Consider the following 71,684-nt stretch of genomic DNA (forward strand, 5'->3'; position numbering starts at 1 on the left):
TCTGGGAAATGCGATGAAGCATTTATGTATCATCTTCTCACCTTCATATCTTAATTTTTTAAGTGTTCTTTATACTGGTTATTCCAGAACTGTCATCTACAACATCCTAATTGTATTGTTTTAACTGATAGATACATTCAAACATCATTCCACAGAGTTATTTTTAATCAGGGATTTCTCATGTTCAATTAAAAAATAGTAAAGAAGGAACACATAAAAAGATAACTGTAAAACAGACAGTAATTCAGAAAGAAGTTGGTTGCTCTGGTTTAAACCTATTGCTCCATTCTAAGACACCTGAGAAACATTTATTTTTCAACCTGCAAGTATCCTGAGCACTGTAAGGAACCTCTCACTGTATTTTCTTTTATGCAAAAAATATAACAAAATAACCAGTGCATTACCATGGCCTGCCAATCCAGCCACATATGTATGTGGTCATGAGAAAGGACATACATAAAATCTGCCTGGATAAAGAATGATTCATCCATAGAGAGGAGGTACCCAGGAGAGGTGCCAGGGATGATCTCTGTCCTCTGCTATTTTATCTGTCTTTCTGAGGCAGTTACAGCTCCCATGACTGTGATACCAGAATATATAAGGGCATACAGCTGTTCTTACAACACTCAAATGGGATGGACAGATAACATGGGTTATCCTGGGTCAGAAGCTTGGAGATCATTGCATAAGCTTCACATGCTCTTGGTGGTTAGAAGGCGTTTATTGACCATTCCTATATAAATCATCACCTAGCCTAATTCCCAAAGTATCCAATTGTTTCTCAAGCATTCATGCTAAAATAGTCAAGAGGTCCCATCTTGGAATGGGACTGGACATGAACCAACGGCTGAAATGACTTGCAGCAACTTCTTTCAATGCACAACAACTGCTCTTCCACTATGATTGTCAAGATAAATATATTCCATAACAAGGCTTCTAAATGTCCATTCCAGTCAATCATTTTAATCACAGAGTGCTGAGTAAGACTGTATTTCCCCTATTGTCCATGTGGTCATAAAATTCTAATTAGGTCTTGTTAAGCTACTCATGCCTCTAGGTTTTCACATTTTGATTATCAGATCATGCTTTAAGGCTACATTATACCTGAAGCTGATTTGGAAGCAAAACATCCCTGTTTACATACATGAAGAAGCCATCCCCAAACTATAAATATATTAATATGATCTTGTTAATTTACTGAAGCCAGCAGTGACATCTCTGCATGGGACACTGGCATGGTACCATCTACTCTGTGTGATGTAAGTTGAGTTTGATGACTGATGTCACCTGGTAGCTTCTCCTGTAGAGGGACCCAGTGCTGCTGGGCTGAGTAACACAGTAGCCCATAAATTCTATACAGGTGCTTTACCACAAGTGGAGGAAAAATGTTTTTTACACAATTTTTTATTTTTCCCAGTCAGAAATTTTTGGTGTTTTTATACTTATCTTTATCTGTAAAATGGCAGAATACTTACCAACCTGGTAGGATGTTGGGTAGGATAATTAGCTGTTATTTTGAGATGCTCTTAGACTGATGAATGTTAAGTCCTGCAAGAGAGAGAAGTATGTGATCCACTGACACTTGATTAACACACACCTATGTCATCACCTCTGCAGCCTTAACAGCAAGAAACAAGCAAGGCTGGATTGCTCAATTAATAACAGGTTTGATAACACCTGTCAATGAAAAGTAATGTGTCCCATATGTTGACATGTTTTCCATTAAAACACCTCTTTTTACAGTCCCATCCAAGCATTTTTCATCCAGTTCCATCTTTCTAACACAGTGGATTACTATATTGCCAGTTTTTTGGAAGCTGGGCTAGATGGCCTCTGTGGGTCCCTTCCAACCTGAACTATTCTCTAAAACCAGTTCAAGTTCATGCTCAATAAGCTTAGGCAGCATTAATTTGTTTCAGACTTCATGATAATGCTTTTAAAATAATTTCATTAAGACAACTTATATCTTTTTATTCTTGATTCTAAAGCCACAAGGGTATGTTGTAGCTACCTAGACAAAATCCTCATGACAGAAAACCTGAAAGCAACAAAGGTACCAAGGAAAAAGCATGCAAGAACAAATGTCATGAAGTTCCAGAGCACCAAATGTGCCAAAGACAAATTCTGCAGCAGGACCATTGCAGCAATATAGTGAAGGATGTTTTCATCATGTATTTAATACATTTTAACTTTTACTGGCAACAATTCAAGGTTAATGAAAATCAGAGGGGTTGTACCGGAATGGATTTCAACAATGTTGGAGAGTTTCATACAATGCACCCACTCAGGTGACTTTGGAAAGCTTCCACCTTTCATATCTTCATGCTGAAATATCTTGGCTATTTCACTGTAACCAATATGAGATTTAAGACTAATTTAATACATTGACCTTAATATGGTACAGTCAGATGTAGAAGCCAACCAAATCAAAAGTGTTTTAAACAGTTTTTAGTAGTGTCTTGCACTAGAGCTGGTTGGATATTTTTGCATGAAAGAATGGATAGAATTATAGCATAAAGTTAATCTTTATGGGGAACTTTTCTTGTTAATCATCTCTCATTTAAATCTAAAAATAAGAGCAATTTTGTCCCAATTGCTTGCTGAAAAATGAAGATGTCAGCTCAGAAATTCTGCAACACTTATGGAGAAAGAGGATGAGCTCACGGTTCAATAGCAATAGCTTGATATCAACAATATCATTGTGTTTCAGGAGAGATGCAGTCCAAAGGCAGCATCCTGCCTTCATTCTCCTCTCCATGCCAGGATCTTTGTCATATGCTCTGCAACATCTGCCCTGGTATAATGCACCTTGAGAGATTTTGTCTGAGCTAGGAGTCCATGCACCTAAATGCATCTCCCAAGGTCTCTGCAGTAATATTTCTGAATAGAAAAGATTTTCAGTTTTCTCTCTTTGAAATCTGTGGACAAGTCTGTGATCACAGACAAACTTTTCTCTGTTCTCTTTACATGGACATCATTGTACACACACAAAGCAAAATTTCCAATAAGTTTGGACATGCAGGGCAGTTTGAGGCAGAAAAGCACTAATAGATTATATTAATACAAATTAAAGTCCTGACCCTCAAACACTTATTGAGCTGAATGGTTCCCTCTCAGGAGAGGAATTTCAGTGATGCTGAACAGGCCTGTGACATATGCATTACTCACAGGAGCCATGGTGCAAGGCTGGAAATCCACTTCCAGCACATTATGCATGTGTGGTTTCAGCTGTCCTAATTGCAGGCTCACACAGAGACACACATTTTGGCTTTCCAGCAGAAGGGGTAACAAAAACCTACAGCCACTCAGCACCAGTGTAACAGCAATGCACTGCAGCAGACACCTCTCCACAGCAACTGGGATGAGCTGGTGGCTGCTGCTGTGCCATACTTCAAACCAGCACTTTCCATGGAGAGGAAACAAGGCAGAATGAAAGCTATGAGGACTTCTCACATTTTTACATCTGCATATCTTAGTGTTCATAACATGCCTTTGAAATTTCCATTTCAACACCTGGATATTCGTTTTGAAAAGAATAATTTGAATTTCCATTGAAAATGCAATGGCAATAAAAGACAAGATAGGAGGATAGACACAGCTCACTCCAAATCAGAAGATTAATTATTTAGTCTTCTTAAATCTATCCCTATAAGAAATTAGATAATTACATATTACCTAGGAAAATCCAGTTGCTGATATATCTAGTAGATACTCAGATGAGTGAAAACAGACATGGTGCTAATCAAGTGGGAAAGTCTGAAATAGCAACACAGAAAACCATTGTGGGTTCTTAATGCAGAGGAGTTAACCATCTGGGGCAGTATTGCATACCTTGTGACCACAACTGTAGGCCCAGCTGTAGCCTGAGAGGAGCTGTGATTCTGCCTCCCTGGGCATCTCTGAGACCTACAAGGTCTGCAAGGTAACAGGTGGTGCTCTGGTACAGTCAGAAGGGGTGATAACATGGAGTTTTTTTAAAAAAGCATTATTAACACAAAACTGGAGTAGACTTACAGGTCTCAGTGATATAAATGATTTGCCACACCTTGCTCTTTCATCTGCTTTGTCTGTGCCTAGAAAAATTGTCCTAAGTCCTGCTGAGTCCTGCTAATACTGAGGAGTTACTGAGAGGCTGAGGAAAAGTTGAACTGGACTGAAGGACCAACACACTGGGTGAGCTTCACCCAGGTAAGCTTGATGTTTGTATCTGTCTCTCACACTAGGAAGAAACATTCATTTCTAGGGCACAGACCTTCTGATCCCAGAGCAAATGCCTCAAGCATCCAGATGCATCACTCATAACAGGCTTTGAAGGACCAGTTTCTCTGCACTGAATATAAAATTTAAGTTGACTATTCCAAACATAGACAAACCATTGACTTCTAATCATGCCAAACCCCATCCCAGCTGACCACCCTGACAGTCTGGTATTGGAGCAAATCAATGAAGAGTTTATCTAGATGCACAGGAGTGATAGGAAACCCTGAGATATTTGTAGTTACCCAGTGCTACAGCTCAAGGAAGTCCAAGCCTGGACTTTGAAATATAAACAACTTCAGAGTGATCATCAAAGGCTTTAACCAGCTCAAATCTCTGCCAGCAGAGCCTTGCAGCTCCATCTTCCCTGCAGGGTTGCTTCTGTCCTTGGAGAAGACATTAATCCTCCATCTGAGGATATCCAAGGCTCTCACTGTGATGGAGTTAATTATAGGTAACCTGCTGATGTACAATTAAATATGCTCACCAGCACAATTTGTGGGGTGCATGGTATGCTTTGCTATGCCAAGTAAAAGGATCTGACAGTGGACAGGAATAAATACCAGCTTGTACTGCAGGAGATTAGTGATCTGAAGCACCTGCTGTGTGACAGAGACATGCAAGTTTAGATGCCAGTTCAAACAAAGTCCTTTAAACAAGGAGGTTTTGTCATGCAGTGTTAGGAAGTACAATTCTTCCTTAATCAAAATTAAGGAGTAATTTTTGAATATTCGCTTTTTACTAGAGACCAGAGGAGGAGTGAGCAGAACTCTAATCTGCCCAGTGTGCTACAAATATTGTAAGAAGAGACAATTTTCCTGGTAAGAGGACTGAAAGCTAAAAATATAAGGCAGAAGCTGAAGGGCAGCCAAAAGCACAGGGTGATATTCCATGTCTGTGGTCACACAGCTGGCCTGTGCCCAGGGCCTCTAGAGGTTGTAGGGGAAAAAAAGTGTTGCATGGAATGATGTCTTTCACTGTCCTAAATTAACATGAAGCCAAAGTTCACCATCAGTGCAAGGGCTCAGCTGGCAGAATCTGCTGCTGAATGACTGATCCCACCACCACCAATGGAACCAGCAGTGGGAGTGGATTTGGAGCAGTCTCCAGTGTGATCAGAAAGCTGTTTTACAGAAACCATTGCAGAAATCAGGAGAGATCCAAGGAAAAGCACCAGTCCTTCCTAAACTGGACACACAGATCTGGAAAAGGGCTTTGGACTACCCCAAAGTTCCCCAATTTCTTGCAGGCTGAACACAAGGAGATGTAAGAAACAGAAATATGTTCTAGGTAATATGACAGAGTCTTTCTGTCTTCCATATCTTACAAAATTTAACCAATACAAAAACCAATACAAACAAACCTACCTTAGCTGAAGAACCTTGGTGGGAAAGTCAAGGGGAAATTACGTCCTCCCAAAAGTTTCTGGAACAGTCAAAGGTACCCAGAGGCTGAAAATACATGAGAGACCCTCAGTGAGCACTGTGAGTTTCAGAAAAAAGTCCAAAATATTTTGTTCAAGTCATTTCTTCAAAGTTAGGATCAAAAATGAAGCAGCCAAATGAAAAAGAAAACAAACAAAACCCAAAAAAACTCAAAACATCAAAGTACTATGAATAGAATATGAAAAATCCAAGGAAACTGCACAATGTATGTGATTCCCTGTGCAGGGCTAGCACCTGGCCTGTACGTACTTGAACATACCAAGATTTATTCCTATCCATGGACTACACAATGTATTTATGTTTGCAATTGATGTATTGCACAATGTAATGAATAGCAAAGTAATAACAGAGAATAAGTCAGTTTCCTTGGCACCAGGTTCTGGATAGCACTAATCTGCAAATAGCACATGACTCATTGGCAATTCCCTTTCATATGCCAATTTAAAGGGAATTATATAGAAATTTATATTCTGCCCATACACACATCTACATCCTGTTCAGATAACCAGTTTATACAGGTGTTGGCTGTGATGTGTACGGTCTACTAACATGAGTCCTGATTATTAACCAGAAACAGTTAGCAGAGAAGGATGAGCATGGCATAAGTGAAATCCTATCTTTAGGCCATTACATCTAAGAAAAACTGTCATCACATTAAAGCAGACTATAACCTTTAGGTGAATTAGCAGCTACCTGTTTTACATGTGGGAGAGAATTAATTTTTTTCAAAAAGTAGGTAGCAGGTAGCAGGCAATTTATTTTGGAAGGGCTGAATGCCCTCAGTGTTAAGATCCTAGGACTTAAGCTACCACTGTGGGTCGTTTCAAGAACAGCACAAGACATTCCAACACATCACAGGAGGATTCCTGGCCTCCATGGCATTCAATCAAGAAATGTCTCTGTTCCAAGCCTTGCTTTTCATTGCTCTTTGTAAGAACAACACAGGGAGTAGAAATTTAGCACAGGAGAGGCAGGTGGTGGATGCAACCCACTTCCAGACACTGCCTAGTTAATTACAGCTATGGAATCATACTCAATTGTAGTGTGAGCCAAATAGATTCCAGGTTTTTTTTAATTACTTGTTGCTATATTAATGTTACTGCTATATTGGTTAGAAAAGCTGTGACTCAGAAAAGAGCCACCACAAGAATGACAAGTATTTCAAACTGCAAAGAAATGCACTGGTCTTTCGTGATGCAGATCCACCAAGTGGTAAGGTGGTGAAAATAAAAGGGAATCTTAGGACAGATAAAATAATATTCTACTTAACTCATGCATGTTATTAAATACCTATTAAGACATGAGTAGCAGAGAATCTTATGGGGTGGGGGGGAAAATTGCTGAAGTCAGATCTGCTGTGCCAGTGGTTCAGAAAGGCCAGACCCTTCTAAGCTGGGAACTGGAGTGAGTAAATCCCCTCTGTCTCTGCATGGCTGATTCCTGTATCCCAGGGGAGTGCTTAGCTAAGGGTGATCACACTCACAGCTCAACACACACACACACCAGGCTGCACCTCTGCCTCTGCTCAGGACAGCGTGCCTGCACAGCCATGCACACACTGGAGAAGTGCCTGAACCCCCTCTCTGGTCTGCCCTAAGAGCAGATCCCCCCCTGCTTTGTGCTCACTTGGCTTCCCATCTTATTTGGTTTTTTCTCATTTCTTTTGCCTTTCAATGTTTTTCAAAATCAAATGAATGCTGTGCAAGAGCTGTGTCAGTGCAATGCCTACCCGGCAGGGTCAGGAAGATGGCAAAAGCCATCGGCCTTACAAGGATGAGGGAGAAGGGCAAACAAGAGCAGATATGTCAGACACTTTCAGAAGCACAGACAAGGCAGGGTCAGAGAGACCAGAACAGTTAAAATCACTCAGGTCCTATCCTGAGCAGTGCAGTAAAGCTCAAGAAATACTCTTGTAAATTGTTCTGGATCTCAGGAGACTAAAAAAGGTTTAAATTTTCCCTTGCATTGTGTAAGAAAAGGATTTTCACCTGAGAAGCAGATATAGAAGACTTTTGACCACAAAAGTCTTCTGTCTGTACCTCCTAAAGGTATCTCTCATTTTAGGGCAGAAATAAAAGCAGGATGCAGAGGCTGAGTATTCTTCCGATCCCTATCAGCTGCTCGTTAGCTATTTAGAAACTCATTAACTTCCAAAAGAGACCTTGGCCCTAATTAATGCCTGGACTGATCAGCCTGCTCCTTCCTCCTTTACCTCTGCCTCTCAGAGCCTGCTATAATGATTAAAGGAAGCCACACTTCTTTTGTATAATTTTAAAAATGGCATTTTTTGAGCTATCAGGATCTGCACACAGCTGTTGAATTCAGTTCTGTCTTGGAGCTTACCAGACCACTCCAGAATTCTCCAGCTTGCTTTGGCACCCTAGTCCTTCATGCATACGTGTATCACTCTTAAATCCTTCACTAAACCAGGCTCTGCAATTTCCTTTCCTTGGCCTTTCCTGCAACAGAATCTGTTTTAACTGTGATTGAAGTCCCACCAAGGCCATTCAATCAACTGTATTGTTGGTGCTAATCCTGCAGTCTTTTTAACACTATCAGTAAGAGGGAAATGAATAAAAAATGGATTAATTCCATCTTCCAAAATTATAATGTATTCTGCATGTAGATGTGTACCCTCCATCACAGTGACCAAAAGAACTTATCAATATAATAGAAAAAGAAGAGAACTCTTCATTTTAATTTCTGTCTAAATAGATGCAGTTAACACTCTCAAGTTCAATAAGTATGAGCACTAAAAGATAAACTGGAAAAAAAGAAAAATGAGAAAAGTTACAATTGCAAATCACAAACACAGTCTTACTTGGGGTCTTATGCAGTTTAATGTCTCTGGCCAATACATGCAAATTATTTTTTATTTATTGAATTTCTTCCAGTTTCTCAGAAATATATTTCACACTCATCACGTCTGCAGAAGAAAGTAAAGGCTGCCATGCCCTGGAACTGGTCATTTTGGATGACTGGACATGGGGTGCTCTGCTGCACAGCCACAGGTGCACTCACAGTCCTCTTCCCAGGTAACTGTGATAGTCCTTATTCACCAAAATTAAAGGAAGCAATGCCCTTGCACATGGGCTATCAAAATAGTGAGTACAAGGGCTATAAAGTAGTAATACTACCCTAACAACTCTCTAATTAATATAATTAATGTAAATGTTACTAAAGGCTCTTATCTTATTGTAGCTATGCCCACAGTGTTACAGGAAGGCACACTGAAGCTATCGTAATTCATTAGCATAATTATATATTAATGATAACCCTAAATTTCTTTTTCCAAAACAATGTTTGGAAAACATCATCACTACAGCAACAGGAATTCCAGCAAGAGTGAGAATAGTAAACTCCTGACGGGTGTCCTACTAGTAGCAATTAAATTGTATTAAATTAAATCGCAATCAAAAGATTTGTCAGCCTGGTAAACATAATAAAATATTTCAACAGAACAGGATGCCATTCCACACAAAGAATTTCTTAACTTTATATCTAAGAGAGCCATGAAGCTAGGAGTCCACTTAAAATAACAGTCAGTGACCTGTTAAAAATGTTCTTGCTCTGGCATCCTTACCTTGAGTAGTCACATATTTACCAAGCTTGAGCCAAAGGTATGGTCAAACCACTGATTAAATATTTCCTGAATTCTACTGCTGTTTTCCTTAGGATTCCATATATGTGTTTACCCTGACCACGTTTGCCTATTTTCTGCTTTTTTACATTCTCATACACAAATTTCCAATTTTGTATTCACTTTGTATTAACAAGTCCTTTGTATTCAAACACAATTTTACGCACACACTCAGGCATTTTCAATTTCTTAAAGACCAGTCTTTAAAAAGAAACACACTAAATAAGTGAGTTTTCCCTAAGTAAAAATTTTAGTCTATATTACTCTTGGGAGAAAAGGTTTCTGCTTCAGAGAATTCTGTGACAGAGAAAACTTTCCCAAACAAGAAGTGCTTTCCCAAACAAGAAGATTTTTAAGCACAACTGATCAAATACCAGACCTTCAATCCTGAAGAGCACTGCAATATTTCCACATTCATTCTCTATAGAATTTGGTTTAAAAATGGAAATAATGAATTCTGTGGAAATACAGATATATCCTAAAAATATACTTTCCTGATAGGATGGAACATTATCTCCTTACCAGTTTTCATTTTTAAGTAACTTAATGGCAACAGACCCTTTTCGGAGTGAGCACTGCTCTTCCAAATGGCCCTCTCTGCCAATATTCTCAGGGAATAACTCTAAGCTGCCCTGAGCAGTGCTGGAGGCTCCTGTACTTGCAGGATAAAGACCAATCTGAAGAATACATGGTGGCCTCAGCAGCCTTGTTGTGAAGTGTCACTTCAGACAAAGTAGAGTCATTGGAAAAAGTACTTGGTGAAAGATAGGAGTTAATTTTTAAAAGGCTTTAGTGCATGACACTCAAAATTCAATAGCTCTATTTGGCAAATATAGAGGAAGACACTTTTCCAGTGCTAATAATAGTGGAGAAAAGTCCATCAGTTTTGCAATCCTGAAAATAACTAGACTTAGATTCCTAACTAACTTTTTTTAAAAATATGAGTTAGTCATCTAAAATCTCTTAGATCAATTTTAACAGGTATTTAGGTGCCAAGCTCCCTAGACCTAAGATATTTTTTCATAAACAGGAAGTCTTGCAGAGAATATCACATAATTTAAAATTTATAAAAAGCATATTTGCCAAGCAGAAAACTCACAATTGTCAAGCAGTTAAATAACTCATCAGCATGATTGATCTCAGTGACCTTTAATCCCAATGGCTCTTTTCCCAAGCCATCCAGGACACTCTGTCCAGTATGTTACATCTAAAAGATAATATCCATTGCAGATAAGATGGCTATATACAGCATTTAGATACAAATACCAGGGCTTGTCCCTTCACCTGAGCTACACTGCCCACTAGTCAGGATGCCCCCAACTTTGGCATGGACAGGCAAATAAGAGATAAGAGAATCAGAGGAACTGCCCCTCCTGTGTGCAAAATGAGAGGAAAGGGCAGTTCACACCTCAGGGAAGGCAGGGGCAGTTCCCTTTGCACAGTGAGATGCAGAATCCTCCCTGAGGAAGGCAGAGAAATGAAATACCAAGGTACAGTTTCCCTCTTCATTCTTTGAGCTCCTGGTGCCAGGCTGTACCTGGCCTCCTCACTTCAAGAGAGACTGGTTAGACTGAGACTAAAGGGTCCAGGCTGGCTGTGACTGTGCAGCAAAGCAGGAAGCACAAGAGCCTTTCTTTCCTTCTCTTTGGATAGGCATGATTGAAATAGCTTTAAAAAGTGCAAACCCAGGGATGTATAACCTGAGATCACAGCAGCAGCCTGCTGCCAAGGAGTCATGTTAGCTGACCATCACTGTCTGCCCAACACCAGCTCCTGCCTGCAGAGCCATTTCTGGCCAATGTCATACTGCTGGTGAGAGGAGCAGACGTGAAAAGCCAGCAGGAAACCACCATGGAAACCCTGCACAAAGCAAAGGACTGTTGGAAGGAAATATTTACAACCAAAATTTCACACACAAGCATATTTAAGTAGCATGGGCAAAGTCATGAAATGAAGGAGATTGATGGAGCAGCAGTGTTTGCTGAGCTCAGTGGAAGGGGTAGTGCACAGAGAGGTGGTGGGACAGGAAACATGGAAAGGGGTGGGAAGGTGAGAATACCAGAAGGTGACATTACATAGTAACACCTTCAGACATTGTGAGTTTAGTGGCATATTGGGCAGATCATAAGAGTTGCAATCACATGAGGAAAATGAAGACTGGGAAGTGGAGAAATGAACTGGTACAGGAATTCACACGCTGACTGAAAGGCTGGCAAGCTCAGCTGAGTTGGCTCCTGACAGGAGGTGCAGAAGGAAAGAAACATACAGCATTTGTTGTCCTAGAGAGGAGCATCTTTCCAAACTACTTGTTACAAGCCACAAGATTAAGGCTTGCAAGAGAAACTGAAAAGGTCTGGATGATTGAACTTATTTTATTCAAATCTGCTATTCCTGAGTGATGTAGGCTTCGATCTATTCTATTTTTACTTATCTGTTCATAAATTATCCACATTATTAGTTAACGAATGTATTGACAAAGATACAAGAAAATTATGTTTGCTCTCCTATTTTACTTGCTTGCCATATTGAAATAGCAACACTAAATAATAATTATTATAGACAATGAAAATAATCAGAACAGGCCAAGGAAGGGTCCAAAAGATGGGCACCATTCAGAGGAGGGTGAGATGTCTTCACCAGATTTCATGAGTCACTTTGCCTTTCTGTGCCACATGTGCCTGTTTATAGTACATCACTAACACCATCTCCTGGCCAGTTGGTGTCTGGACTAAAATCTTTATGAAGGTCTCAGAAAGCCTGAAATGAATGGTATTGCAAACATAGAAAGTACCACTGTTGCCATATCTTCTCTACATTCATATCCACTGATTTCACCTGTGCCAAAATAATACCATACCCACCCCCAGGATTAGATGTAGAGAGTGGGCATTCCAACTACATTCTTTTTTCCCAAAGGATTTCCAGGAAGATGTATCCGAATACTCTCAAATCAGCTTACATTTTCAGAACTGACTATTGACTGATGTATTTAGGTACATTTTGTTTTGGAGCCCACTGAGAAAAAAACAAAACTGATATTAAGAAAAAAGCTGTGAAAACAGATCCTTTCCTAGTATTTCAAGTTCAGCACTTTAAGCCTTACACACTTTCTGAAGCATCAATAATGTATCTTACCAGCCTATTGCTGTAAAAGATTCAGTATTCCCTGCTCTTCTTATTCTCTCTTTTTTTTTTTTTTTTTTTAAGATATCAAGACCATCCAGAGATGCAAAGAGTAACTCTTCAACTTCATGTGCTTTTGGTATATCCAAGCAGTCAGCAGTTTGAGGTCTATTTACTGAATTTATCCAGATGTTTGCAAGCATTTAAAACAAGGATTTGACATTTTCTTGATCTTTCAAAATCTTACATATCTGTAGATGCCCAGTATACATGTAAGGGCACTGCCTTGGAGATTGCTTAGGGTTTATTGCTCCTATGTATCAATTGGGCCAGACACCTTTCATTTCAAAATCACTTCAGAAATGACTCACAGCTCAAGGAGCTCTGGCTTTCAAGATCATATTTCCAGAAAATAAATAATCAGAATCAGTAACTTGAATTTTTATATTTAAATTAATTCAGGAACATAAGGTCAACTTCTAATTTTAGCTAATCTTAGAATAAACAAACAACAGCAGAGCTTCCTGCGTCATTAACAGCATAATCAATCTGGAGTCTTGAGCACAGTCTGTCCTGGAGGATTGAGTACTTGGAGCTGTGGTGGGTTATGGAGGAGAACAACTCTATGAATCCCTTGGAAGGTAATCACATTATTGTATTCCTGAGGGATTTTCATAAAAGGGAACTACAGTGTCATACTTTCTGGAATAGCTTGTAGGAAATACTACATGAATGCCATTGGTATCATAATTTCAAGCATTTTTATGACCACAATGCTCTGTTCAGCCAGCTTAGATCGAAATGATGGTTTGCTGCAGACTATTTGCTCCAATTACATTACTGGAAGCTACACCAGAAGGGAGAAACTGTCATTTTAAGAGCTAGCAAATAGTACTTTTGCCCGGGATGGTTGAATTGATTTTGAGTGATCAATACAACACCAGCTACAGCTCAGCAGAAGAAAACACAAAGGTGTCAGCTTTCTCAAACCTGACTATCAGAGGGAGCCCATGAAAATCTCTGAAGAAATGTACATGGACCACAGCCACCTCTTGCATTTGGTGTTTAAGTGAATTCTACAAGAAGTAATTAAAATTAATAATAATATAACATTTTAATAATAATAAAAATTAATGATCCAGCCAATTTAAAAAGTAAGATCTGGATTTTGTTTGGTATTGGTTGAGTCGTAATGCAACAAAGAAATGAAAACTCAACTGAGTGCCTGAAACTTTTAGATCAATTGCTCTGCTCCATTCCACTGCATGAAGCTGTTACATTTCTCTGCTTCTGTGAAACACTGTGAATGGGAAGAATCATCTCAGAGGATGTCATCACTAGTGTGATGGTGCAATTTGAGGAAAACAATACCCTTTAACTGATCTGAAAATTGATCTGTTAACTGTGGGAAGTCTCAGAACGTGACCTTTTTGGAGGCTGAATGCTAAAGAATGTGTCTTGACTAAGTGAGAAGCTTTGTTTATAGCAAATCCACTGAGACACTCAACTGGTAACCAAGTCACCAAATCATTGTCAAAAAGCCATAAAGGCCAGTGGAAATGGTAAACTGACAAGCGAGGGGGAGTTTACTACTTAAGGTGGCAAAAGAGCCTCTGACATGTGAGTCCTGTGTTCCAGAAGACATGACCTGGCACTCCAGACAATCATTCCAGCTTCCCAAAAAGCTTTTCTCATTCACAGACAAACCCATCCAGAGTTTGCTTGGACACTTCCTGCTCCACGCTGCTTATTCTTTCAGTGGCAAAGGAAGAGTAAGAGCAGGATGGGCAGCTCAAGAGCCCTACACTGAGCTTGAGCTTTGCCATTCTGTGGCTCAGTTCCATTATCTGCAAAGCAGAGATAATGGTACTAAGATTGTGATAAGCATTATTATGATCAGTTTACAAGCACAGCACCAGCTAATTAATGCAGCTAAGTTTGATACATGTAGCTCTCAGTGCCACATAACTCTTTACAACAAACAGATCCCTTTCATGGCAAAAGAGACTGTCTCCAAGGATGATGCTATCAGACTGCCAAAAATCACAAACTTTCAAAAATGAGGACAACACTGGTATAATGGATACAGTGTGCTGAGAAAAGTAGGTCTAAGATTCAACTAGCAGGATTATGTAGCTTGGGAAACCAAAACTGTGATTTTAATCAGCAGCTGCCACTGATAGAAGTGCAAAGGTTTGTGTTGGATTTGAGACTGCAGCACTACAGAAACTGAAGGCTTATTTCATAGGGGAAACAAATGGATCTTAACTCTTCAAAGGATATGAATTTAAGGAGAGCATTTCAATTACATGATTTTTACCAGTCCTTCATGTGTGCATTCCTATCTGGATCCCACAAAGCAGGTTTATAGTTCTGCTGGATCAGACCATGGAGAACTAAGGAAGCTGGAGAAGTGCTCTGTAGCTCAGGTAAGGGTAGAGGGGTTAAAGAGGGAGCAGGGGCACTCCAGGCTCCCAGGGCAATACAGATTGCAAGTCTGAGGAAAGGTTTCCAGGCTTGGGAATATGAGGCACTTCCAAGCTACATGGCAATCAAGTCCTTTACTGTAATTCAGCATTCCTCCTGCTTCTGAAATTTCTTTATCAGTTTGCCCCTTCATTTGTCTTTCTTTTGTTTTTTTTCTTCCTTAACCATATTTTTAAAATGAGCAGCATACATTTAGGATCAGTTTCTGAGCAATCAGTGGAATTGGCACTGAGGGACCCCAGAGGATAAATTTGCCTTTAGTATACTTTTTATGTGTCACTGCACTGCAGTCCTGTTTTTGTAAGGTTTTCAGTAGCAAAGCATGCAGACTTGGGTGAGCAGCATTATTTATGGCCAGCACACATGGCCAGGAATGAGGCAGAAGATCAGACATCTGCTGGGGTGACATACCCACCCCAAACTGAGAAACAGCATATTTCAGCACCCCTCCCAGCACCAGTGGGATAATGCTCAGAAAAGAGAGCATTACTGGACCAAGAAGAGATGGTCACTGTGTCAGAGCCAGCTGCCAAACTGAGAAGATTAAACTAATGAATGACACAAAGAGTCCATTCTTGTTTTGTTCTCACCTTCCTCTTAAAATCCTCCCCCACACTGAGGTGAGATCCTCACCCACAGTGCCGAGATCAAGACCTGTTGTTGAGATAACAAGAACTAAAAGGTTTACAAGGTGTTATACAGGATGGCATGATTGAGATCCAAAAAAGCACTTAGGTACCTCAGAAGCCAATCAGGCCACGTTCAGGTGATTACAGAATGCTATTCCACAGCAGGAACCAGCCATTACAAAATGCTTAATCCCTGTGTTCTCAGCAGAAAATCCCTGCAGTTCTGCTCTGACAGGTCCCAGATGGGACAGCAGCTCTGGACACAGTGGAGCCCAGCAGCCACAGCCACACCCTCTTCAAAGAACAGCTGGAGCAGACTGGTGGTCAGAGCCCTCGCCCAGGATTACAGGAGACCCAATTCTTGCTTGTTGAGATCAAAGCTATCTTTCCCCAGAAGTGCTCCAGCTTCTGCCTGGAAGCTGTCCTTGGGCACCCAGTGAGTAATTGGAGGGTGCTGGAGCAGGCTCAGGCATGTGTGCTGCTGACTTTGCAGGGCTGCTCAGGCTCCCAGGGCGAGCAAAAATGAATGCCAAGCCAAGCAGAGCAGTGTGTCTGGCTGGTCTCCACTCAGCTGCCCACACACAGACATCCAGTGTCATTTAAGATGTCCTGACTATCCCTGGCTTCCAGTTCCTGCTCCAAAAGTGCCCGAGTGTCCCAGAGGTCCTGTGTCACAGGATATCTTGGGCACCTTACAGATATCTGTGCAGGTATCTTGGCCACCTTACAACACTTGCTAATGCAATACATGCCTCATTTAGACAAATTAATTAAGTACATGGCAAGTTTAGGCATCCCCAACTAGAGGCAGTCCAAGGACTGAGGTCTCACATGACTGGTGTTAGTCACCAGTTCTGGTCTCGCATGACCTGTTCTACATGTCTCATACACTCATTAAATCAAGCACCATGTCTTTATTAAATCAACCTCCAAAGTCTTATCCTTCATAACTATCTAGATCCAAGACATCCCCTAAAAAATCACAACAAATAAAGCACTTACCCACACAAAGGCTTCAAGGAAACTCAGCTGCAAACTGATGTTCTGTTCCAACAGCAGTAAACTGCAAAACAGGCAGGATTTTGCTGGAGAAGCATCCAAAGAACATTAAATGTGCTGGCAAAGCTAAACAGCAATAGAATCAGGCATTCAAATGAACATGAAATATGATTATTGCCTTCAGCCACAATTTTGTGTTCAGCAAGATTTGCTGATGTAAATATCTGTTTTGAATAGCAAAATTATCAAGGCTTCTTCAGCTGAGAGACTGTCCTCTCTCACACCCTCCCTCACAGGAGTGCATGTACCAGCAGCAGCACTGTCTCATCAAGCTCATGGCTGCAGGTGATTGCTGAAAAACTATGATTCAGTGTTGCGTAGTTACACAGACAGACAGCTAACACATGAGTAAGTCAAGAGCAGAAGACTGTCTCTTCCAGTGGCCTGAACAGCCATCTCTGGTTTTTATGTGGCTCCTCCACCATGACAGTTTCCTCTGATTTCCCCTTCTTCTGAAGAATATCAGCCACTTGAGGACTTGGGGTGCAGGAGATCTGTGTGTCCCAGGCTCTCTGTATGTACATGCATTGTGCTATAATCTGCTCACAAGGCTAAAATATTTATGGAACAGAACTGTAGAATCATTTAGGTTGGAAAAAGATCTTGAAGTCCAACTGTCCTGAATGCCAAGAGCACCACTAGCCATGTCCTGTAGTGCCACATCTGCATGTACCTCCAGGGATGGTGACTCAGTCATGTGCTGAAGCAAGTGACCAGCCACATGCCATGAGTAATAAACTATTGGAAAGGTATTTACACTGTAAAAGGCAAAACAATCCTAAATCCCTAAGGTATTTATGACTTGAGGGAATAAGTCTACACAGCACAGCTCAATCAGGCTTCAGTAAAATTTGATTGTACCAACAGAGTGCTGCACTTTCAAGGGGATCCACTCATTCAGATCAGGCCAAATGTAAATACAGCTGCTATGCTTCCAGACGCAGCATGGATCTCTGCTATGCCTGTGGGATAAATGCACCTCTTATCTCAGACAAAACTGACTATGCCAGGTTTTGGTGTGTGGAAACACTATCATTTTTACATTGCAGCCTCTAGATGAGTGTCAGCTGAGCTGCCTTCCCCTGGGACCAGCTGCCTGTCTCCATTATCCCATAAGTCCTTCCATACAGCCGAGGGACCCTTCAGGTTTATTGTTTTGTCCAAAACCAATGAAAACTGGATGTTGCTATATCCCTTGCAGGTTCAAACAGCAGAACCTCATTTGCTTCATGTAAGAGCCAGACAGTTGATACTCACACAGCTTTCCATCACAATGTGAGGAACAAGGCTGGAGACACAAGCTGCCCTTGTAGGTGGAATCCACAATAAGTCCTTCATTTGCTCTTGGTTGAAATCTGTACAAATACTTAGGTTGCTGAGATTATTCAATGGTCTTGGAAAGATTCAGGGAACTGCAACAATCCTCAATGGTCTGCTTTGCAAGTTAATGGCTTTCCTTTTTCAGTGTGAGCACTTACTGAGAGAAACCTAACCCTTCTCCAAGCCTTCACCTCTGATCAGTGCAGGTATCAAATGCTGGTTGGCTTAGGTACATTCTGTGCTTGTTTCTCATGCAAATGCAAACTACTATACACCAGCTGGCACCACTGCCAAATTTGTTTCATGGTTTTCATTCTGTTTTCTACCTTTTGCCTAAAAGGAGTATTATGTACGTGGAGATAAGTTTTCTGTGAGAAGATAGTGAAAGATTTATTTTCTCATACAAATTATGGGATTAGATCCATTTTGGAGTAATTCCACTGAAACCTGTACTGTTATACCAATGATAATTTAATTAGCGTATTTGCTAAAAATTATCAGTAAAAAGCTAAGCTGTGTTTCAAGAGCTTTGTTAATTTTGTTAATTTATGGTGAGGCGGATCACTTACATAATTTTCAGCAAGGCGTTTACACTATTCATAATCAAGATTAGCCAAATATCTTATACTCCAAATCAGCCCTGTGTGTGCAGGCCTGATAGGCCAAGTCCACCCTCAGGACTGAATCTGATTCTTTGAGTTTGAAGAATTAGCTTGTACACAGCCATGAGTCCTTTCCCATGCCCAAGTCACAAGCCCTCTTCTGCAAGTGTCCCCTTGTTTCTGTGCTAAATATTCTTGTCAACAGGGTTGATCAGAAAGTCTCACCAGAAACCCTGGTTTCTTCTTCCAGACCAAATACACACTCACACACAGAAAGACAAAAAAATAGTGCATGTTGACACAGTGTATATTTAGATTTAGCCTTAGGAAATCATAATTAGGCCTGAATCCCTGTGGGATTTGGGGTGAGGCTATAAAACAGGTACCTGGAGTTAAATCTTCCTTGCTTTAAGATTTCTGATGAGGATAATCTGTAGTTAAGAGAGATCACACCAAATGATTGATGAGCTTTGCTTCTTGTTCAGTGGATTATTCTTTAATTCAATTAAAATAACAACAAACCCTGCCCAGAGGATTTTATCCATGTGTCCATCTTTAAGTAATCTCATTTAAATCAGAATGTGGTGGCTTGCAGGTTCACAAGAGCAGTAAGAGCAACTCCTTACAAAGCTTCAGTCTTGGTTCAGACTTGATATTTGAAATCAAGCACCAGCATGGTTTTTCAACCTTTTAGGGCTTTGGATCAGCTTTTCAACCTTTGTTTAGGGCTTTGGATCAGTTTGCCAGAAGAAGTCACCCTGATCACTTAATTCTTCATGTCACTGCAGATTCATGTGCACACGACCATTGCCAAGCAGACCTCACAGTGCAGGTGCACCCATTGCCCTGCTTTGCTCAGGCCTTCTGGCTTGAGACACTTGTAGTGAATGCTGTCATCAAGGTGTTCCTACAAATCTCACTCACAGGACAGCTAAAAACTCCTCGTTGAGCATTTCAGGTTTAGGTCAGGGCCACTGTGCTCTTCCATTTGATTCTCTCAAAAACTCCAAACTACTGACAACTGGTACACCTTTATTACTGTGCCACCCTGTTTGCCAAAAACTGCCTGGGAGAAGGCAGATCCACACCAAAGTCCTGCTGTGGGTGGGGCAGAATGAGGTTCTGCACTAGAGGAGCCAACAGACCATCTCTGAGGAGCCCCAATGGGGCTGGGTCCCACGTTACTGACTCAGGACATCAGAGCAGGAGTGGTTCAGCAGCACACAGGACTGGGTCAGGTTTGGGACACAGTGTCCAAAGCTGAGCCTGGGCCACTTCCCATGGCAAGACTGTTTAAAACCCATATTCTGTATAAAATAGCAGTAGTGCACCCACTACTTTTTCTGGGCCTTTCACTATAAGCTGACAAAAACAGGATCTAATGAGGCACCAGAAAATCCCACCAGCTAGCCAAGACTTTCACAGGCAACTTCATGACTGGTGGTCATACAAAGAGTAAATTTGTTTCAGTTTTCTGTGCAATGGTAAATTTTATACAATCTATAGTTTAATGTTAAATGTATATTACACAGCCTTGTGTGCATTTAGTATTATGTACTATAATGATGTAGCATAATGCTAAGGCTTATGGAAGAGTCTACCTAAACTCAGATTACTTGCTTGAGCTTTTAGAAAAAAATAAGTAAAAAAACAACTCCAAAGGTAGTATATGATCTGTTGCCACTACTTTTGTTCATTTGTATGGCACAAAAGCTTGACATTCTCAATAAACCATTTAAGACAAGCAGCTAATTCCTATAAATATGTTTTCACTGAATTCTAGCAGGCAGCTGTACCTTCACCTCTCCAGAAATTTTACATCTTCCTAATAAACTCACAAACCAAAAAATTTTGTACCTTCAGGAGGTTTCTGTTCACTTGTTTGCAAGATCAGTAAAAAGCCACTGTAGAAAGATTTGTAAAAATCAAATAGCAGCAATGCAGTCTCATCTAGGGGAAGAGAACTGCTTTTCTATAACTCTTTTTTTTTTCCTCTCACACTGGACAATACTGGCAGGTTGAGATTTAACCAGAGATGGGCTCCTTTTACAAGATTGCTTATATAAAGCGAAGATAACACCAGCTGGGTTCATTTGAAAGAGGACATCTTGGAAAGAGCTGACGGCGCTGCTTTTGGAATAAGACTGGAATGAAAATCTGAAATAATTAGCACCTTCCTGTCTCGTAGGTATAACCTTTAATTTCTTGTAGAATGCATGGGATGATAATTAGAAGGAATTGTCACTGATATGTACTTTAAGACCCTTTTATAAACTCATGTATATTTATATATTTTTAAATAGAGGCTGAGTGAAAATGTTGAAATTGATTGGTTTTGTTAGAACTAGTGAATTGGAATGATTTTTTTTTCCCTGTAAATGATATTTCTTACTTCTGACTTAGTCTGCTTAGTGATGTGTGTATGAGGGCTGATACTGAAGAGTGTCTTCAAAGGGAAATTATGAGAATTGCAGTTCCAATCCCACAGGCTGTATATGTTTTTCCCCTGTGGGAAACAGCTTTCAGGTTGGAGGCCTGAAATGTAAATGTAAATAACTTCTATGGATGTTTTCCTCAAAACTCAACATTTAGCAGCAAAGGAGAAAATGCATAATTCACCAAAACTGAGCTATCTTAAGTTTATATGCATCAGAATACCAATCACCACAGAGAATAGTTTCAGCACTAAATTTTAAGCACATTATATATGCTCTTGTGTCATATTTCTTCTAGTAATTTCTATTTCCTCTTTTTTTCAAATTCCACTGTTTCAGTTTCATTTGGTTATATTAACACTTCAGGTTTAGACTATTTGCAAGAAATCAAACTAGAATAATTAAAAGCCACCACTAAACTGAAATAGTAAAATTGTCACAATAGTGACCTAATTATAGCAATGGTCTTTGAAATATTTACCCTGTAGTTGCAATTAGATTGGGTGACAGGATATCAGTAATGTTATTTTTTCTCTCTGCAAAATTGACATTTTAACAGTAGCTACTACAAGCTCAGGACTGCAGACAATGCATTGTTTTTATTTCCACTTTTAAAGACATTTTCAGCTTTTATTTCCTGTGTCCTCAGATCATTGCAAGAAATGGTGACTCTTGCTGTTTATCTGCTGGTCATTTTGGCTCGAGGTCTTGCAGGGCCTTGCACTCCAAATAAAGCAGGTAAAATAACTTAAACCTCCTGAGATCTTCTCCTGTAATTAAGATGCCAAAGGGTTTTTTTCATTCAAAATCAAAAGGTTTTCCTTCATAAAGTTAAACTGTGGATTCTGTAGAGCTAATCCTTAAATTTCTTTTATTGACCTGCTTTGAGCTAGCACAGTAAAGAATGTTCCATACAAGTCCTAACCCCACAAAGAATTAGGCATGTAGCTAATTCTGTGCAATAACCATAGTGCAAGAAAGTTAATCACAAAAGCATAAAGTAGCAGAGGGAACAAAAGCAATTAGAAATTTTCTGTAATAGTACAGGCTAGATGCAGCAGATCTTAGCTGCCCAAACTGGGTTGTAGTCCCACGGACTACATCAGATTGCCAGACCTGTAAAATAGATTTCACTACAATTACAAAATGTGGTCCAGAAATGTGTTTGAATATGCCTCAATTTAGTGTTTGCTTTTTAGTGCATGACTGCTGTCAGATTGCTGTCAGTCATTTCATGGTATATCTAAAGTATTTGGCCCTCTAGCCATTTATTTCAGTACCTTTATTTGCATAAGCAGTTTCTCTTAACTGCAGGAATTTTCATAGCTCTAAAGTTGCCAGTTTTAAATCTGAGCATTAACACAAGCAGAATCAGCTTGCATGTGCTCAAGGTTCGTTAATCAGAAAAACCAAATTGTTAATGTCTCGACTTTCCCAGCAGACATGGAAAGGCTGCAAAATGAGGCTTTTAGCATAAGAAATGAGAGTGGCAAGGGCTTTGAAAAAAGTAACTGAATAATTCCAGGGAGGGTACCTTTTTTTCTCACTGTGGTAATTGGAAGTCTTCCTCAGTTTTCAGGTCACTAATGGTTAGTCAATATTTGCCCTTAAAATTTCCTCGGGATGTTCAAATTAGCTGTGCCTGTGAAAAATATCCAATTCTGCTGTTATGAAGGTATCAGTCTGTCTGTCTGTTATGATGTTCAGCATTCATGTGTGCATTAGCAATCACCATGTTTGGAAATACACGGCACTGCTGTTAACAGGGCTGGAGTTTGGGTCATTTCCTATTGTTGTTAGCAGGCCTAGGTTAAGTTTTAGAACTTGGCTTTTGACTTGACAATTGGAAAAATTCAGTTTGTGCTGGATTTATAGTGCCAGTCCAAGAAAAGAAAAGGCAGAATATCTATTGTGGCCAAGATTTATACACCAGTACAAAACAGTGCAGATCTACAAAGCCTACCAAACAACCTCACCAATATTATTTTTACAGAGTCAGTGGTGTTGCAGAAGCCAGCTTTGCAGCACAAGTTAATGAGACATTTTCAGTGCAGTTTTTTTTTACTTCAAGTTTCTCACCAGTGTCTCTGCTTTTCAATCGGCTATTCCAGAAAGATAAAAATTTTTCACAAAGTTCTGCATTGATTAGAAGGCAAAGGCTAAACTCTTCCATAGAGGACAGAATTTAACAACCTAAAGGTCTGTTTTGTGTAGCAAAAGCTGCTGTCATTAGGGGACCTTCCAGCACACATCCCTGTTCACAGAAGGTTAAGCCCAATGGAAAGTAAATGGGTGGACCCATCTCTTTTGAAAGGAAATTACTACTGAATAACTTCAGGTATATCATTTTCCTTCCAGATGTAATTCTAGTATACTGCTATCCTAAAACCATCATTACCAGAATTCCAGAGTGCCCTTATGGATGGGAGGTTAATCAGCTGGCACTTGGAGGCATTTGCTACAATGGGATCCACGATTCAGGATATTACCAATTCACAATCCCAGACCTGTCACCTAAAAACAAATCATACTGTGGCACACAGTCAGAGGTAAGACTATGAAGGTCAGCATTTCTGACTCAGGAAATGGCTGCACTCACTTGAGAGAGTCCTGTCCTCTTCAGCTTGAATTAAGCTATAGGTACCAATGGAAGAAGGAGCCAAACTGCAGAGTCAAGGAGAAGGAATAATCACACAGCTGTGCTTTGCAGTTCCAGGCAAAATACTCACAGGCTTAGTGATATTAGTCTGCTGTTCACCTGCACCTGTGTTACACAGAACTTATGTTTAGTAAGGCATATGAATAGGCAGCACAGCATATAAAGAGCTACCAAACCGATTTTCCTTGGGGAGCCTGTTTTGACATCAGAGTCTTCATGTTTCAAAGTTTATTCCTGATGCCTCAAGGACTCAGTACTGCCCACATTTCTCTGTCTCACCATTCACAGTTCAAGAATCCCATATACCACTTCTACAACTCCATCGTCTCCAATGACTCCTCAGTGATTGTGAAGAACCAGCCAGTGAATTACTCCTTCACCTGCTCATACAATGCCAACTACCTGGTGAACCAGGCTGCCTTTGACCAAAGGTATGTCCTCTCCTGGGAATGTGTCTCACCCTGTCCTCATTACCATGCCTCACTCATGCAGAATTTTGTCCTGTCCCCAGGGTGGCCACTGTCCATGTGAAGAACGGGAGCTCAGGCTCATTTGAAAGCCAGCTGTCCCTCAACTTCTACTCTGTAAGTGCTCTTTGCCACTCATACCTTCACCTTTACCTTACAAAGGCTTCACCCAAAGGGCTGGAAAAAACAGGGCAGCTGCTCCTGACATTTACGTGTCATGGAGCACATTACTAGCCTGGAAAAGATAATTGCAGTGGGATTGGCAGGGATTCTTGTTTCTGCTGATTAACAGGGATATACTTAAAGTGAACTGAGCAGACTCATGCCAACTGTTCTTTTAATCCCTCAGAATCAGACAGATTTTTCTGCTGAGAGGTACATTTCTAACCTGCTGACAGGTTTTATAAGAAAAATCAAAACTTGTGTGCAGTCCCACTGCAAAAGCAGCATGAATCTGCACGTACTGCTGGCCTTGCATGGCCTATATAGACACAGCAAAGCTCCCTGCATTTCTCTTGCAGCTTTCTCCCTGATCCTCTCACCTGACAGATATTTCATGTACCCCACAGATCTTTAGGTCATGCTGGAATTTTGTTGCCAACAAAATATTGTCCCTTGATATCAGGCAGATCTTTTGAAGACTCCCTCTCCTCTCTGCAGCTTCACTGCACTGCTGGAGCAGCCAGCTCCTAATCCTGGAATCTTTTCTCCACAAAAGCACAGTCAAAAGCTCCAAAACAGCCTCTCTATTTTAGCACAGCAAGAAAAAGCACAACTAGGAACATACTGTGTTAAAATTATAGGCCAGGTAAAAGGAGTATTTTCCCCTAGATAAGCCAATGCTTGGACTAAATCTGATGCTCTTTGGCTCTTTGTACAATTCTGGTGCTAGCTTTGTTATCATCTTACCCAACAAGAAGCATTGGGATTTAAGGTAGGCATTTCAGTGTATTTGTAACAAAAGCTTTTCACCTGAGCACCACACTGCTCCATGTTCAGCAGGCTGGCTTTTTTCTTGTGATTTCTCCTTCCTTTTCTCCAACACGTGGTCATGTCCCAACTCCATTCCCATTCTGCACACTCACCTTCACTCTCACTCCCACCAGCTTCTCCCACCAGCAGAAGCAGCAGCAGCAAGCTTGCTCCCCACCCATGCTCTGTGGGAATATATGCAATACATGCTACAACCCAAACAGCATCAAGTTCTCTCACTGATCATCATTATACACCAAATATTAATCAAAATATTTTTAAACATCATCTTGGTTTGCAATAGTCCTACTACCAGTGTAGAGTTTGGAGGTTGCAGGTTATAAGAACCCAGGTTTCTGGGGTCAATCTCTCCAGTGCTGTCTGAAGTTTAATGATGCCTTGCTTTGTATGTTACAATGTATGATGCCTTTGTCTTTGCCTTTCAAAGAATGCCAAGTTCTCAAGTATAAAGGAAGCCCCCTTTGTGGTTGAAACATCAGAAATTGGTTCTGACATATTTGCTGGAGTGGAAGCCAAGGGCTTAAGTGACAGGTAGGCAAAGGAAGGAGGAATGAGTAATAAACTGGCAATTGGGACATTCCTTGCTAATCTGGGGTTTGTATCTCCCCAGGTTTAAAGTTGTTCTCAACAACTGCTGGGCAACCCCCTCCTCAGAGTATTTCTACCAGATCCACTGGCCTTTGATCACCAAGGGGTAGGTGCTGGTGGGACCCATGGGAGCACCTCAGCCCCGCCCTGAGGATGGCTGGAAAGCTGGTTGTGGGGGTATAAGGGAGCAAAGGAAAAGCTGGGCAAATGCTTTCATCAGATGTCACCTCAGGAGATGTCTCACTGAAGCCACGGGGGCTCTGACACTGCTTCTCCCCACACAACACAGGTGTGCCACGGACTACTCCATCCTAGTGCACGAGAACGGCAAAACGAACCGGGCCACGTTCCAGTTCAACGCCTTCCGCTTCCGCAACATCCCCAAGCTGTCCAAGGTCTGGCTGCACTGCGAGACGCACATCTGCGACAGCGAGAAGTTCTCCTGCCCCGTGGTAAGGCCTCCCTGCTGCAGAAACACACGGTGCCACCTTCAGACAGAGGATGGCCAGCCCTCCCTGAGCGTCTGCAGGTGCAGAGCCAGCGCCAGGGCTCTCGGCAGATAGAGGCAGGCACTGTGTGAGCCCAGCTGGGCAGCCCAGCCCCTGTCATGCCACAGGCAACGTTGGGAAACTTGTTTAAATGTATTGAGAAATAAGGCAGCCATTGAAAAACTCAGGTCCTGTTCATATCCCAGACTACAGTCCTGTCTGACAAACAGCTACAGTTAAACACAAGCCTGGAAAAAAGGAGAAAGTTGAGTTTTTTCCATTTTACCAAGTATCTTGGTGCTAAGAGCAGCCTCGGGGCAGTGTGAGTCTCAAAGCTCCCAGTCCCCCTTCCCAAGGAAAGTCCTCCCTGCCATGCTGCAATAAGTTATTGCTCTTGCAGACATCTTACTCTGCATAAAATACATAAATTGTCTCTGAAGCAGGAACTGAGGTAGAAGAGTGGATTCCTGTATCCTTAGATGGGAGCATGGTAAGGGTGCTATACAGGCACATAATTTAACAAGGGCAAGTGCCCATAAAATGTCTTTCTTTAAAGACTCTCTCTCCACCCTTCACCAAGTCAGAGCTTTGCCATTCTTTCTCTCGTGCAATGAAATAGAATTTTATTTAAGCTAAAATGAAAACACAAAATACTCCTTGGCCAATATGCTGTCATTTCAACAACAAATGTTTCTTGCCGGAGAAGAGAAAACATCACTCCTCCTGGTAAGCCCAAGTTTTCATTCTTACCCCTTCCTCAGTCCAGGAGCAAATTAAGGCAGCATTTTGTAATATACAGCCTCAGAGCTAAGCAGGAGGAATTGACTTGTGCACAGGTTGCATGTTTGACAAAAGCACATTGTTAGAAATTCTAAAGGCAACAGAAAAAACTTTATAATTTTGTAGATTTTTAAGATTTCTTCAACTTTTTATCCAGTCACAGATCGGAGTTAAAAGAAAACACAAACCCATTACTTCATATGTGCCCCTCTGGCAGTACTGTCAAACACCTACATCATCCTTTCAGGCACTGTGTGGAATTCCCACCTCACCCTCCAGTGCAAGTTAATTGCTCAATCAGGCAATATCCCTCGAGTTCCCACTCAAAAATGCAGCTGGTGGTCTTCTGCAATTAAGGTTGAACCAAGCTGGTGGTCTGTGCTTACAAGCAACTCATAACCAGAATTACTACATGCTGAGTTTGTAATAAAAATGCCCACAGCTGGGGATCTGCAAAGGTCAGAGAGATGCACAAGGACCTTTAATCTGTAGAGCACCACCTCCAATACAGACCCTGTCAGCTGTGACAGGCATCATTAGTGCTGGACATGAGCTGATCAATTCAGAAAGGATTTGGTGCTTCGTGTTTCTACCCAACGGACAACAATTATCATCAGCAATAAACAACCACAGAAGCCTTCACAGAGGTCAGGGGTTAAACAGATGGAGCTCAATTTCCCTCTTCTTGACAGGAGTTTTGTTTAAGGCAGGGTGGGAAAGCAGCCCACCAAAATCTTCAGAAAATGAACTGTAAGGCTCTCTTCAAATCTCTCCTGCACTAAAACCCCCAGTAATTAAAGACAGGAAAAAAAAATGTCCCTAGAAAATATGCAGCAATTTCCTTGGTTGGAAACATAAGAATTGTGCCTGTGGGGTTTTTAAATAATTTTTAATTGTTTTGGTTTTCTCTCTGCTCTCTTGAGATATGTGACAAGCGAGGGCAGCGCGCGGAACAAACCGGAGGCGTTCTGGTGGCGGAGATCACCGTGCGCAGTAAGTGCCAGGGCTCCTGGGGTGCTTCTCCCTTTGGGAAGCAATGAAACCGGCAGATAGGAGCAAGCAGAGAGAGCCACAGCCCTCTGCCAGACCCCTGTCCCCTGGGGCAGCAGAAGTCTTGAACAGAAGTTGGTCCCCTCCAACTCTGGCAGGAGAGCTCAGTGACATTCTCTTCTCCTGCCAAGTGAGTCAAGGCACCCCTTTGGCATTTATGATAAATGGCCAAACCACTGGCACACAGAGCTGGCAGTGAAAGCTCTGCTCACCTGCCTGTGACCTCAGCAGCAGCTCAGACATGCTCTGAGCTGCACGGGAGTGGGAGAGAGGTCAGGAGCAGCAGGAAAGTTTTTCTTTACACTGTGGGTCCGTGCTTCAGCATATCCACAACACCTTCTTGTGTTGCAGGGATGATTTGTGCCTATCCCTCCTGACACACCGATGGCACTGCCATCGGCCTTCCCCACTGCAGAACAACTGCTCCCTCCAACTGCTGCCTCCTGCAGGCACCAGGGATTTCTCTCTGAGCTGGTTCATCTTTTGAAACAAGTCCTTGGAACAAACAATGTTTTCACTGGAGCCCTTTATACTAGTTTATCAATTGCACCAATCTGAAAGCCAATTTAAAATTACAAATACAGACACAGTAAAATTATTACAATCCATTATGTCGCACCAGAAAACCCCCATCGATATTAGAAGGTAAAAGAACTGAGGATCCTTTTTTAACTTCAAAACAGTAAATCCAAGAGGAAGAAATATTCAGAATTTCAAAATGTCACAAATGTTTCCTGTTCTTTTACAAAGCACACTGGTGCACTTTGCCCTATTTTAATCATCATCCTGATGTAATTATTTTCTTCCTCTTTTATACAGGCAAAGGTTTATCCAGATTTTACACACTCTCAGGTAAACAGCAAAGTTTTACAATGAAAGTATCAATTCCAAATATGCATTTTGAGTGTCTTTGTCGACATAAAATCCATAGCTCAAAGAAAAAAAACTGAAATACCAGTAAATTTGACAGAAGAGTGAATATTTCAAAATCAGATTTTATTTCCTGGTGTAATATACTTTGTTTTCCTTCTTTTGGTATATTACTCACACCAGACAATAAAATCATAGCAATTACTTCCAATACAGAACAATCTTTTTTCTCTAATTGTCACACCCCCTTCCCAAAAAGGAACAATCATGTTTTACTGGGTTAACAGGGGTGTCTGAAAGCATTTCTGATTGGAAAGGCTTTGAAACACACCTTTCAAAATCTATTTGTTAACACTTGATATGTTGACAGAGCCACATTAGGGCCTGCAGTTTCATTGAATGGGGTGAGAAGAGAAGGTGAAAGGGAGCTGACAGGGAAGTACTCACATGTAGCCTGTGTTTCTCTTGCAGATGTCATCTTCCACCTACTTTTTGTGATTGGATTTTCTGCTGTTTTATTATAAAATGCAGCCCAGCTGTACTTTGTAACTTTCCTCAATCCTCTTTGGACCTGGACTTCTTTACTAAAGATGTCTATTTTACAGAGGAAAAAGGAAAGCCACTAAAAATCCTTGTGCACCATTTTACCAGATAAATAAAACATTCCATGAGCTTTGTGCCTCAAATTCTGGAAAATCCCAAAGCAGATTTGCTTCTCCCAAGTCTCTGCTGGCATTCTGAACTAGTGAAAACCCTTGGGTTATGCCAATGCCTCCTTGTAAAAAGCTGTGATGGCAATAGGACTTGTTCCTAAAGAGAACATAGGGATGTGCAAACTCAGCATTTTTCAGTGCCAAATTTACCTTCAGCGTCCCCCTTCCCTTCCAGTCTCAGTGTGGTACCAAACTCCCCTCCAGGCCTGGTCTTGCAAAGTCCCAGTTTGTTCTGTGAAGTCTTGGAACAAAACAGAAACCAGCCTAACATGTCAAGGATGGGAGGAAAGGGTGCTTTTCATGTAGCAGTAATTAGAAGGTGTTCAGAGTTAATTACCCGACATTTCTTTCCTGATTCTCAGCGTTGTCAGTATTGATTGGTTGGATTAAGTAGAGCACACTGTAGGAGTAGGATGTCTTGCTGACTGGACAGGCGCAGTGCTGGATGGTTACATGGTGTGGGAGCATATTGAGCACTTCTGAGGTTGGACAACAAGCTAATGAGCCTTGCACTTCCTTGAAGACATAGCCAGGGGCAGACACAGCAGGGTCCAGGTGTTAGGTCTGTACCTGAGCAACAACAGCAAGACAAAAGCACTGGAAAGGGAAATAATGATTTATAAATAGCAGGAAATGTCAGGACATGAAACAATTCCCCAGAAAGCATAACAGTAGGTTCCTTACTTCCATTAGTTACTTGAACAATATTGAAAAAAACCCTTGAAAGTGTCAGAAATATAGAACTTTTCCATGAAACTTCCAGGATCCTAAATGTGAAAGAGGGAAGAATGACTACAGTTGTTACATTTTCAATTAATGAACACGGTGGGTGTACCTGTGTTTGCACATACTGAAACAAAAGCTCATTACAGATTTTTTTACTATTGTTTGTAGAGAGGGAGCCTCCTGAATAACTGTCAAGGATTTTCAGCTCCCTGATAAAGCTCACTGTAATGAAGATAACGCAGAGCTCGAACACGCATCCATTAGACCCCAGCGGTAAAATAAACACATTTAGTGCATTTCCAGGGGCTCCTTTCGCTGCTCCCGGTGCAGTCTCGGTCCGTCGGCGCTGCCGGGGGCGGAGGGCGCGGGGAGCAGGCGCCGTTCCCCGCCGGGCACAGCAGAGGGCGCTGCGGGACAGCGGCTCCACAGGACGGTCTGACCGGCATGATCGCCCCTCAGGCTCCGGGCCGCGTTTGCTGCATTACCTCCCTCTCCTCTGCTCTCCTCCCTCTCCTTCCTCTGCTCTTCTCCTCCTCCTCTGCTCTCCTCCTCTCCGCCGTGCCCCCTGCTCCGCAGATCATTATGACCCGGGATAATCGCCCTGCAGGCTCTAGGCCGCGTTTGCTGCATTAGCTCCCTCTCCTCTGCTTCCTCCCGCTGACACCCCGCGTTTCAGCACCTCCGAGCGGCGTTTGCCTCTTCAAATTCTTGTCCTTCTCCAAAGCTTGTTTCTTTTGCCTTGCTTTTATAACAATCACCACACTCCTGTCGCGGCTGTTTTGTGCAGAAAGACTTGGCAGGTTTGTTCATTCCTTTCTGGTTATGCAAGAAGTGTGGCTTTGGAACCAACCGTGCAGGATTTCAGCAGCTCTGGATGCGCCTGTGGATTCCCAGGCCGCTCCTGCCAGCCGTGGGATGGAGCCTGTGGCACACACATCTGTCCCTGTGGCACACACATCCCCTGTCCGTGTGGCACACGCATCTGTCCCTGTGGCACACACATCCCCTGTCCCTGTGGCACACACATCTGTCCCTGTGGCACACACATCTGTCCCTGTGGCACACACATCCCCTGTCCGTGTGGCACACACATCTCCTGTCCGTGTGGCACACACATCCCCTGTCCGTGTGGCACACACATCTGTCCCTGTGGCACACACATCCCCTGTCCGTGTGGCACACACATCTGTCCCTGTGGCACACACATCTCCTGCCTGTGCTCCTGCACTGAGCGGGGCTCGGGCAGCCCTCCTGTCTGTTTTGTCTGCATCACTGTCTCCCTACAGTCCAGAAATGGTTTATTGCCAAAACCAATCAAAACACAAAAAACAGTGCTGGGGCACTGAAAAACAGCTGCCAGAGTTGATTGTGGAAAGGTCTATCTGCCAGAGAAGACAACACATGAACAGGTTTCAGCTCAAGCAGTACTGCTCCATAAGAAAGCAAAAGTTGTCCATCCTAAATAGTTTGCATAAAAAAGTATCCACCTTTTATTTTCCTAACCTAGCATATGGCTCACCACTACTTGTTCTACTAAACACTATTTATGTTGCCTGTATCAATGTAATGACTGCTAAAGATTTTAGTACAAGATGAAGTTTGATTGACTTCATCATTTCATATGGACTAAAATCCAGTCTTTTCTAGTCAGGGCATGAAGATGCCTTGATCTCTGCATCTGAAAGCCAAACACAAGTCTGCCTATGGAATCATAAGGACAGGAAATTTATTTAGGGAGGATGCCGATAATCTGTTTAGAACCCAACATTTGTCTCCACAAAGATTCCAGTTGGGCTTTGTCCCAGTTCTTCCTTCCTGGATGAACTCTAATGGGACATGAATTTCTGCATGCTTTCCTTCCCACAGTTTGGCACTGCAATGCTGAAGCACAAGGTCACAGAGGTCATGACAAGAAGTAGGAGAGAAATGAACACACACAGGCATCAAGATGATAACAACACAGGTTGCAGCACAATGTTGCCAGTACAGTGACACACTTTACACAATATTTTCTTCATTAAATGGAGGTTCTCTTCTCACTTGCAAATGGTAAACAGCATTAACCTGTGTGGCCTTTATTTGATAGTCACTGAAGATGCAAATAACAATTCAGAAGAGGTCCAACAAAAACTGCAAATGAAAGAATGAGTCAAATCTTACACAAAATGAGCAGGAATACCACAATGCAAGCTGGTACCTCCCATTGTGGACAATCTATCCTTAGTACTCCCAAACAAGCATTACTATTGGCACTGTGATTCCTGTCCTGCCACCCCATGCTCAATAGTGAAGAAGGAGCAAGTACCAAGACTGTCAAGTCAGAATTAATTATGTTCAGTCATTAATGCCTCATATCCTGTGCTTGGATCTCACCATTTCAAATGCAAACTTTAGAATTAAACCTCAGCAGGTATTTGCTGGGGGACATGCACATGATCCTGCTGCAGAAATGCCAGGCTGGGTCTGACCTGACATGCCCACCTTGTGCAACCTCTGCTGGGGCAGCCCTGCAAGGGGGGAAGCACATTCCTCCTTGAAAAGCCTTTCTGTAGGGGGATCTCAGCTCTGAGATACACACACTGAGGTAAACAGTGCATGTGCTGCCAGAATTGGCAGTACATTACACAATGTAAACACAGGCAATGCCCCAGATCCAGATGCATGTATAGAAACTCTCCAGTCTTAATCCTTAATTAAATACCAACTTTATCTCTTTATTCTTTAAATCCATGACATTTTTGTTTAAATGTCCAGGTCAGGGACAAGGAAAAACCCTACCTCAGAACAGTATAATAGCTCACTACACCCAAAACACATTATAGATGTACATGGTCTGTATTAGGAGTGAACCTCTCACTCTGCACTGAAGATCAAGTCTTTTCAAGTTATTCCCATCCAAAGGGCAGCTCACAGGTGCAGAGGAAAAAAATAGCTATTGATGGATTGGACCCCATGTCCCTTTCATGTAGCATATCACTGCAACCCTACAGAGGTCAAGTTCAGTGGCTTCTGGGAAATAAATAGTAATTCTTGCAGCCTGGCAGTCAGGTACACAAGGCTGAGAAAGGTGTCCTGAGCTCTATCTGAAGCCACATTGCACTGAGAAGCAGACACCAGCCCTACTTTCCAATATATTTTTCTTAACTTTGTTGTTACTGGGAAAACCTAGAACATACCTCTTTAAAAATTACCTTAGATATGCTCTGGTTCTAATAGGTATTAGAACCTAATAGGCATATTAGAACCTATTATGTATAAAGTTCTAAGAGAAATATTGTGAGATTCCATGGTATGAAACCCACCTGCAATGCAAACTGCTGCTCTGGGGTGCCACCAGTCTCCAGCCTTCCCAGATTGCTTTCTGGCAGCCTGTGCCTCCTCCCCTGCTAAATTTTCTCTACAAGTGGTCTCATGCACATTAACACCCTCCTCCCCCAGACCACCTTTCTCTGAGAATTTACAGACTGTGACACAAAGCATCTACTGGAAGGGATCCTATCCTGTTGCTCTTCTGCTTACACTCACCTGCTCCCAGCAGAAAAATAACATCAGCATTTTTCTTCTGGGAGCAAGCACATCAACATACCTCAGACACAATCAGGATGTATATTAAATTAACTTTGTCATAAAAAGACAGTGTACAATTGGTAGCACAGACTTGTCAGTAACATAGCCCAGAAATGTGTTTTGAGAAGATCTTGAAGGTTTAAATTTCATTCTGCTTTTCCATAAGCATATTCTGCAGAGTGCAAATGATGCAGTAAGGCATGATAGGAAGTGGGGTACATAGATCCTACAGCTTGGAGAGCACTAAAGCTGAGGCCTAATGCTAAAGCAAAGGTCTAATGCTAAAACTGACATCTTATCACTGTGAAATGTTTGCCCAGCACTATAAAATTACATGGTGATTAATCAGTGCTGATAAGAACATTCTGAGCACTTCTTACTGTCTCCATGCCCAACACTTCTGTGCTAGCACCTCACAGTGAATACTTCAAAGTACTCTAAGACCAGTAACTGTTTAATCTGGAAGATTTAATCTTCCCTTTACAAACTGAGAAAATCTGACATGTAAAGAACGTCATGAGCAGGTCATGGCAGGGGGACATATCAAATTGGCACTCGTTCCAGTAGAGGGGACTGTTACTGGATCAATATAATATAAATCAAGGAAAAATAGGCAGATAGATCTGATACTTCTGAGAATGAGTTGTGAACTGAGGAAACTTGCAAATTTTGCATTTATTTTATCTGCGTTGGAAAGAGAAAATCCATATATACAGAAAATCAATACAATAAATTCAAGGCTTCTGATATGCAATTTATTATGTACCTGGTGACACGCAGTAACAAATCACAACTATAGCTAACATAAAATAAAACTCAAAGTTTAATAACTTGGGAGGAAGCTTACATCAACACTTTTTCCCTCACACTTGAGCTAGGTGTGACGCTGTGCCTCAGAGGGTGGCAGTCCTTACCCTCCACTGTGCCTGGACCCTCACGCCCTCCCAGCCAGCCAGACCTGGGCTGTTGGCTCGTGTGAAGGCCAACAGTGCAATTCCAGCTCCTGTCTGGGTACACTGCCTATCTCCAAAGGAATCACAGCACTCAGGAATTTCTCAGACATAACAGATATTTCTTCAGTGCTGCTGACCCCACTGGGGATGGGGAGGCTGCGCAAGAGGAACATTTCCTCTTTGTAAAGCTTCACAGGCTTTCTGCAAGAGCTAGTAAGGAACAGAAATCATCCTATAAACACCTAACAGTAAGAACAGAGTCCACAGAGATTTGGAAACACTATTGTCTTTGGGAACCACATAAAACCTTAAAACCAGACGGCTTTTGACCAAGTGTTCACACTATTTACTCTTAAAACCCAAATGTGCACCAAGGTGAGCTTCCAGCTAATGCAGCAGAGGTCCTGTCAGAGAATGTTTATAAAGTTACTTGTGATACTCATTGCAGAGGGGACACAATTCTGACAGAAGTGTCAGAGAAAGACATTGTCCAGCTTTACTGTCTGACCATGCCAAAACACAGGGATATTTCAGAAGACCAAAAAAAATGTGATCTAAAGATGGTCACAAGAAGATTGCTTTTTATATTGTGCCAGAAAATAAAAATGAAAAAGCCGTTCTGTAGAGCAACTCTGAATTGTTTTATCATCTTCAATAATCCAAATTGCTACTGATTTATTTTTTTCTTGTATGTCAATTTGGATTTATTGGCCTCCCACAGATTTCAGGTGTTTGCATATTTTATAGTACTATGTAATGCATTCCTTACCATGATAGCTTCAGAAGGATTTTCACACAGCACTTGTTAAGTTCCTGAAAAAGCTATAGTTATGTATTTTTCCCAGTTCTTTAACTAACATATATTTGTCTAAATTCCTCTACCAAAACATGGCTGATTGTAATAATACCAGAATATCTACATCAAACAAAAAAATTCTATGTTTTTGGCCTGACATTCATACTGAAAGGGAATACTGAAACTGAGGAGCTTGCAGGAGAGTTAAAGGATGCAACAGATGACAGTGATCCAAATCAGCAGACAGAATTAACTACACAGGATTATGTGTTACCCAAGTAACTATTAGGCAATCAGCAAAAATAATTTTTTTCTCTATGATGTATATCTCTATCAAGATTTATATCCAGGGGATGACAACTTTTGCTCTCAGGTCTCTGATTAAAAAAAAAAAAATTGAAAAAATCATTTGACTTGGGAAAAGGTCAGTTAGGAATGAAAAAAAGTAATTGAGCAAACAAAAATGTTGCAAGATGAAAGCTAACCACTCTTCCACAGAAGCTCATCGTGCTCTTTGCACCAGCCCTGTGGCAGCACAGAGAACTGCTAATCCCTCCCTGCCACCTGAGAGGAGCCCAGTGAGGCAGATGTGAGCAGGAACAGCTGCATTTGCTGCTCTTGGACAATCTCTAGCTGGACCTCATTGAAAGGATGTCAAATACAGCAGCAAGATCTCTCTGAGAGACTTTTCTTAGAAAATAACAATCTCTGCAGCAACAGGCAACGGCTCGAGCTTCTGGCCATGCAAACTGGGGGAGAACCAGGAGGGACTTCCCCCAGACTCTGGTAAAAGTCCATGTAAGTGGCAGTCACCTAAATGCATTGTCTTAAGGTGACTAGGAACAACAATCACAAGGGCTCTGGATGAAAAGGTAATTTACTTCAATTTTAAACTCTCTGTTAAGTCTGGACACTGAACCTCCATTAGAAAAGTTTTGATATCTGACAAGCATATAGAAATTCTCCTGTCAAAGTGGATTCATTGAGAAAGTCCTTTTATAAATCATTTCAACTGAATGGGAAAAATCAATTTCAGACTGAAATTCTTTACCATGTTGGTCTATTGTAAATCTATACCATTTGCTATGGGTCCTTGAAGCCACACTGGAAGTGATCTTGAAATCACAGAAGAAAATACCACTAATAGATTAGACAACTAGAGGGTAGACAGCATCCCATTAAAACAGTGTTTTCAGGTTTGTAAGTTTGTGAGTAGGCTGGGTAAATCACTGAGTGAATGCACTGCCCAAAAACAAGTTGTTATTACGTGAGGGTGTAGCTGTCAGAGTATAAAAGATGGTTGAGTAAGCAGATCGAATAGCAAAAAGCAGGAAGCTAACAACAGTGCTAAGGAGATTAAAGAAACAACAACTGATATTCTACTGAAAGAGGTAAGTGACTTAAGGCAAAAATAACCTAAAGAAAAAAAATTTAAAAAATTTGCTTGCTTTATCCATTTCTTGGGCAAAGGTGCTTAGCTGAAGTTAACAACTCCCTGTTGCTTCAGACTTGAGACTTCAATGATATTGTTGATCTCTTCTGCTCTCTCGTGTGTCATAATGCATGTTTTGATCTTTCATAGTAAGCTCATTAAAAGATGCTAGGGGATTTTTATGGTTTTGTTTGTGAGGAGTATCCTCTCTAGAGTATCTAGTTCTATTTACCAGTCTTGACTAACAGCTACTGTGGGACCACTTGCTTGGTGCATTTGCACTTTTGGAGTGGAAATGAGAAAAAGAAAGGGGATGAAGATAGGAGAAATAAAAATTATAAATTCTTACATTCTATGACAACTATTTGATACATGGAAATATGTGAGATAATGAATCAATGTATACTGGTATGAATTTTTGAAGAGTATGTGGAATTACTGCAAGACTGGAAGAAAGCAAATAGCACTTCAACCCACAAGATAAAAAGAAGGATCCCAGCAACATCATGGATGCTATTTTTTCAAATGATGAAGTAGTACTACAGAATATTAAGTACCCTAGTGACTGCACAGAGCTAAGTGAAGCCATCAATTCTACTGCCTGGATATACCTCCTTAGTTTTGGGGTGGTTTTTTTCCTTTTTCCTTTTTTTTTAATTTTTTTTTTTTAACAAACACAGATTGCAAAATTTGGAGATGAGAATGCAAATGAGATTAAATCCATCTGGATGTTACAGAAGTGTTTCCTAATGTGTCTTCTTGCAAAAACTTAATTTAAAAGATTAAAACCACCAGCGTGCACCACTTTTGAATGGAATAGAAGAGAAGGAAAGAAAAGGAAAGAAAGACTCATCACTTCCAGCACTTGTCAGAATCTCCAGAGCCTTGGTTGTCCTCCAGCTGTGTTGGGAGGCTGAAGTCAAGCACCTTCTATAGAAGCTCCTGCTCTGTGGGAATATGGGACCCTTTCCTGTCATTTGGTCAACAAGATGGGTTCGGGATGTATTACTCTAACATGGAATAATTAGTGATATTGGTTACACCAAAGGTTTTACAACAATATGTGGGTGTATGAAATGAAGTGTGGCACGTGACAGCACCTCAGGAGGAAGTCTTGCAATGATCTCCACTCCTCACCATGGACTGAAACATGACTAAGCTGGGCATGTCAGCAGCCAGAAGAGGACAACAGAGGGTGTTACCACAGAAGTCTTTTCCATGGAGTGTATGCACAGCACATGGAGCAGATACTGCTTACTATATTCTAGCAGTTTTTAGTATTTACAAAGTGACTGAACAGTTTAACATTCTTCAAGTGTTCCTCTGCTGTTCAGAATCAGCTGCCTAAAGCTCATATAATTAATGATCCATTTCTCACTGGTGATGATGATTTGACATTTATAGTATTTACAGCATTTATTGCATACTCCTGCTAACAGAGACAGATTTCCTTATGTGCTATAGGACATGAGCCCAGCTTAAATGCCATCATTTCCTCAAGGAAGGTCTGAAGTTGGATGTTACCAGTTTTAAACAGAGATATGGTACTGCAGGAATATATTCCAGTGTTTGCATTGCATACCTCGACCAGGAAGCACCTTTGGATTGCTACAGAGTGAGTCAAAATGCTGTGACTGCAGTCATAGCAAATTCATCTAAAGCTATGGGCAGACTGCCAGAGAATCTCAAAGCACAGTTTTGGGGCAAACTATACCATGGTGGGTGTTGTGTTTGAAAGGTTGAGAAATGAGCAGGTGTGTGCCAAAGAAGAGGAAACACTCATGAGCTCCAAGCAGCCTCAAGTACAGTAACATCCTGTGGTACAGAGATTAATCCCGGCAGTGCTGCCTCAGGCTTAAAAGGTACTCAAGGCAGCCTGAGCCAGTGCCTGAAGTGCCACCCCAGGATGTACAAGACTGGGGATGAAAACACAGGCTGCTTCTGACTAGTTAAAGTATTTCTCAAGGCTGGTATCAACTGCGGCCAATCACATTGCAAAACACCTGAGCTCAGCTGGAAATTAAGTGAAGACATTGTGCTTCAGCATTTCAGAAAAAAATAATGCAATTCTGTGCAGATAAAACTGTTCTTTTGCTTTTTAAAGTTTGAAAGATCCTCAAAGCAAAATAGTGTTCAGCTTTCTGAAACTACTGAAGACCAAATAAAACTCCTTCCTAAATAGCTCTGAGGTCTTCTAGAAAGTACTTTATGGGAAACAGCCTGAACAGAAATCAGCTACTCATCAGAGAAAATGATAGAGCTGACTGCAAAAAAGGCTGACTCAAGTTCAGCACAGCTGAAGAGCACTACTTGCCTGGGTTTGCTGTTAAATGCTTACCCTTCTGTCATTTGTTATAATTACCAAACAAGCCCCCTTCCATCCCATTTCCTAACAGCAAGTACCAGCTTCCCAGCAGAAGGAATTATGCTCCCAGATCTGGCACAGGCACAAAGCAATCTGTATCAAAGGAAGTTCTCACCACAAGCGGATGAGAAGCCACATGAAAACGTGTTAACACTATGTTAACTTACACAGAAGACTTACAGCGAGGCAGCAATTTTCAATCTCCTCCCCATGCCCTATTTCCCAGCTTGCTGTCCAAAGTCTCATGTCATTTTAGCAACTACTGGCAGGTGCACGGGGTTATCACAAGAATTTCAGAACTTTATACAGAGGGAGAAAGTGAGGTGCATGCACTGCAGTAACCTGTGAGCTCAGACACAGAAGAAACAGTGCCAGAGGGTACAGAGCCCCTGACAAAATCCTCCTGGCTCCTCAGAGCAATAGTCTTACTCCAAAGCACTCCTCCAGAAAAGCCTGGAAACAGAACACAGCATCTGTGGGAAAGTAGCAGTCAAACTGGGTTTTACCAAAGAAGACAGGTGCAAGTCAAAAATTAGACAAAGCCTTCTCCCATGCCAGCATTCTCCCATTTGCCACTGAAATTGGAGAGACATTGGTCCAAGCTGTTCTCAAATATCCAAACCCCAGAGTCCCAGGACTTGGAGGGCAAAACAAGCTAACCACAGGAACAGAAACTCCACCTCAGCCTTTGAGCAACCTGGTCCAAAAGGGATGAAAGATTCTCCTGCTGAACCTGACAGGTGAAGGCATCAGAAGACTCCCTGGCATTGCAAACACAATCAGCATAAACAAAAGCTGGGCTAAAGTTACCTAAGGACGACTGGTCGGAAACGGCTGCTGACAGCAATCTGGAGAGCTGAGCCCTGCTTCTCACTGCCATGTGGGTAGGAAGCATTCCAAGGTGCCTGAGATGCCCAAACAAGCTCAGAGGTGTCTGGCACATTAACCAAAGTGTTGGCAAGGTTCACCAGAGCAAGAGCTATTGCAGCACTGACAGGCAGGAGTGGCACTGAAGGGCACAATGAGATGTGCTGTCACCAAGTGGCAGTACAGCCATACCTCAGACTCTATACTTTCCTCTTATTTAATTTTATATTCTGCTGGCTCTGACTTCTTTATGTGTCACCAGATATTAATTAAATCATAATTAATCAGAGCATTTTGGTTTAATTGTTTCAATGGCATCCTGAGTTTGGACTCAATATATATTGCAACCCAGGGCAGCTCAGATTTTACAGGTTATCATATATTGTTTATCACACTGCAGCTGGAAGGAAAACAACTGGGTATATTTGATCCAGTAAAAGAGTAATTAAGGATGAGGCAAATACACAGTGAAGTGCATGATTGCCTCAGTGGTATTGCTGTTCATCTGTATCTATTTAAACCAGAAGTAACATTCTGTATTATACAGCACAGGTAGAAATTCTCTTCCTGGACAGAAAAGCACACACTTCTGCTGCCATCCTAATCCAAGAAAAATCCTTGCTCTTGTTACATATTTATTGCAGATCCTTTCTGTCCAAATCTGGAAAACATGCCAGTTTAAAACACTTAAGAAGTCACACTGAACACAATAGAAATTCAACAAAAGTGTCTGTACTTAAGTGCTCACCATGACACATCTGATTAGTGATTTGTCATGACTTCCTACAGTACCTTTTGACAATCATATCTGCTGTAGCTCAATTAAAAGCATCAGATCCATCCCTTTTGCAAATCTATTGCAGTGACTGCAGAGGAAATGCCTTTGAAGGACATTGGAACATTTACAACCCCATATATCACACATATATCTGAATCATACTGTACTGAATCAGGTATGCAAAGTCATGTAATCACCTTGCTCCAAACCCTTACTAAACATGACCCAGGGGTTACAGTTTAGCCACAGGAAATACTGATTGCCTGAATTTGAATAGCACTACTTTTTTTCCTCAATGTATTCCCCTGAACTGCAATATACAACTATGGGGTTTTAGTCAAGCAATTAGCTTTTTCAAAGTCAGTAGCTTCACTTGGAACTAAATTGAATTTGAAAATTCTTTATCTGTACAACCCTGAAAACCCACATGGGCTATTGAAACTATCTCAAACACAGTCTCTCCATTTCTGAACCTATTTTTAGGTGCCAAAATACAAGTGCTTTAATCATTACATAAGCAACTTCAACAAGAGAGGCTTAATTAAAATCCAAATTCTCAGTTCAAAGCAATGCTTCTCTTTGTGATCTTGCATGACAGTGATCTCAAAAACCTTCTAAAATTTAGCAGTGGTCTGTTTACACAGATTTCTAAAGAAATATATATGGAAATGAAAAACCATGGCAGTACTGATCCAACAGCATTATTTATTGGTCTTTTAAATCTATGTATCTAATGAAAACCAGAGAATAAAATCACGAAAGCATTGGAACACCTAATCTCACAATGTCTTGAACTTTTTATATTTAACCTGGTCTTTAGCTGGGGCAAAGCTGACTCAGTCAAGGCTTGAGCTGATGCACAGATCAAGGGAAAATATTTCAGAAATTACAGGCATTCTGCATTGTTTCTATAACAATCTGTAAGTAGAAGAGCTGCCATTTTTAAAGGCTGAACCTCTATTGGTTTATAATTATCGGTAACCAACATCAATGGCATTATCTCAGCCTGAAAGGAAAAAAGAGTCCCTGTATTAGACAGTTTTTAAATTAGAGATGGAACTCAAGGCTCCTCAGAATATCAGAAAAAGTGCTAAACTCCAGGGCTTATCCTATCTGTTAAGCACAGGTGGACAGATGAGGTCCAAGACACAACACACAGAGGGCTGTAACAGACATCCTAGCAAACCATTGTATTTACCACTGCAGCATCAAAAGCTTGTTATCTTGAAAACAAAAATTGGAATTTAGTTGTTTCAATAAGAATTTAGCCACCTAATGAAATTACAGCACTGATAACACTTAGAAGCAATCCAAGTGGTCTTTAAACTTTCCTCATCTAAATATTACACGTCAGGTATTGCTCACTTTGAACATCAGCTTTTTTCCTTTTATTAGTATGAAAATCCAAAGTCTAAAGTCACTTGGAGAGATTTGCTCCATCTTCCTACTTCCAGTTTGAATGGTCAATAGTCAAAGTCTCTGTTCACAAACTGTCATGTCTGCTTATGCTGTCCACATTTTATCCTGACAGTACAGCAAAATGTTCAAGTAAATGTTTAAGTGGAACAAGAGAACTGGACTTTGAAAACTACTGAGCAAATGAATCAGTAGATTCAGTTTTTGGATCATCTATGGATCTTACCAGATTGAATGGAAGAGATCAATGCCAAATATTTCTTTTGTATCAGAGCTCAGAAAAATCAGTCTTTTGAGGACAAATTCTGATCCCAAATATACCAATGTAAATACACTCTATAACATATTAAAAAGTTTCCAGTCAAATCATTATGTCAGTTGTTATGCTTAGAGTTGGTGAAGATAGAAATCAGATGCTTTTTTCCCCTGCAAGGTACCAGTTCATACTTGTATGTATTTAACACCCACAGTTATCTCAACATTCTGTTTGGTCAGGTTTTAAAACCATAGACACTTACAGGCACACACACCACTCAACTTTGCATGAAGAGAGGAGAATGCAAGATTGTCAATGGTAACATGGAAGCAGCAAATTCATTCAGATTCTTCAATTTTATGCAGCAGCTGCATCCTACAATGTGCAGCTGTTCTTGGGCCCTAGGGAGCAACTGCAAATACATGTGCAGCCTCCTTGATTGTTAAAACAGTTCGATGACACAGCTATGCCTTTCACACAAATGTTTTAACACAGTAAAAAATTATTTATAATATCATGGCCCCAACTTTTACTGTGTCAGGGCAACTATTTAGGCTGAAGGGTTAGAGTTTATTTTGTGTTTATCGTTCAACAACCTATTGCATTTGAGTAGATTTCACAAGACCAATAAAAAAAGGGCTTTTTATATGGTACCTAGGAGTGATTAAACTCCAGCTTGTGTAGTAATGACCTTTAGCTCCACTCTTTCATGGCTCAGACTGGTTGCCCAACCACAGTAAGAATAACTTTTAAGCAGCATTCAGGGATATGCCACAGTTGTATGTTCATTGGCAGGTATCTAAAACACACCTCTGAATTCTGCATTCAGTAATGGAGCTTGAACAAGGCTGGAAGACGCACTCTTTAATTGCTTTTGCTCCCTTTTGGTCTCTTTCTTCATTATTCAAGAGTCAAGTGAATTGCACAAGGGGCAAATGATTACATTTGAAAGGTGTGTTAATCTGAACCAGTGATACTTTAGATCAGCAGAGAAAGTGGATTTAAACAAAGAAGGGAAACTATTGAGCTTTCTGTCACCTGTAACAAATAACAAAAGAAAAATCATATTGTCTCCATCTTGAAAACCCCATGCATGCAGACACTTCTGTCAAAAAGTAATAGTTTGAATAAATATTGAGCCATAACCTGCTCAGACTTCAAAAAATTACTAGTCTGTTAAAATTCATGGAACCCCTGCTATCCTACAGAGAATTCATCATGGCACTTGTCATCCATTTTCTTAATAATCAAGTTTTGAGGGGAAAAATTATTCTTTTCATTACCTGATTTTTTTTTTCAAATCTTATGAAAAAAACACCCGGTGTTCGTGGGTCTGCCTTCAACTCCTCATTTTCAGAACTGGAACATAGGTGATGTTTGCACAGCTGATTCAGGTTATTTTATGTCATTGGTTGTGTGCTTTGGTCATTGAGATCACAAACTACAGCATCACTGATTTGCAGACCACAAGGAACACAGATGATGTGCAGAGACAAGCCTGCACTACAGAACACAGCCCATTGTTTTTCAGGACTCATGAATGTGTTTTCTCACACCTGCTTTCAAAACAAGCTGAAAAAAGGTTACCCACTATTAGCAGTTCAGCAGGACATCTGACCAAGAGCCTCCCCTGCCGGACTCAAGGATGACCCACTCACTGTTCCAAGTGACTCAGACCACAGTTTTCAACAGTGAACTAATCAATAGTTTTAATTCATTAGGAATAAACTGTATAGGTGAAAGGTGACAAAACACCACAACTTGGACAAATTTGCTGTTGAAATGAGGTAAAATGCCATGTACTTTATGTACCAGAGAGAAAGAGTGGAGAAGGAAGAGCAGTTACAGCTTTATACACACAGCTGGCTCAGGTAATTGGCTTTGTTTCCTTCTCAAGTGACTCTGCTGCGCTTCCCCACCTTCCTCCCCACCCCCACTGCTCTGTGAAACACATCCAGGAGCCAAAACCACACATGGTGTCAGTCACTCCACATCTTTTGAGATGATGATGCAATATCCACTTAGGCTAAACGGGGACCTGCCCAACTACTAATTATTAGTATCTGTTGCATACTTGTAAAAACCTTGAATCAAATGCATTGTTTCCCACATGCAAGATGCACTACAGACAGAAGCCAAGAGACTTCAACATTGGTGTCACGTCCTTGCACCAAATTTGGAAAACCCGCCTAAGAATTTTCTTTCATCCTCCGTAAAATGGCATTTTCTAAAACCTAAGAGGAGGTTTGAACCACAAGGTCTAGAATGCTGTGTTGGCTCAGGTACTTTCACTTTTATTCATATCCACTGATAGAGGCAGGTTGTCTTACACCAAGTGAGAATACTTAAGGTCTTAAGTGAAAAGTGTATTAATTTATTCTTCAGACAAACCAGACCTAGATCAACAAAAGCTTTATTATCTTGACCAGTCACAGAATCACAGAATAGTCTGAGTTAGAAGGGATCCACGAGAATCATCGAGTCCAACTCCTTACCCTGCACAGAGCCATTCCCAAGGGTCACACCAGGTGCCTGAGAGCATTATCCAAACACTCTTTGAGCTCTGTGAGGACTGGTGCTGTGACCACTTCCCTGGGGAGCTTGTTCCAGTGCCCAAACACCCTCTGGGTGAAGAATCTTTTTCTAATATCTGAACTAAACCTCTTCTGACACAGCTTCCATTCCCTTGGGTCACCAAACAGAAGAACTGCCTGTCCATCCTCTCCCAGTCAAGAGGAAGCTGTTCCCCTGTCTCCTCCACGCTGAACAAACCAAGTGCTCTCAGCAGCTCCTCATATGGCTTCCCCTCAATGCCCTTCACCATCTCTGTTACCCTCTTTTGGATGCTCTCTAAGTGAGTGCTGAAAGGACTTTGCTATTTATCTCTTGGATCATGTGCAGAAAATGTCTTCCAAAGATCATATCCACAGCTTTTGGAAGCAAAGCCAGGAAGTTCCAACTGCTAGCCCAGCCTTCATACCTCACCCCACAACAAGTACTTGTCTTTCTCACGCAGCCTTAAGCACAGGTGCTCTCTTATTCCCATTTCAGATAGAGAGGAAGGCAAAAAAACCCAAACCAAAACCACAGCTGTTTAAATCAACACAAAAAATCTCTCACAAAACAGGCTTGGCCTACTTGGCAGTTGAGCAAGTGCACTGACCTTTGCACAGTGTCAAAAGGGAAGGGGCACCATGGTGAGATAACCAGCCCCCATACATCCCAAAGGGGCTGGGAGCCCTGACCCCAAAGGAGTGGCTACTTCACAGACCCCTGGAGCTGCAAGGGAAACCCATGCCTCAACAGCTGGACATGTTATGGACAGGACTCTGCACAAAGCATCTGGTGAAAAATACTGGAATATGTTTGCTTGCTCAAAGTGCAATCTAAGAGGCTCCTTTTCTCAGTGAAGCAAGACTTATTCAGTGCCCCTGCACACCTGGAGTAAATGAGAGCCCAATGAAAAGCCCAGGGCTGCAGCTTTCACAGGGCTGGGGTTAGTTTTCACAATGCACTGCTCTCTTCTAACGCTCTTGTGCAAGACTTGTATGTTTAACAATTCTAACCAGCCAAAATTGCTCTTTATATTTGATCAGGAATAATTTTTTTTCTTACCTTTGAACCTGTTGCAAGGCAGGTTCAAAGGTTACCTGGGTGCAGTGTCGCCTGTTTATTAAAGCCACACTCTGATGATTCAGGGCTTAGTCCTGCCACGGGAGCTGGGGAAGCACCACTGCAGCTGGGGAAGAACCAACCCTAGAACACCCCTTGGGACTTGTAAAGCAGCAAAGGAAGCAAGCTGTACCTCCACCCTCCTCCAGCACTGAAGGAAGGTAAGAAAATCCCTCCTAGTCAGAGCCTGTGTTTCCCAAGTCCTGGGCTTCCTGCTCCTGCAGAGAAATACTGCAAGTGGGATAATAACCCCAATTTGTTGCAATACCTGGATCCAATGCACCATTCTTATCACCCTGTGTGCTGTTAAAGGCAACAGCTGGATGTTATTAAAGAAGCAAGTCTGGGCTCAGGGTGGCATACAGGGAAATCACAGCTTGAATGAGAGCAGCCAGCTGAACACTCCCTGTTGCTATAGGCTGGCTGGAAGTAGAAACCTGTCTACAGTCCAGGCTGAAGCAATTTTCTTATCAATTTGTTAGTTATGCCTATGTAAAGATACAGTGCACAAAGTAGCAGTGCCAGGCTCCCACTCACACTAATGTTTAAACTAGGTTCCAAAAATATAAGAATATTTGCTTTCACAGTTTCACAAGCAGTAAAAGGCTGCAATATGCTAGGTCATTTACATGCACAAGCTTATTGGCAACATTTAATACAACAGAATCTAGCTTAATCCCTATCTAGGAAGATAGAAGCTGGCTATAATTCCTTTTGGAATTGTTTAAAAGCCCCTATCATAGGGTATGGCACACCAGACTGTTGCCATTGCCTTGGTACAAATGCTTGTTCTAGCTACAGAGATGGAGCCTTCTCCAAGCTCTTGTTGTGTACAGAGAGGGTGGTGGAGACAAAGATCAACCTGAAATCAAGCTGCAAGCAAGAGAACTGGAAAAAATCATGCTGCTCTTCCAAGTCTTAAAGCAGCCCATCTCCTATCCCTACCTCCTTTCCTGAGGAACTCGCTTGTACTCTGAGAAGATAATTTCTATTTCAGTGAAGTTATTCTGCTTTACAAAGCCGGACACGGCCCTTGAAAAGCAGAACAGAGCAATAAAGAATTGTTGTGTTTATAGCATTAAGAAAACAAACTGGAATTTTAAAATAATTCAAATGAAGTGAGCTCACACCTCCCACAAACTCACAAAATTTAAATCTAAGTTTTGAAGGGACAACAGAGTAAATGGTAAATGAAGACAATGCTTTCCTTTCACTTATTTGCATCCTCTGCCATTTCCTATATATAGAAAGGTTATTTTGACATCTTGGGATAACAAAAGTTCATGTTTTGCTATGACCTTAAGGTTTGTTCCAAAAGCTCACCTGATTCATCCTCTATGCAAAACTTTTTTGGCAGTGACAACAGAAAGGAAACAACATGAACTCGCCATATGCATAAGCTACCTACTGCTCATCTTAAGTCACTAATGGGTATGATGGGTGCAGGTATAAATTTTATATACATGCACAAAGAGAAGCAAAGGCTGAGATTCATAACTCTGCTTTGCTTTTTGACAGAAAATTTCTAGCAAAAAAAGATCTGTGCCTTTCAAAAAGCTGGAGTTTATTCAAATAATTTATGAAAAATTAAAAGCCTCAATATTTGCATGTCGCTTGTTATGTGTAACTGGGGAAGAGTGTCATCTGTATTCTAATTTATGAGCATTGAACAGAAATGATCATTAAGGAGAAGCATTCCTATGTGCATCCTTTAATCCAATTTATGTGATACCCACTGAGCCCAGGCAATAGAGCTCTGGGTCACATCCTGGGCTCCTGGGAGGGCAGGTAGGACCATGCTGTGGGCATCTTCTCCCACCCTGCAGCAAAGTGAACGCACCTGAGATACCCAGCACTGCTGTCCAACAGCTGACCAGTGTCAGGGCAAACTCACTGCTTCTTCTCTTGCTCCTGGAAAAACAACAGCCCGAGGCCAGATATCAGAAGGGGGAAAAAGCTAAGTAAGGCACACAGAGTGGGTGCTAATGGACCTGGCTGGGCTGGGAGCCTGGCCTTGTCTCCTTTCTATAAGCACAAATGCTCCCTGACAGGCACTACTCAAGCTGAAGCTCATAGCCTCTCTGAAATGCCACAGGAAGAGGTCTGGGAAGGAAAAGCCAAAGGCAGAGGAGTTTCATGAAGAAAAAGCTATTTCTTTTTGTGCTCAGCTTACAGGAGAATCAGTGAATCAACCCTCAGTTTCCCTAAAAGATACCTAGGTGGCTAAATAATGCCACAACTACGTGTAAGTTAGCTCTACCTGAATAGTATAAAGATTACAGCAGCAATAAAAATATAATTGCAATTAATAGGGGCTATGTGTTTTAGCAAGCCAAGGTCCAGTACAGGTTTTATTTTGGATACAAGTACATGCTGTGTTAATTCCATCTTAGCTTTACAGTTTGGCTAGCTAAGCAGATTACTCTGAAATCATGCAGCATAGGAAAACTGTCAGATGGGGAAACTCCTAACTGGAGAAAACAATTCTAAAATCTGAGGTTAAGTCAATAGAGAGATAGGTGAAGTTGCTGTCTTCCCATCCCTCCAAACCTACTGTGAAATTCCAGTTATATTAGACAAGCATTGAAGAGAAAAAGGGAAACTGCAACAGCTATAAACTTATAAATAAAGAAATAAAACTGTGAAATAATTTTTAAAAATCTATGTCACAGCAGAAACAAAACTGAAGCTTGAAACAGGATTCATTGTTACCTGGTACAAATAATTGCACCTATGTATGTCTATAACAGAACAGAAAGAACTAGCTAGCTTTTTGGGGAAAAAAAAAAAAAAAGGAAAAAACCCAACAGCAGCAACAAGAAAACTAACATCAAAACCAAATAAAACAAAACCATCAGCAGCAATCCAGCCCACCAGCAAGTCCATTGCAGCAGTATATGAGAGATGCTGTAGTCAAAACATTTTGTTGGTATTACAGGCTACAAAGCTTTGCTCACCATAACATACATGCAGCTACAGAGAGAAAATTGCTATTGTTGAGAATACAGCTTTATACATAGAAAAGATAATAGCAAACAGCTTAGAAAGAATAAACTATAAATACAATTTTAAAATGTTTTGGTTTACTTTTCATTTAGATCTACTTCAAGCTGTTTTCATTAACAAACAAAAAAGCTCAATTACTTCCTCTTGTGTGGGTGGATTGTTGGGGTTTTTTTTGGTTTATTTTTTTTAATCACTCCAGTTTCCCCATGCAAGTTCCTCCCTTAAAGCTCCCCTCCCAAAAGTGCCCAAATTGATTACTAATGTGCTTCTCTTCTTGCTGATTTATTTAAACTGGGGACAAGAAAGTGGCTGTAGTTTTTGACATGAGTGTTACCTAAGTGGTGTTGGTTTTGTACTGTGCTACTGAGGTTCCCTTTTACTTAAGAAGAGGTTGATTTCCAACCCTATATTCAAAATGGAAGGTGCCTTTACTCACTAGTTCTCATCTCTATACCTGCTCTGCCAGATTTTCCATGTAAGTAAGGAAGTTTTACTGTATTTGTTTTATTGCTCATGAGTTTGCTTGTTGTTACTCACATGGGCTTTAGTAAATCCAATGTGCAAGTGCAGTGATTAGATGCAGGGTTCAAGATAATGAGTTTTTCAGGAGCCTCCTAGGAAATCTCTGGTAGTGTGCTATCAGTTAAATGTGGACCTTGGGCTGAGTTAAGTTCAGATATGTGTTTGTTCTTTGCTCTTCATAATTGAAGTGCTGTGATAATATGAAGTAATGGACATTAATAGCTAGAAACTTCAAGTGCTACCTTTTCTCTGTGTGGCTAAGGTGCCTGATGATAATATTCTAATTTTCTTAGCAGTTCTATGTGAATTTTCAAGTCGAGTTTTAGTCCTTGCTCTTAAAACCATGCCCTATCACTAGAGAAAACTTCCTATTAACATAGTTTTGATGCATTAATGCACTCTTTTTGAGGCACTTCTTGCATTTTTGCAAGAAGTGAACCTGTATTATCTAATAGGATAAACAGTAACAGAATCACAGAATTTCTAGGTTGGAAGAGACCTTTTAGATCACCGAGTCCAACCCATGTTCTAACACCTCAACTAGATCATGACACCAAGTGCCACATCCAGTCTTTTTTTAAACACATCCAGGGATGGTGACTCCACCACCTCCCTGGGTAGATGATTCCAGTATTTGACCACTCTTTCTGTGAAAAATTTCGTCCTTAATTCTAGCCTGCTATACTGACTGTATTTTAAATTCTTAAAAGCTTCAAAGGGCTAATTGTGTATGTTTCTGAGTAGTTAGTTTCAAAGAGAAAATTTGTTATAAAGACTATATGAAATATTGGCTTTTCAATTTATCTGAGAAAATAACTTTTAGTACTAAGTAGTGTCATGATGTTGTTGACATCCTGATGGAGAGACAGTAATATCCAGCACAGTAAAATTCCTTATTTTAAAAAAATGGTCTTTCTATTTAAACATACTGAAAGCTTGAGTTCAATTGATTTCATCAGCAAGGCTCAGAAACCACAGCACTCTGCTTCCTGAAAGTTACTGAGGCCTCAGACCTTCCCACCCTCTAGCAGGGTGTTTCTCAGCTAAGATCAAAAGGTGCTTGAACTGTTTGGCTCTGACTCTCTGAAGAGGTACTCTAAAAGCAAAGCCTCACTGAAGCATATCCTGGGCTTAATGCAGGTTACTGAGCATTTTGCTTTGTTTTTTGCATGGTTCTGCTCAGAAATCACTGCTGAGTTTTTGTGCTTTAACTTCCCTCTGGACGCTCTAAGTTAGATGTTCCTAAACCCTGTGGAACACAAGACTCCAGCTGCATCAAGGAGGAATATGTAATACAAAGTTTCCAAGGATAAGAACTGGCAAAGTGGCTCAGGTCTGCAGGACGACACCAGGCAAGAGCTGCACTGTGCAAGCAGATGGAAAGAGTGAGTTGCTGATGGTTAAGTAACTAATTAGTGTAGGTGGCTGTACTCCACTTTTCCTGCTTGTAAACAGTCAGTGTTGCCTTGCTAATGATGAGAAAAAAGATGTCATGATCATGCCAAAAGCTTAGGCAAACTTGATGCAAAGTACAGAACTGCAGAAGACATTCTCCCAGGCAGTGCAGACTGTTGCTTCCAAAACTGTGCAAGTATCAGAGGGTGCTTTGTTGTCCACAATGCCTTGCAATGGAGATGACACTGATTTTTCTTCATATTTATGTAATCAAAAGTACAAAGATCAGCCACTTTCCAGTGGAGAGAATCTCACGTGGAGAGCATAGAGAATAACTTTAATTCCTTTTAGGTAATGAAGGAATAGCTGTAAAGGGGGAGGTACAGTAGAAATGAGAATGTGTACTCCTGAACTCAAGGCTGTAAATGGTATCCCTGTAATCTCTTCTGATAAAAATGAAGCCTTTGACTCTGGAACTTAGTGCATCTTATCCCTGACCATTGATCAGGGCAGACAACCTAAGTACACTTTCAACTGTCCAGCATCTTATTGCACAAGAAGCTTAACAGGTGGCTTGAGACATCCTCTTCATTTTGTGTCCCTGGGAGCTGAGCCCTCAGAACTCAGGGGTTTCAGACACTTCACCTCTGACCCCTCTGAAGTTGAGAAAGGCAACTGGTGCTCAGACTTACCCTGCAGTGGAAGTGGGTGTCTGTCCAAAATGCTCTGGTTTTTCTTGTTCTGCACTGTTTTCACTAAATTGATGTAGATCAGGTATTATGTATGCACAGGGCACTTGGATTTGTGGGATGAAGTCTGGTTGTAGCTGTTCCATAGCACAGATTTAGGCTGCAGCTCTTCTCTCACTATGGACAGGAAGGTCTATCAAATACAGATCCCTGTCCTCTCTCTGGCTTTTCTGTTTTGATGGCAGCAGGATTAAATGGCATTTGGATGATGCCAGAGGTGATAAATTAGCAGCTACTTGGACTGACAAATAGTTACAGTAAAAGCTCTAGGCATAGGAAACAACTGTCCTAATTGTGGGAATTGAGACAAATTTGCTGACAATCTCTTGCCACAGCCTGAGTAACACACCCTATGTGCTTTGACTGAAGAGACTAAAGCCCTTTTGTGGAAATGTTGTTGGAAAGTAAAAGAAAACATGGTCACTATTCTATTAATAAAGTAAAGGTGTTGAAAATAATTTTTCAGATATGAAAAACATTGCTTTGTATTACCTAGATCTGTGTTTTTGTGCATCTGTGGGGGTTTTTTTATGCAGCACTAACCTTACTATCTTTAAAAGGTATATATGCAAAGTCCTGCATATGTAGTCTCAGTCAGGGCTGTAAGTGGGCTAATGAAGACTAAAAGTTACTGAAAACACCCACCAAACCCTAGAAGCTAATGAGCATATAATACTTCCCATACCTTAAAGAAACTTGTCACCAGGTCTTTCTTTAAATTAAAAATTCATTCAAATATAATTGAAAATCATCCTTGACTACCTATAGGTATGCTGGGAGGGCTACAATGGGATTAAACTACTGCCTCATCTTTCCCTCTTTCTTTTTATGCAAGAGGTTTGTGGAATCAATTCAGAAACTGAAGGCAAAAGTTTTGCTGTATTAAATGATCATTTCTTGATTAGGTGTTCTCTCTGGACTTTGAGTTCTTTGCTCCAAGCAAAAAAATCATATCCTTCAGGGTTTGATGTTCAGTCCTCTTACATGTCCAGGTACAAAGTACTTTGCATGTGAGTCAGTGAGAACAGGGAAATACCCGGATGGAAAAATTTTCAGTGACTTGTCTACTACTGCATGGAGCATTTGGGGTTACTGGGTTCTCTGATCCTTATCACAAAAAGGTCAGAAAAGTGTCTTCTGTAGATTTTCTGTAAGTCCATGTAACAGACAGTAGCTATTTGTGACAACTGCTCTGGTCTGTCTGACCTAGTCAGACAGTGTTAATGGTAAGCCATATAAATAAGTTAAAGAAGAGGACTTGGTGCCATAAATAAGATAGTTTTGTTTCTTGCCTCTAGCATGATACTTTAAAAACAACCTATCATTCATGGGTTTTGGGAAATTGTCTTAAAGTACTATTAAAATAAGCAGATGAGAGCACACTTTAGCCAATAAAACTGGTCCAGCTGTACAGGCCTGTGGTCTCTCTGGTTACTGCATATAGCTCTATTCTCTCACTGCTGATTAAAAAATGACCAGGGAAGAGTCATGTGAAATGCAGTAAGTGAGAACTACTTTGTCAGTCTAGAAAGCTTCCAACATACAAATGGTGCAAATGTGATTTGCTCTGTCATTTGGATTTAGTAGTGGGCTCTGAGCTAAAAGAGTAAAGTTTTTATATTCCACGTTTCATGATGGAGAATGGAGATGCCTCTACCTAGCTGCCTCAGTGCTCATGCTATAAAAAAGCGTTGGGCTCATGTTAGTGAAAGAGGAAATATAAACCACAAACCATATGCAGTTTAATCACTGCAGAAAGCTGCTTGCTAACTGCTCCATTAATGGTCCAGATATATAAAGTGTCAAGAGCAGCTGATTACCAAATTCACTTAATTAAAAATGTTCAGTTTTCCAAACCAAGCAGTGCTAAACCTAAACTGATAAGTAGCTTTGTCCTGAATGTAAACTTGATCAGCAGACCTGGATTTAGGGTCTGCTTTTCTTTTTTTTTTTTTTAATCCAGGCTCAATTGATAAAGGTCCAAAGGGAGATGGGTGATATGCTGTGATACAAACAGGTTTGTGCTCCCACAGGATCAATATGCCCAGTGACTGGAATTGTCTATCAGTAGAGAGTCCCAAGGGCAGTTCCTGCCTTTCAGGCTGTAGCACAATCTTTTTGGACTCTCAGTACATGAAGCCAAGGTCAGGAGTTTGAAGGACACGTGGCAACTAAGGTTTAGAGTAGGAAAGAGGACTAGGGAGTTGGTATTTCTCAGATATGTAGGTGATGTGCATCTGGCAGCTTGGACTAGCTGAAAAGCCTCTGAGGTACCCTTTCTTATCCAGATGCAGGGCAGGCAAAGCATGCCTTTTTTACCAGAGAACACACCAGGATTGCTGATTAACCCTGCCACTGGGAACTACAAAACCGTAAAACAGATAATCTACACTGGCACTGGCAACTACAAAACTGTAAAACAGGTAATCTAAATGAGCACTCTGGGCTCAGACACCCAAATTCTGACTTCAGATCCTGTCTGAACTTACTATTGGTTTGTAAAATACCTTCAGCTTCTTTGGAATTATAGTTAAAGGGTAACTGGAACTCATTGCATCAGGACTCTTGGTATTCTTGTACAGGGATTTAGTTGATAGCTGACATATTATCTCCTGATGGGGTTCCTTTGATTCTGTATGAAGGAGTTTGAAAGAGTGTTGTTATTCATCTTGCAAAGTGTGAGGTGGTGTGTCCTGCATAGATATTTAGACACTAGCAAATACAAGTTGCTGAGATCTGAGCTGATTCAGATAGAAAGCAGTCTTGGCAATTTAATCTTAAAACATGTCAGAACATTCTGGAGATAAAATTGCTTGTTTCTAAGGAAGAAAGCTCAGGTCTCTGTGTCTCATAAAAAGCATCTGCATTCTTAGATTTTGCTTCCCTGTCCTTGATGGAAGATACCCTGGAGAATGCAAGCAGCAGAATTGTTTCTGTATTTCCCAGTTAGACTTCCATTGCCCACATTGACATCCAGGTCACCACTTCCTAATGGAAAGCAACTTTCACAGTTTTGATTTGTGCTGGTTTTATTTGGCTGACCACACTGTCACTCTCTGCAATATTTGTCTGGCATGACCTGTAAAAGCAGCTGAGAGTGAATATACTGTTTGTCCTGCAGTCATATATGTAGGTATATGAAACATGTAATTTATCAATACCCTTCCTATTTCAGCAAAACCATTTCCTATTGAACACTAACAATATTGAGAAATTTTCTTACTTCCACAATTCACGTCACTGAACCATAGCCATTTCTTAGTTATACTTGGGGAGACAGATTTGGGAAATTATATACTGGCTTTCTTCAGGCATATTTTTTTACTTAAGGATGGAAAGAATCTGTTCCTTGTCTGACTTCATCAGGCTTCAGCTTTCTGTGGAGGTGGATGCAGTATAGATTAAGATTTATGGGGACAGGTGACTTAAGATCTCTTAAGAGGCTTAAAACATTGCATAAGTGTGCTTCACTATTGTACCAGGGCTCTCCAGGGGCAAACTGCTGAAATGATTTGCAGTATTGTTTAACAAGCTACTTAAGTAACCATAGCTCATAGGTAATTAAAGCTTCTAACTCAAGTCTACTAAACCTCCTATTTGTTTCAGGTTCAGCTCTGGCTCCACTGATCCAGTACAATGATCTGGATACTTCAAGTGTTGTTCTCACCGCTCCCAACACCAGCATTGATCAGTCTCATTGCATTTGGAGCTGTCATCTTCCTGTGGGTGATAAGCAGGCCAAAACCCCTCTTACCTCCTGTTGACTTGAACAAGCAGTCGATAGGAATTGAGGTAATACTTTCTCTGCTTGTGGGCATGGTCTGTTTAGGAGCTTCATTACTGATCCATTCTGACTCTGGGTGTCAGTGGAAGCTCTCCTGTCCTATGGCACAGCCTTCTCTCCCAGGTGTACAACTCAAAAGCACAGTGGGGAGATGGGAAATCTTAAGATGCTAAGATGAGAAACAGCAGCTTGTTCCAACCAGAGCTGGGTGGAATTTTTACCAGATGGCTTTGGCTGTCACTGACTTTCCTGTATTTTCAATGCACTGCATCAGCTTTGAAACTGGTACTAGACTTCATGTAATAAGGGAAGTGGTAGCACTCAGTCAAGGCCTCTCAATAACCTGTAACTCAACATTAAGCTGGGCCATCTAGAAAATCACTCTGCATGTGACTGAGTAGATCAAAATCAGGAATGGAAAAAGATTTCCCTAACAATACAATGCTAGTGAAATGCTTTAAATGGGACTGATGAGAGAATGGCTGAGGAACAAACGATATTTTATCTAGTCTGCATTGTTTCATAACCATGCTCTGTTCCTAGGGAGGAGCCAGAAGAGCTGCACTCTTGACAGATAATAACCTGCTTTCTTATTACTTTGAAGATGCTAAAACCCTGTATGAAGTTTTCCAGAGAGGAGTGAGTATTTCTGGTAAGCTTTGCATCTGGTAGTTAGTACTTGTCTATCACAAATAAAATTTTTCCAAGATCCTTTTCCTTGTGTCTTGGCTGTGGTAATAATGCAGGCTAGCAACAGCTCTTGTAACCTTCTGTGGGGTGGAGAGACAAGTGACCATATTTCTCCCTGTCCCAATTTAGTACTAGTCTTATTTGGGAGACTGGGCAGGAACAAATCCCGGAAGCTGAAGATGGTAGAGTTCAGTCAAGAGTCAGCAGATACAGAGCATCAGAGGAACTGGGGGGGAAACACCTCTCCTTTGTCTTATGATGTGAGTTTTCCTGTGAAATTACTGCCTGTTTACAGCAGATATGAATTTGTGCATGTCACTTCACAAGTCCTATGCATGGAAATGTGTGATGGTTTGCAAGGTGTTTCAACCTCACATGGGTTGTGCAATCCAACAAATATCACCAGATCTTAGAAGTATTGCTTGTAAGGACAAAGTTAAAGTCTTACAACCTTGGTTTGGGCAAAGTGCTTAACTATGGACACTGACCTGCTCTCCATGCAGTTGCCTGAATGCCTGACAGCAAACATTTCCCACTTCAAGTGTTTAGTGTTATGCAACTCCAGTACTGAGCTTTGAAACTGCTTTTCTGAACTCTTTCATTAGGAAATGGTGACTGTCTAGGCTACAGGAAACCCAAGCAACCTTATCAGTGGCTGACATATAAACAGGTGAGTATTGTATATGACAGATGAATTAATTTGGGATTCTGCCTTGAAACACTAAAGTGGGGGAATAACTATCTTGCAGGTTTCAGACAGAACTAAATACCTGGGATCAGGACTTCTGCAAAAAGGATGCCAACCATCATCAAGCCAGTATATTGGCATTTTTGCTCAGAATAGGCCAGAGGTAAGCAACAAATTGTGTATTCTTTCCTAACTATTCTAACACCTTGGGATGAGAGTGGACTCTGTATTTAAACAGCTTCAGGCCACATCAGGAGCAATCATTTTTTCCTTCCCAATTCCCTTTTTACTGACTGAGCACATCCCATGCCAAGCATGTAATACAATGACCTCTCACAACTCTTACTCTCATGGATGTGCTCCTTCCATAACCCCCATGCCAAGTACATGGGCTTGTCAAGCTGTATGGAGTCTGTAGGCAATCCTGTCTTGAGGGCTCCTAGTTTTCATTAGTTGTGCTGTTTTCTCTTTTCAGTGGATCATTTCAGAATATGCCTGCTACACCTACTCAATGGTTGCTGTTCCACTCTATGACACTCTGGGACCAGAGGCCATTGTATATATTGTTAACAAAGGTAAATATTGACTTGCACTCTTTCATAAGGATTTTTCTAAGAAACTTTTTTTTTGGGAGGGCTAAGTTCAAGGGAATTTGCAAAAATCAGAGTAGTTTTAACCTTACTGCTCTTACAGACATTTAGTGAAGCTACTTTGCAGAGCACATGATTCAATGCCTACAAGAATCCAGGGGGCTTTCTATGTCTCCTAGTGTCTTGATTGCAAGATCACTGAAGGATCTGCTAGATCCTGTGGATCATTCTGCAATCAGTGCTCAACTATTTGCTATTTGAGATTTTGCAATCTTGAACTCCCACACTGCCAGACAATCAGACAATGCAGACAGACTTGCATGTAAATTAAGACTAGATTTATATGTCTGTCTGTATATGTCTGTAGGATGAAAAGAGTGGAGGAGGGAAGGGTAAAGATTTGCCTAAATCTGTTTAATCTATCTGGTTATTGCACGTTCTACAAAAACAACATCTAGCAGGCCAACATGGAATAAACTGGCAAGGAAGTTAAATAAATCTTCAGACTTTCTTCCCCCTGTCTTAGGAGAGATATGGGGGAATAAATATCCACTGTTGTTACAGTGATCTGGTATCCATCCCAAAAATAGGATTTGCCAAGCAAAACCCCTTCAAGAGTTATGGTGATGAATCTTAGAAACAGGTGTTGTTTTGGGATTGATTACACAGCTGTAATTTACCAATCTAACTGGGAACTGGCAGGCTCAGGCAAATCCAGTTCCTCTGCTGACTTAAAGGAAAAGGCTTTTGTAACTGCATCTACAGGGAAGCTGAAGTATTAACTCACTATTTTTAGCTACCTCTTTCAATTGGGCCTTAATTTCTTTTGATTTAAGGAAGATGGCTAAATCTAAACAATATCATGGCAATACCAAAAGTTTCAATGCCCATCTTGATTATGAGCAATGATATTTCTTTTCAGCTCTTCAGCATTTCCCTCATTTTATATTGCCAGAACATTGGGTTTGCCCAATCAGTTGAGTATGGTAGGAGGAACTTTCTCAGCACTGTAAGCCAGCCACTGAATCCATATGAACAAATGCAAATGGCACCAAAACAATGTTATGCTCTAAAATTATATGCTGCTGAGCTGTCACTGGCCTCATGTCTTCTAAACAGACTTCTGATAATTTCTTTTCTGTAGCTGACATAAGCGTGGTGATCTGTGACACGCCTGCAAAGGCAGAGGTCTTGCTTAAGAACTGTGAGGACAAAAAGACCCCATGTCTGAAGATTATTGTTCTCATGGATCTCTTTGATAAAGAGCTCAAGGACAGAGGAGCTAAAGTGGGAGTTGAAATTCTGTCACTGCAGGAGGTTGAGGTAGGTGGATAAAGGCTTCTGTAATACTTTGCCAGCTTAAACATCCTGATCTTCTGTGGCAGCAATGACACTTTAATGTAAGCATTACCCAGTTGTCGTGCCTGTACCTGACATCTTAATGAGCAGTCATTTTGAAACTTGATATCTTTAGCTAAACAGAGTTGCAGAGTTGAAACAGTTGACTAAAGTTGTGCCCATGTGCTGTGAACAGCCAAGACTTGCTTAGCTTAATTTGTGATCCTGTTGTAACAGGATTTATTTGGCTTCTAAGCTGGCAGTTGAATCTAATTGGAACTGTAAGTGCAAATTACTGGCTGCTTAGACATCCCAACTAGGCTTAAGCTTGCATACATCTAAAGAGATGTGGCCTATCTCAAATAAAAGGAAACCTCTCCACTCAGGACTTCCAAATTCCTAAAGTAGTTCTGATCACTTTCCACACATTCACATGTGTCCTTTCCACACTTGCAGCAGACAGTTTTTCAGAGTTATGTGTATTCGATTCAGGAAGAGGTTTCTGTTTGAATGAGACAGAGTATCAAGAGGCAAAGTAGTAAAACAGGTGTTGCATTTGAAATGCAATTACCTATTCACCTATTGTGCACTATCTTAAGCTGTGTTTTTTCTCTAACACAGGAGCTGGGAAGAAACAACATCAGAGATCCAGTTGTAAGTATCTCTATGATAGTATCAGCTATAGACTTGTAAAACTTGTCTCTGGAAAGACCTCTTGCTATGCTGCTAGTAGAGGAGGTTGCCAGATTTTTTTTGTGAACCAGAATTCCTGATTTGTCACAGTTAGGAATTGTATGTAGTTACAGATAACCATCATAATCCTCACGCTGACTTTATGTGGCTTTTTCTTTCTAGCCTCCTAAGCCTGAAGATCTTTCTGTTGTGTGTTTTACAAGTGGAACCACAGGTAAGAATTTATAGTGATGGTTCCTCACTGAAAGAGCCCCCCCATGCAGCTTCCCTGCACAAAAGTAAAGAAATCCTATGAACATGGAAGTAAACCAGTAAATTAGAGCAATGTCAAACTGCTCTTGCAGTTTTACTTAGGATACTGTCATTACAAGTGAAGTGCACTATGATAAAGCTTCTTAAAACTGGGGCAAGAAAAGCCAAATTCATGTTGGCTTACCCTATTAAAAATGCAGCCTTAATGTTCAAGAGATTGCTTGTTCAACTGTGTATTTTGGTCCACAGGGGCTAAAGCAAAAATCTTGTTTCAGCATTCTCTATGCTACTGCCAATTGCTCTGCTGTTTCAGTATCCATCTCCTTTATGTAACAGCCATAGCTGAAAGCACTCAAGATGAGGCATATTTGTAATCTCTCATGAGAATAATTGCTGGGACTGAGCCTAGTACTGAGATAGTTCAAACTGAGCCAAACAAGACACGGGAACTGCCAGCAGAAGCAGTCAGAGCCACAGCTCACCTTGCTTGATCTCTCCAAAGGTAACCCTAAAGGAGCCATGCTGACACATCAGAATGTTGTTTCAAATGCTGCTGCCTTCCTTAGATGCACAGAGGTGAGCCACTCTCCAGGATATGTCCCTCAGTCCTGAAACCAGCTTAATGTGGACATTTTCTGTAAACCATTCATTCACTCCCAGAAACTGATGCTTTCCTAAGTGCCCCTTTTTCAATGAGACAATACTACTGCAAGAAACTTGGTTTGAATTGAACAAGAACTTGTACATAGAAGTTACTCTAGAATGAGTCAGTCCTAAATACCAAGAGTACTGAACTATCTACTTCAAGACTTGCCAAAACATTAAACTAATTTTGATTTAGTGTGGCTGAGTGACAGCTGCAAATCTTGAAGAGGTGATGGATGAGCCTGAGTTGCAGTCATTGGAAGTGTCTGTCTAAAAGTACTCAAACTGATCTCAATTTTATTTACTTTCTACTTAAAAGTAACTCAGGCAGGCACAGAAAATGCTAACCTACTTCTGCTTCCTTTCCCTCTAGAACACAATTGAGTGTACAAGTTCAGATGTTGTCATTTCCTATCTTCCTCTGGCTCACATGTTTGAGAGAGTTGTGCAGGTATGTACAGATATATCTATCTGAGCTTTTATAAACCAAATTATAGTAAAAGACATTAGCAATGTGTATGTCCTCAAAACCTATTCACACAATAACTTTCCTTATTTTGTAATAACTAGGCACTGGAAATCATGCTGCTTTTCATAGACTAATAATTATGGCTAGTGAAGGTAGGAATTCAGCTTGACTAAGGTTAGTCTGGTCCATTTTTAGACTGTGGTATACAGCTGTGGAGCAAAAGTAGGCTTCTTCCAAGGAGATATCAAGCTGCTAACAGATGACATGAAAACCTTGAAGCCAACGCTATTTCCAGTTGTACCAAGACTGCTCAACAGAGTCTATGACAAGGTATGTGAGCAATTTTAGCTGTGTTCTTTGTGTTCATATATCCAAACAAGCATACAAATACAAAATAGTAATTAATATGTCATAACATCATCACTAGTTAATTACCCCTTAGCAAGAGGAATTTTTTAGAATCCTTTCTGAGGAGATGGAAAGCATTCTGGGAGTATAAGAACAGCATATCCAGTCGTGACTGGGCTACGTTTGTTACTGTTAAGAAATAAAAACTTTGTTTACTTTTGTAATGCAAATGAATCAAGTGCACAGCCAACAGGATCCCAGTTCCTCAAAGCTATGGCTGTAGTGTTTCAGCATTAACATGAATTAGTATTGCCTTTTGGGTCACCTCCTAGATACTGCAGTGGTGAAGACAGGCCCTAGAACAGTGAAGTAAGATTTGGTGCCTCTTACAAAGGCAAGACTGAGATGTACAGATGTGAGTTAAACCCAACAGTCACTACTCCTTTTCCTTGCAGATCCAGAGTGGTGCAAACACCCCAGTAAAGAAATTCCTGTTAAAATTTGCTGTGTTTATGAAGACAGCTGAAATAAAACAGGGCATCATTCGAAATGACAGCATTTGGGACAAGGTTGTCTTCAAAAAAATTCAGGTAAGTTATTCCAAGTGTAAGGGAGCTAAGCAAGGTAATATTGGAGGAGCTGATGACTTCTTTTTCACTTGTAGGAAACCATGGGTGGAAGAGTGCGTATCATGGTGACAGGTGCAGCCCCTATATCTCCCTCTGTCCTGACATTTCTTAGAGCAGCATTAGGCTGTCAGGTAAGCTGAGTTTTCTTTAAAAGTAAGCCTTGTTTGACTATGCACAAATGAGTGACCAGTGATATAGCTGGGGTCCAGCTCAATGCTGTCAAGTCTCAGGCATTTACAGACTGCTTCATCTGAATTAACTGTAACAGGAAAAAAATTCTGCAGGGCTCACTTTAAACTACACTACCAAAAATACTAAGCTGTAGGCTTTAAGAAGAATAGAGCAGCAGAAATAGGAACATGCAGCACTCATAGTCAGGTAGCTGCCTCTGAGTTTTGTGGCTTATTCTGACAGTCAATGAGCTCCCAACATAGCACATTTGAGAACAGAAAATGAGGTGACCAAAGCAAAGTTTGAATAAGTGAACTTTAACATCTGGTCACAGCAATAAGATCAAGATATCTTAAAAGCAAAGGTTGTTTTGGCTTCCTTCCTAAGAAAACTTGAGCACGGGCACAGTCAAAACGGAGGCCTTTCACACCAAGGACTTGATGTTCAAGGAATACTCATCCTTTCTCACACAGATCTTTGAAGGTTATGGCCAGACTGAATGCTCAGCTGGATCCACTTTCTCAATGCCTGGAGACTGGACAACAGGTATGGGAGCTGAGACTTGTGACGTCTCCCAGAGCTGTCCACATAAAGGGCCACTCAAGCCTAGGTGCTGTAATGCTTTTAGTTTAATGAAAATTAAATCATGGGTACTCAAAGTGATTCTCGGTAGCAGCAGTCACCTGTCTGTTTAATAGGTACTAAAATTCTTGACTCAACCAGATGAGGAACCCCGGTGTAAAGTGTCATAGATCAGTTTAGACTTTGTCCCAGAATATAGGAAAGGAATAGAGAGAGCTGAGCAAACTGGATAGAGACTTCCCAAACGGCCTTAAGAAACTAGCTTGGTCTCTTAAATTATATGTTTTACTCAAAAATATTAGACGTGATACTTGACTATTTTCCTGAAGGACCTTGAAGATTTAGCTTTTATTTTAGCAATACTGGATATTCTAAATTCAGACTCAAGTCACCACCTTTGTGAACACAGTAATTGCAGAGCATAATGAGGATGAAATGCAAATGAATACCAGGATCTATGAGAGGGGGTCCTGAGGAGCCACGAGTGGTTCAGTGCTTCATGGGTGGTGTGGTAGATGACACCAATAGTGCTCTAAGCATCAAGACTTAGCTGCTATTTGTCCTACATTAACTGTCTGAAAATGGCATTGCAACAACTTGCTTGAACATTTGATGCCATACTCCTTTAAATAATGCTGGTTCATGTTAAAGCAGTGAACAAACCCAGTAAGTATCTACTATCATTGCAGCCTTTTTTGTTTTTTTGTTTTTTTTTTTTTTTTTCCTCTTAGGCCATGTTGGAGCCCCTCTGGCTTGTAATATCATAAAACTAGATGATGTGGAAGAAATGAGCTACTTCTCTTCTAACAATGAAGGCGAGGTAGGTACCATCTGCTGTGCATGTCAAGAAATACTGAAACATAAGACTTGGTGACTAACAGTGTTCTCTGCTTGCTATAGGTCTGCATTAAAGGACCAAATGTGTTCAAAGGTTATCTGAAAGACCCTGAGAAGACAGCAGAAGCAATTGATAAAGATGGCTGGCTCCACACTGGAGACATAGGGAAGTGGTTGCCAGTGAGTAGCTGGTTAACACAAATCATCTCTTGCATGTGAATTCTTGTTATTCCACAGTATTCTCTAAAGATGGAATTCTAGGATAAAAGTTTCTGCACAGTAGATTCACTAGGTAACTCCAGTCAAAGTTCCAAAGACCAGTTAGGTTACAGAATATCAAATAACAACTGTTAGGCCCATAATTAAGACTATTCTTCACTGTAGAAATAATATAACAAGGTGTCTTGGCTTCTGTCAGAGGAGAATAAAGGAGCTGTTGAATCATGTCCTGAGCTAACTGGAGAAATTACACAAACCCTTCTCTCTGTAGAAAGCAAAGACCAGTATGTGGTTTCTAGACTAGTTCCAGATGTGCCTTTCATACAACTAAACAAAGCCTGTTTATATTCTCTTATATAAGAGAGTGACTTGGAACTAATGACCTCCACTTTTTACTTCTAGAATGGAACGCTGAAGATCATTGATAGGAAGAAGAATATATTTAAACTTGCACAAGGAGAATACATTGCTCCAGAGAAGATAGAAAATGTCTATATCAGAAGTGCTCCTGTAGCCCAGGTCTTTGTACATGGGGAAAGTCTGAGGGTAAGTGATGTTAGGAGTATCCTGCAAGATTTCCTTCCACAACAAGTTCTGGATGATCAGGACACAAATGGATGCATGTACAAGAGTCCTTGAACAAAATCTGCTCCTAAGAGAGCTGTGTTTATAGGAAGATGTTCTCAGACCTACAGACTTGCCAAGTGAAAACTGGCATTGTTGCAAGCTGGGTAAAGGCTAATTACATACTTGTGTGGGATTAGCATGTCAGGTCACTTCTCTGCAGTTTAGATTCATAGAATAGTCCCCCCTGCAATAAGCAGAGACATCTTCAACTATATTAGATTGTTCAGAACCCCATTCAGCCTGACCTTGAATGTTTCTAGGCACTTGCCACCTCTCTGGGCAACCTCTGCCATTGTTTCACCACCCTCACACTTAAAAAAAACAATTCCTTGTATTTAATATAAATTTACTATCTTATAGTTTAAAACCATTACCTCTTGTCTTATTGCCACAAGCCCTACTAAAAATTTGTCCTCATCTTTCTTGCAAGCTCCCTTTTAGTTTTGAAAGGCCACAAAAAAAGTCTTCCTGGAGCCTTCTCTTCTTCAGGCTGAAAAACCCCAATTCTCTCAGCAGAATTCTTTCTGCACAGCAGAAGTGTTTCTCCATTCCTTTGCCACAGAGGTGTTACCAATGCTAGCAGAGGCCAGTCTTCAGTCTGTAAACAGCCAAAAGTTATTGCTGGACCATTCAGCACACAGAACAAATTGTGTCAGTACTTCAATTACTGCTGTCACAACTCTCAGTGACTTGCAAATCCTTGTAACTACCTTTGAAACTCTGAAAATGAATGGAAATGTAAATTTGACTTGTCATAGAAATACTGCCTGCAATCAAGCTCATAAAGACATTTAGTATGCCTTAGCTTGGTCTCAGCCTGACTATTTCCACTTGTTTTCAGTCTTTTCTAATAGGTATAGTGGTTCCTGATGCTGAGATGCTTCCAGAATTTGCAGCAAAACTGGGAGTCAAAGGTTCCTTTGAAGAGCTCTGCAAAAACCCTGTGAGTGGCATTGTGTTTAGTGGGTTAGAGACAGAATTTAATTCTAAGTCCAATCCTACATTGCTCTGAACTTTTTCTATTCACCTCTTTTCAGTAATTTGAACTGGTTTAATGCTGGGTGAGTCATGCAAGCAGCCTTCCAGCAAAAACTGGAACTGAGTATAGGTGTCTCTTGTTCCAAGGGCTATCACTGCTTCTTTTCCAGTGAGAAGAGAGACGTGACTCTGTAGTGGCCTTAATGTGAGAAATCTTGAATGTTGAAATATGTATTTTTGGCATCCTCAGTTGTCCCTGACTGGGCAAATTGTTATGGTTTTGAGCTGTAATGATGACAGCTTTACCCACTCTGCTTCTGCTGTGTTTCTTCTAGGCAGTGAAGAAAGCTATTTTAGATGATATGATCCAACTGGGGAGACAAGCTGGCCTTAAATCCTTTGAACAAGTGAGTACTTTCAAATCCTGCTTGTCACTAACAGCTGTATTGCTGACACAGTGGCTGGGAAGTCTCCATTGGTGCTACTGCCTGTTCCAGGAGGGGCCCTGAGGCAGCTGCCCCTGACACCTGATGGAAGCAGTCAGTGAAACACTGGCTGCCTGTCCCTATACCAGGAGACCAGGGGCTGTGAAGGGCAAGCATGGCAATTGCCAGGAGATGGAGTGGAGGCTCACAACAGGCTGTAGGGGCTGTTCTGGAATTCCACCCTCTTGCTGTGTCAGCCAAAAAAACAGTTCAGTTACTGGATCTCCTGGGACTGAATTTCTGCCCAAGGAAGCTGGAAAGAACTATTGTTTGTCTTCTAATGATGTGTCATGCACTAAATGATTTTCTTTTAATAGGTTAAAGACCTGTACATCCACACAGAGTTGTTTTCTGTAGAAAATGGACTCTTGACGCCAACACTGAAGGCAAAGCGAGGAGACGTTGTTAAATTCTTCCAGAAGGAGATTGAGGCCCTCTATTCATCTACTCAGGAATAAATAGCCAGTTTAACTCAAACTGCATGGAGTAGCTAAATCTGTGACACTACATGGCCTGTGGTGAAGACAGGCTTGAGTGGAGGGGAACAGGAACTTAAATAAATTTAAGTTTGAAAAATGACTTGTGGATGAAGATGGCTGTAGTATAACTGACAACTCGCAGTGTTAACATCCTGTGGGACTGAGCATCAACTGTCTGGGCTAAGCCACAACTTTCATCTTTCTTGGACTGTGACTGAAATGCTGTAACATGCAAGAACCCTCAGCCTTTAAAAGACAGCTGTATGCACTTCTCACTGTCAAAAGCAAATCTTGTTTTCCTGCTGAAACTACAAACTCCACTGTGACCTGTTGTGGACTGATCTGCAATCAGACTGAACACAGTATGAATTCATGCTAACATCTGTTTAGCAAACACAGAAGTGAATTTCCTGTTCCTAGCCCTGGACCACATGGTACAAGTTGTTAATAATGAAAATGAGTAATCATTTGCAAAATACATTTGTCTACAGCAAATGTTAATTCTTTAGGAAGCACTGGATTAGTTTTTGCACATTTTCAAATGAAATGGCAGTGTTAAAGCCTATACACTTACGAATTTGAGCCTAATAAGTGTAAAACTTTAGCTGTCAATCCTAAGGTTATAGGATGCAATAAATTGAGACTGCACAATCAAATTAAAGCCTGTGTGAACTACTTGTGGCTCTGCTGCAATCACATTGTTGGTTGGCCAGCCTTGCTGCCTAGCTCTGTATGGCTGCAGCTAGAACTCAACTCCTGCAGAACATGAACTTGTTCCCTATGCTGTCACTGGTCAGCCACAGCTCCAGCCATGAGGCAGTAATGCAGTGTAGTCCAGGTTTGTTCCTGCAGTCTAGTTGCTCCTCTACCAACTTTCTTTTCCTTGTCTTCAGCTTAGGCTGAGGTGAAAGAATGAATTTACCACAGGAAATAAGATGTGAGATTTTCTTGTGTTAAGCTCCTGCTTCAGAAAATGATTTAAGCAAGATGAAAACTTTCTTATGTCTTCCATCAGTCTGTGCTGTCTCTGCTGAGAGCTCCTCCCTGTCCCTGCAGTAGTCAGCTCTAATAGTTCAAAAGGCAGTGCTAACAAGGATGCAACATGGGGAAGGTGTATCTGCAGCTTTCCTAGGCCAATTCTCTTTGACTGTAGACAAAAATTGTTTTCCCTGTCTTGTTCAGACAGCTAGTAGTTTTTTCTCTCCCTCTTTAATGCTCTTGCTCAGCCATCCCAAAATGAAAGTAAGATTTATCAAAAGATCCCCCTCTTGCTGTTAGGCAGCTCTAGCTTTGACTAGTAAAAACAACTGACCTAATTCTGTTTCTAGTCTGGGCCTAAAGACCTTGACATCTTAGGGTAACCATTGTGTCACTTACTGTGCTTGTCAGAAATGTGAGGCTATAAAGGCATCTTTGAAACTGCATGTAACAACGCTGTTTATCTTTCCTATCCTTTCCTTAAAGCAATGTGACATGACATCAGTGGTGGCCTAATCTGTCTCCCCAGGGGAGACTGGGGAGGAAAATAAAAAGAAACAAGGAAGAAGAAATATATCCCAGATCTGGATGAGGACACAAAAATGAGCAAGTTATTTGGCAAGAGTAAATCCAGTGCAACTGAGACCTGCAGAATCGAGGCTGAATCCTGTGATGCCCCCTGCTGCAGGGCCTGGAAAGTACTTCTGTTGATACAATAAAGTGATGCTTCCCTGAACAGATATGCTTGGAGGGCAAATGGCACTGCCTCAACAACAAAATATATATAGCAATTCAAGTGTAAATTGGTTTTATATTGGTCTCTTGTGTGCCACTTCGGCCACATGAACTGATTTTCAAAACCTCTCAACCTGGCTGACATGTAACTCTACACTATGAGAGAACAAAAGCACCTGCTGCATTTTAGAGACATTTAAAAAGCCTTGAGCTGGTACAAGTTACTCCTATTTAAGGTCTTCCTTCTAATAATCCATACTAGATCCTAAAGGAAAATGCTTTGAGAAAGCTGTTATCATTAGTAGCAAAATTGACCAAATTTTTTCTTCTTGGATAATGCTTCCTTTTACTTTAAAATGGATCAAGATCTCTTGGGTACTGGCTCAGATTTCAGAGGGAACAGACAGTGGTGGATGTAATTTTTGCCATTAAAAGCACAAAATATTCCTATTGCAACAACAGAAGCATTTTTAACTTTGAAAAGCAACTTACAAGGTTAAATGTTAATTTCCCAGTCAGTTCACACTCCCATGCCTATGGACTAAGTTCTTCTAGGTCGAGAACAATTGAACCCACAAGTGAATATGAATATATCATTTATTTGAGGTGGACAAATCACATCATTAAAAGTCACAGGTAACAAATTTTATCTGGAATTTGAATCAGGTTTTTATTTTCAGGGGCAGCTTCAGAGAAATACAAAAGATAAGCAGCACGCATAACGATCAGATGCGGCTGAGGAATGAACAGAAAAAAACAATCCTGACTTGGGATGAAAAAGATGCATCTTGAAGGCAATCCACTGAATGGCTTCTTCAATTATTTATTGTTCAAAAAGTATGCAAACCATGGCACAGGCATAATACAACCCTTTCAGCAGTGAGGAAAAGAAAACCTCGTCCTAACATATTCATTGCATAAGTCTAAAATAATATACAGAAAATTTCAAGTAAAGGATTGTGGTCTGAAGTAAAAATTCCATTTCATATTTAAAAAAATTAGAAGGCTATTTGATTTTCTTCTCTCCATCCACTGGCTGATCCGTTTCAGAGTCATACTGGTACTTTTCCACACAATTCCTAGGGAACCAGCCTCGTTCTCTTATTCCACCTTAAGACATGAAAAGTTGCATTAACTTAGAACAAAACATGGCCCACTGCTGAGGAAAAACACAGCACTGGAAGAGACATCCATCAAGCACTTACCCAAGTTATTTTCTTCTACAAGACAGAACACCTAAGTAATTTCTAGCATCATTGCTTGGGGATGCACGGATTTTCTCCAACTACCTAAAATGCTTTCAGCCATCTCCAAAGTTTTGCAGTGCTCTACCTTCCTTGAGAAAATTCATCTTCATACCCTATCTGAATCTTTCTGTCTATAAATCAGGTTTACAGCTCCTTTTTCTACACAGCAAGGGCACAGGAAGCGGAAAACAAACTTGTCTATCACAGAATTTCACACAGCTGATGATTATGTGTTCACACCCAGGCTGTCTCCCATTTCCTATTCCTCTCCAGGTAAACTATCCCAATTCTTCTGGATTTTCCTTATAAGTCACATTTTCTATTATCCTAATAATTCTAATTTTTCTCTGTTTTCCTCTCAACCCTTTACAGTTGATCTTCCTCTTTCTTGAGATGCAGTAACTGCTTTTATTTGTAGGAGTACTTCAGCAGAGGCTCTGCCAATGCTCAGGAAGATGGAAGGTTTACATCAGCATCTGGGAAGCTGTATGCCTTTTCTTTTCTGGAAGTGTTGACTCATCTTAAGAGTATCATTGAGTCTTTTTCCACAGAAGAACTGCTACTTATTCATTTTGCCATCTTGCTGTAGTGCAACTTTTCATTCCTGCTTATTTTCAGTATTTTGCTATACCTTCCTAACAAAACTCATCCTATTTTTGAAGCCTAGTCTGATCCAGCCTCTCAGGGTTCACCAAGTTCTCCATCCACAACTTGTTTTAGCTGATTTAAAAAACCCAACATAGAGGAGATATGTCCTACTAATCTTCACAATAAGCAATGTAATACAAACTGTTGCCATGTTCATTTGTATCTGATGTTTGGAGGAGTTTATTGGAGTGAGCTGCCAGGGCACTTCCAGCCCATGAAGGTTTCAGACATCCCACAAAAAGGATTAACTCTTTCAGTGAGGCTGGCAGCCTCACTTGTACAAATATGAAATGCACATGCAATGAATTAACAATTGTTTGGAAGAAACAACAGACTCCAACACACCCTCTGGCAGGTAAAATTTTAGTTCAGTCCAAAGCAAGAGATCTGAAGTGAAAAATGTAAAAGCTTCAATGCAGGTGGCTGTGACGCTGACCAGCAGATCAGCAGGAGTCTTTAATATCTTCAATAGCCCCAGTTAGTTTTATAAATGCATATTAGAGTCTCTAGAAATTATTTCAAACAAAGATATGTTGTCTCCTAGTTTTTAAGATACACAAAGCTTAATTTCTATAGTTATATAGAGTGTGTAGGTAGGTGTTTAAGACAGACCACCATTTAAATATCAAAAAATTAATAATCTTTAACCTCTTTATGGTCTAAAACTCTAACTTTTCCTTAGAATACGAAGTGTCCCCCTTCCCATTCAACTTTCAATAAACTACTACATCTGTGTTCTGTCAGTCTGACAGAGTGAATTAATGTTTATCAAAACTGGGAAGTCTGTGGAGAGTGGAGAGAAGCTAGTGCCAGTAATGTTATCATTCTATATTTTGAGAAGTGAATATATAATATTGGCCACATTTCTAGATAGCTATAAAATTGATTTGCAATTTTCAACAGAAAAAGTGAAATTAACTGCTCCATACCATCAGCAGCTGAGATGAGAATCTTCTCACCATACATCCAGTGTCTGGGGAAGGAAGCATAATAGGTAATTAGATGCCAGAACTCAACTCAGTACTTCTTTTAACCAAATATAAAGGTGTGGAGCCACTAACTTTAAGCCTCTGGTGGCTAAAATGAGATCTCCTTTACTCAGTGCAATTCTAGGTTCTTCAGTGCAGGGTGTTGTGAAGAATGTTTTAACACCTTTAGTCACAGGGCAGCAGACACCACTGTAATCTTCTATGGCTCGATACCTCACCTACAGATTGGAACAGAACACAGCAATTTGTTTTTTGAAGGAGTTATGGCCCTACTGATAAGTTTCACACTAAAAAATTAATTCAAGCATATCACAGATTTAAATATAATGACAGTGGCTGTCAAAGGGACTCTAAATTCTAAATTACTGTTTAACAGTGAAGCACAATCCTCTTTATTATCATGTTTTTTCCCATCTGGAAACTAAGAAGCAAATGCAAAGGCTAAGTGCCAAGAGTAACTGAGCAGATTGCTATACAT

General features: G+C 40.9%; 3 protein-coding genes across 3 annotated transcripts in view; 2 read left to right on the forward strand and 1 right to left on the reverse strand.

The window, feature by feature from the left end:
- The first annotated feature begins 21,659 nt into the window (after window positions 1-21,659).
- On the forward strand, window positions 21,660-29,541 carry TECTB (tectorin beta). Its single transcript, XM_058810833.1, has 10 exons — window positions 21,660-21,735; window positions 23,356-23,546; window positions 23,945-24,087; window positions 24,168-24,240; window positions 25,544-25,647; window positions 25,727-25,810; window positions 25,994-26,156; window positions 27,896-27,965; window positions 28,842-28,874; window positions 29,364-29,541. The coding sequence occupies exons 1-10, from the start codon at window positions 21,660-21,662 to the stop codon at window positions 29,414-29,416; spliced, it is 990 nt and encodes a 329-aa protein (XP_058666816.1). The 3' UTR covers window positions 29,417-29,541.
- Window positions 29,542-46,470: 16,929 nt separating this feature from the next.
- Window positions 46,471-67,270, forward strand: ACSL5 (acyl-CoA synthetase long chain family member 5). The gene is made up of 21 exons (XM_058810033.1): window positions 46,471-46,594; window positions 55,712-55,897; window positions 56,433-56,541; window positions 57,185-57,249; window positions 57,329-57,430; window positions 57,743-57,842; window positions 59,002-59,180; window positions 59,817-59,849; window positions 60,051-60,102; window positions 60,643-60,716; window positions 61,159-61,236; window positions 61,450-61,584; window positions 62,058-62,192; window positions 62,267-62,362; window positions 62,876-62,948; window positions 63,716-63,804; window positions 63,885-64,001; window positions 64,443-64,586; window positions 65,509-65,610; window positions 65,981-66,052; window positions 66,448-67,270. Exons 2-21 carry the CDS (start codon window positions 55,742-55,744, stop codon window positions 66,586-66,588), a joined length of 2,052 nt encoding a protein of 683 aa, XP_058666016.1. The 5' UTR covers window positions 46,471-46,594; window positions 55,712-55,741; the 3' UTR covers window positions 66,589-67,270.
- A 1,643-nt stretch (window positions 67,271-68,913) lies between these two features.
- The window catches only part of ZDHHC6 (zinc finger DHHC-type palmitoyltransferase 6), a 10,460-nt gene continuing 7,689 nt past the window's right edge, over window positions 68,914-71,684 (reverse strand). The window contains exons 8-10 of the mRNA XM_058810172.1: window positions 71,279-71,424; window positions 71,147-71,190; window positions 68,914-69,432 (exon numbers count right to left, since the gene is read on the reverse strand). Of these exons, the coding sequence (XP_058666155.1) occupies window positions 69,329-69,432; window positions 71,147-71,190; window positions 71,279-71,424 (294 nt within the window). The 3' untranslated portion in view covers window positions 68,914-69,328. The remainder of the gene's footprint in view (window positions 69,433-71,146; window positions 71,191-71,278; window positions 71,425-71,684) is intronic.

The sequence above is a fragment of the Ammospiza caudacuta genome, chromosome 9, assembly GCF_027887145.1.
Source record: "Ammospiza caudacuta isolate bAmmCau1 chromosome 9, bAmmCau1.pri, whole genome shotgun sequence".
Taxonomy (NCBI): domain Eukaryota; kingdom Metazoa; phylum Chordata; class Aves; order Passeriformes; family Passerellidae; genus Ammospiza; species Ammospiza caudacuta.

What these genes read in the sequence shown, in the direction of transcription:
- TECTB (XM_058810833.1), top strand. Translation starts at nt 21,660, where the DNA reads ATGGTGACTCTTGCTGTTTATCTGCTGGTCATTTTGGCTCGAGGTCTT. An exon ending in ACTGTGGCACACAGTCAGAG is followed by an intron (nt 23,547 to 23,944) that starts GTAAGACTATGA and finishes CACCATTCACAG; the next exon opens with TTCAAGAATCCCATATACCA. An exon ending in TGTCCCTCAACTTCTACTCT is followed by an intron (nt 24,241 to 25,543) that starts GTAAGTGCTCTT and finishes TGCCTTTCAAAG; the next exon opens with AATGCCAAGTTCTCAAGTAT.
- ACSL5 (XM_058810033.1), top strand. Translation starts at nt 55,742, where the DNA reads ATGATCTGGATACTTCAAGTGTTGTTCTCACCGCTCCCAACACCAGCA. An exon ending in ACAACATCAGAGATCCAGTT is followed by an intron (nt 59,850 to 60,050) that starts GTAAGTATCTCT and finishes TTTTCTTTCTAG; the next exon opens with CCTCCTAAGCCTGAAGATCT. An exon ending in TTTTACAAGTGGAACCACAG is followed by an intron (nt 60,103 to 60,642) that starts GTAAGAATTTAT and finishes ATCTCTCCAAAG; the next exon opens with GTAACCCTAAAGGAGCCATG.